Source organism: Aegilops tauschii, chromosome 5 (assembly GCF_002575655.3).
Source record: "Aegilops tauschii subsp. strangulata cultivar AL8/78 chromosome 5, Aet v6.0, whole genome shotgun sequence".
Classification (NCBI taxonomy): domain Eukaryota; kingdom Viridiplantae; phylum Streptophyta; class Magnoliopsida; order Poales; family Poaceae; genus Aegilops; species Aegilops tauschii.
Genome location: NC_053039.3, coordinates 38,017,742 through 38,089,830, shown reverse-complemented (window position 1 = coordinate 38,089,830; position 72,089 = coordinate 38,017,742).

The window sequence follows — 72,089 nt, the reverse complement described above, 5'->3', positions numbered from 1 at the left end:
CCTGAGGACGGTTTCAATGAGACAACCCACCATGTACTCCAACATGGCCTCTCACCGCTACCTTTACCAAATCGTGTTCACACACTTAACTCTCAACAGTAGGACATGTTCACAATATTCCAATTCATCCCCGATGAATCAGACCTGACACAACTCTAAGCAATAGCAGGCATGACAAACAAGCATGAATGAGTAGGCACATCAGGGCTCAAACAATTCCTACTCAATGTAGTGGGTTTCATCTATTTATTGTGGCAATGACAGGTCATGCAGAGGAAAGGGGTTCAACGACCGCAGCATGTAACAGTTGAATCGTTGTTGTCCTAATGCAGTAAAAGAGAGCAGGAGCGAGAGAGTGGGATTATATCGGAATGAACAAGTGGGTTTTGCTTGCCTGGCACTTCTGAAGATAGTATAACTCTTCATCGGTGTCATCGAACTCATCGTCGAAACCATGTGTACTGAGAGGGGACAATACCGGCAAACAAGGAAAAACGCAATCAATGTAATGCAACAATATGATGCATGAATGTGACATGGCTATGTGCAAGATTGAGCTAATGCAACTAGCAACAAGTTAAATGAAGTTGGTTTGAACCCAAGATTCAAATTCAAACTCCATATCTGGATATTCAAATGCCATTTATTTGATTTGCCCTACACAGCAGCCATCAGTTGTTCTAACATGCATGAAAATGGTACAGAGGGATAGATTGGATTTTTCTGATAATTTTTCATATATAAATCATTTCATTTGAAGTTACGGTTGATTTTCTATGAATTTCTGAAGTTTGCAACATTGTCTGAAATAAATAAATCATTTAAGATTTATTTCAATTCCAGAAAAGTGATTACAGCGTCAGCATGACGTCACTCGGTCAACTACGCTGATCCAGGTCAAACCTGACCATTGGGTCCCGCATGTCGGTGTAACAGGGTCAGCAGCAGAGGCTGACCAGTGGGGCCAAGTCAACGCTGAGGTGGCAAGGTCAAACTGACCAGTGGGCCACGGGCATTAGCTTAATCTAAGCAGGGGGATAAACCTGTGGTTAAATACGGGCGTGGGGCCCGTCTGTAAGTGGGCCATGGGGTTAATTAGCAGGTGATTAACTGCTAATGACGCGCCACGTCATCATCGCCGGACTCTGGCCGGCGGCGACCATTCCGCGTGGCGGAGCTGCTGCTGGGCGGTGCTAGGGGCTGCGTTTAGGTACGGGGAGACTACCAGGAGGAACCCATGCTCTTCCGCATCAAACGGAGTAGGGAGGAGCGGACGGGGTGCGCTGTGCTCGCCGGAGTCGAGCTCGCGGCGGCGGCCGGAGTTTGGTTGCGCGCGGGATCGCGTTGTGGTGCACGGGGAGGGCGGCGGTGGCGTGATATGTGCTACTGGGAGCGTGCTGAGCACGATGGAGTGCTCAGAAACGAGCTCCAGTGACTAGCGCGGCGGCGGCGACATGGCCGGTGGCAGAAGCTCTCGGGCGCGGCGGGGGATGGGGCTAGAGTGCACAAATGCGAGGGGAGGAAGAGGGGTTTGGGGCAGGGGCTCACGGTGAGGCCGAAGAGAAGCTCCGTGGGCTCGGGGAGGCGCTCGGGGCGGCAAATCGACGGCGACGATCTTCGGTGGCCGACGAGGGAAACGGCGATGCTGGCGTCGTCCAGGGGCTTCCGGCGTCGTACAACTCGGTGGAGAGGACGAGGCAGACGAAGCGGAGCTCGGGGATATGTCGGAGAGGCTCGAGGGCGGCTGTGGGCACGGCTACGGCGGCGACAAGCTCGGGCGTGCGTCGGCCATGGCGTGAAGAGAGCGAGGGGGCGAGGGGGAAAGAGTGAGCGAGGGGTCGGTGGGTTCCGGATGCCACGGGGAGACGATCCCAGCGTCGCGCTGGCCAGGGAGGGGCCAGGCTGGCAGCTGCGTGCTCGCGCGCGCGAGCGCCGTGCACTGCTTCCCCTCTGCCTTCTGGCGAGAGGAGGAAGACAACAGGCAGGGGAGGTGGCTGGGCTGGGCCGGCTTCAGCAGCAGGCCGCACAGGTAGGCGCCAGGTAAGCCTCTTTCCTTGTCTCTATTTTGTTTTCTTTTCTATTTCTGTAATTTGTTTTGATTTAGTTCTAAGAACTAAATCATTTTATTTTATGCTGGTAATTTTTGTAGGGGCTAGTTGGAAAATTCCAGAGCCCCTCACCAATTAAAAGAATTATTGGAGCTAATAAATATTTTATATGAATTATTAGCCCCAATTCAAATACCATATGAATTAATTCAGAAATCCAAAATGTTAGGAAAAAATGCGCATCACCTCTGGTTACTGTTTCCAGCATTTCCCAAAAATGATGTACATTTTTTTAAGGCCGTTTGGAATCAATGAAAATATTTTAGTTGAACCTGGTGGATTCCTTTTGATGCTAGGGTTTGAACATCCCCCATTTCAAGTTCATTTGAATTTTAAACCTGATGCACACATGAAGGGCTATCCTAGTGCATACTAGAACTAGGGATGTGACAATTCGCCCCCACTAAACAAGAATCTCGTCCCGAGATTCAAGACGTAAGTTAAGAAGATAAAGGGACACAAAGCTAACACAATCCTCACGATCCAGGTTGCACTTCATAAGAACGTTGATTCAATCACCATCTTTGTCTCGTCGTCTTGCTCTGAGAACTCCAGCCAACATGACAACGAGAGGAAAAGGAAACTCTAGAAGGATCGATCTTCTCCAAGATCGATCAACTCAGGATCAACTCACGGAATGAGACATAGCAACATCTCTCGAGCTGAGACACGAAGCACACATCTAGAGGGATGGAGTGGAACAGATGACGAGGGTTCACTAGGTAGACAACAATTCCACACCTAAGAGGGTGGCAAACGGTCACCAACGTAGCAAGGAGTTGAATTGCCATGACACCAAAACGAGACATCTTGGAGGAGGGTGACCCGTAGAATCATCCCTTAAGTGGAAAAAAGAATTACTTTTGATACAAAGATCATTGAAACTCTGTATAGCAGCCTAAGGAAAATCACAATTGATCATTTGAATGAATTCGAAAGAATGGCATACTCAGTTTGGAGAGAAAACTAGAGTTATAGGACAATTCGGCAACGGAAGCCACATTCCAATTGATACCGAGGATATAGCCCAATGACTGAGCGTTCTCTCAAGAACTTGAGAATTTCCGTATTCATCAAGGTTTTACCAACATCCGTGCCGAGGATCCTGGCAACACATCATACTACCATGATAAACGGTCATGGAGGATGCAGATGCAAAGGAGGCCATCACTTTCTCAGATTTTTCCTTAGCAATGCCAAAGAAGCAAATCTGGATGATCGACCGAGAGACATTTAGCACTCCGCTTCTAATGTTCTCCTTGATGTATGAGGTACCACGGTCAATGCTTAAAATCATCAACATGGCCATCAAGTAATGGTCGGACTTCGGGAGCACAAAAATCCATAAGGAACAACTTGTGGAATAAGTCATACCAAATCCTCATGGAGAAGATGGTCGAATTGCTCGTTCAAGATACTACAATAATAGATCTTCCAGCTACGTGTGTCGGCCAGAACATCAACCTCGTCGGGACCTACATCATAGATCTTGGAAATGTTCCAGCCATCATATCCGCCTGAGATTCAGATTTGGCTGGTAACAGGATTTTTCAGACAACATGTCTAGAAAAGAAAGGTTGCAACACAAGTCGACGAGATAACGTTGCGAGACTCTCGGGAGATGAACTATGATAGCAAGCTCCAAACCATGAGCTGGTTCTGCTACACACATGTGAACATGTTGTCCAAGACAAGCATGACCACAGAGTAGTCTTACAATAAAACACTACCAAAGTTCAGGTGAGGAACCATCATCGAGGATATCGAAGTCCTTACACAAGTCCGGATTAGCTCTTAGGAAGGAACTTCTTCTCCTTGAACAAATCAATCAGTGGCTTGGTGTGCTAGGGAATACATATGGAGTGGAGGTAATTAATCTACCAAACCATAGAATACTTCGCACGTATGCATGACTGATTTGGGATGATTCCAGGGGAAGCAACATTGACTTGCTCGAATTCACGGCGGCAACTTTCATCAAATGCACATGAACTTAGAGGAAGTCACTACTTTCATCGGAACATATGCTTCATGAACGGGACATGAAGATAATGCTTATAAAAGTTTCCAACACTAACTTAATGTTCAACATGAATCATGGACAAGATGAAAATATTGCCGATGGGCTCAACAACAGGTCATCCAGATTTCCATGAAGATGGAATTCCACAACTATGTGAACAAAGTGATAGCATTGGTCAGACCCAAAAGATATAATGGTGTATGCTTGAGGAATCTACCACAAGTAAGACAACATTACAAACATCGTTGGTTCTGATTTGATTTGAGGATAGCCCACACTCAAATCAAAGTTTGGACAAGACAATAGATCCAACAACTGATCACGAGGATCAATCGATGAAGATATCATCTTTCTTCAACAAACACACAAAAAGATATCCCTTAGCGATGAACAAAGTCGGACAAGCTTCCATCTTCCAACCCTCCAAGTTGTTATTTAGCTCAACCAACTAGTTCAGGGTATCCAACACAGAATTCTTGGAGAAGGGGTGGTTACAAGAGAACCAACTTGATCACGAGCTCAATATAGCGGTCAGGGAACAACCTGGAAATACTTCCGAGAAGATATTCGGAAAATCATGAACCACCGCTATGTTATTAAGCTCGGGAACAATCTTGCTTTTCAGAGCAAGAAAATATGATCAAATAAGAAAGGGATTGACACAATCCTAACTCTTTGATCGAAGAGTACACCAGGAAATATGGACTAGGTAGCACGATCAATGTTAGGACGATGATTGAATAACCAACACGCTAAGAATGAAACTATTGTCCATTAGCTACCAAGCAACGGAGTTGCTAGGAGTATTGATTTCACGCATCACAGTTCATTTGTCGGCATTCCGGTTACAATAATACAGAGACCGAAGAACGAATGATGATGGCGAGAGGTATCACTGTATCAAGAGTTCATAGGAGGTGGTGCAATTCCCATGACATTCTTGACATAAAGATGGTAATGCCCCAAGGTAGAACAGAGCAAAAGCTGGATTGGCATTTTGATATGCAGAACACAACTACTTTGATCCAATCCTGGATATGGATGAGGTACTGGAGTTTGTTTCTCCTAGTCATTGCAGAATAGAATGGCTTGACGTACCACAAAAACAATAGACATCGATAACATGAATGCACAACTACTCTTGACCAATAATTGAGAGACGAAGGTCAGATAACAACTAAAGAGGGACAACTCAAAGGAACATATATCTTTCTGAGTTGTGGATGCATAGATTAGTATGTCGAGCAAAGCTCAACATTCCTTCCGGATAACCCATGCAGAAAGGTAGAACTGGCAGATTCACAATGTAGAATGGAGAACTCATCAAGAGCACTCCTATTGTGATCTTTTGGTTCAAAGAACTTCTGCCACATTGATCCATGGTATTTGAAAGAATGATATACCACGGACCTCGAAGACTATCACAAGGTTACTAATATCCTAAAGGAACTAGCAAACACTATCAACAAGAAGTAGGTAGGGTGAATCTCGGGTTCAATAACCCATGAATAGAATACCTACTACTAAGTGGCATCACGAGATGCTTTCGAGAATGACGGCAAGAATCATCGCACTGGAACACAAAACATGGCTAGATTACTGAGTGGTTCTCTAGGATGCCTAGGGTCATAATACTAGCTCCAACATATATGTCAAGGCAATAGAGTACCTCAACTCACCGATTAGCGTGGTTAATCTGGCCCAAAGGGACAGTGGGAACGGAAAGAATGGATTTGCAAATGCATCAGACTATGTAGAAACCTAGGATGACTCGGACAGCATAACGGCTGTAAATGCTCAAAAATATTTGAGACATCATGCAAAATGGTGGCATCACAACTCAACATCACAATAGCAAGGTTCTGAGGCCATCTAACAAAACACTGGAGTAGTAGAAACTGAACTGAAGCTTGAGACCAACAATCCTAAGAGTCTACGGATTAGTAACACGTGATCCTGATAGAAAGAAGAGAAGCCTAGTTCTTAATCCCCGTAGAAAAGAAGAGGTTGACTCAGATCAGAAGGGCATAAGGTAAAGGAGTAAAAGAGCCTTATGTTTCCTTCCACAATCAATTCCCTTATATAACTAAAGAATTTCTAGACACAACTTCGACCAGTTTGGCTTGGTAATCCTACAGGCAGTCAGGCTCTGATACCAAAACTGTCAGGACCCCGATCCTAAGTCACATCAATCTAGCATGTAGCACAACATATCACTTTGCGGCCTCACGCACGGTATTCCCACGGGTGCCAGCTTACCTGGCCCGGGACCGTTTGCGCCTTTTGGCTCACGTATATGATAGTGTCACTAGCATCCATATGACAGAGAACCCGGGCCGACATGACTAGTCGTGAACCCAAAGTGGTACTAACTTACAGGGACAGGCATACATGACCCAACAAAGAACGTGTCGGTCATCAACGAGTGAATTCGGGCTGTAGCAACTGGGCTAGCAGGACTCTGGGAATCCGGGTTGTAGCAGGCTAACAGAACTCCAAAAGACACCGCATGACATTTCCCCGAAGGGACAGACACATGATCGAAGAAGGACACATGCCGGCCAGTCTAAGTGTTCCAGAGCAGTAGCAACTGGGCTAACAGGACTTCGGTAAACCAGGCTGTAGCAGACTACCATGGCGCAGTGGAAGCACTAGACTACATTTCCCCATAAGAGAGGCTACCAAGGATAGACAACTAGGTTGTCGGATCCCACACATACCAAGCATTTCAATCATACACACAATATGCTCGATATGTGTAAATACAACATGGCATCACAACAAAACTCTACGACTCAAAGTATTTATTCATTAGGCTCCGAAGAGCCAGATATTACAAACCTGGGTCTGATGACCTAGCATTCAAGTCATACAAGCAACAAGCACAAGCGGAAGCTTAACTTGTCTGAGTACAGACAACTACAAAAGAAAAAGGCTGAGAAGCCTGACTAACTACAAGACCCTCCCAAGGTACAAGCTCGTAGCTGAGGTTACAAGCTAAACGTCGAAGTCCACGCGGAACTACTAGCGAGCCTGAAGTCTCTCTGCAAAACATAAATTACGCAAACGTGAGTACAAATGTACCCAGCAAGACTTACATCAGAACTAGCTACATATGCATCGGTATCAACAAAGGGATGGTGGGGTTTAACTGCAGCAAGCCAGCTTTGACTCGGTGGCTATCCTGAACTACGACTGCAAGTAACTCTGTTGAGGTGGCACACACGAGTCCACATATTCACCATATCAACACACCACTATGGATCCGCTCCCGTCTCCCTACGAGAACGCCATCCATAGTACTCATGCTTATCTTGCGCATTTTAGAGTATCCACTTTCACTTGTCTATGAACTGTACAGGCAACCCAGAAGTCCTTTTCCGCGGACACGGCTATTCGAATAGATGATGTTAACCCTGCAGGGGTGTACTTCTTCACACATGCTCTCGCCACTTATCACCATGTACACGTCGTCTATCTCGGCAACCTTCAAGCGGAAGCCTGGCGAGGGAGTCGGCCACGACCTGACTAACCACGCAAGTCTCTAGTCCAGGTTTAACGCCTATTCGGGTTCCATCCGCAAGGAGATCCGGCCGGGGTGTCGCTCACGGCCCCAAACGATGTGAGCAGGGTTCCCAAGCCCAACATCCGGGTGCCACATGGTACACCATGCCATTGTGCCTAGTCTGTCCCAAGCCCACCTGTACCGGGTGCCACTTGGTAGACTACTAACACTACCTACAAACACCAGAAACTAGTTGCAACTCCTGGACAGAGATCGAGGCGATTAATAAGCCGAGAGGGGTCGAGTTACCGGAACCCAATGTGTGGTAGTAACTGTTTCATGGATCACAAACACATAACTCAGTTCCTGAGGACGGTTTCAATGAGACAACCCACAATGTACTCCTACATGGCCTCTGACCGCTACCTTTACCAAATCGTGTTCACACACTTAACTCTCAACAGTAGGACATGTTCACAACATACCAATTCATCCCCGATGAATCAGACCTGACACAACTCTAAGCAATAGCAGGCATGACAAACAAGCATGAATGAGTAGGCACATCAGGGCTCAACCAATTCCTACTCATGCTAGTGGGCTTCATCTATTTATTGTGGCAATGACAGGTCATGCAGAGGAAAGGGGTTCAACTACCGCAACATGTAACAGTTGAATCGTTGTTGTCCTAATGCAGTAAAAGAGAGCAGGAGTGAGAGAGTGGGATTATATCGGAATGAACAAGGGGGTTTTGCTTGCTTGGCACTTCTGAAGATAGTATAACTCTTCATCAGTGTCATCGAACTCATTGTCGAAACCACGTCTACTGAGAGGGGACAATACCGGCAAACAAGGAAGAACGCAATCAATGTAATGCAACAATATGATGCATGAATGTGACATGGCAATATGCTGTTGATTGAGCTAATGCAACTAGCAGTTAAATGAAGTTGGTTTGAACCCAAGATTCAAATTCAAACTCCATATGTGGATATTCAAATGCCATTTATTTGATTTTCCCTAAATAGCAGCCATAAGTTGTTCTAACATGCATGAAAATGGTACAGATGGATAGATTGGATTTTTCTGATAATTTTTCATATATAAATCATTTCATTTGGAGTTACGGTTGATTTTCTATGAGTTTCTGAAGTTTGCAACATTTTCTAAAATAAATAAATCATTTAAGATTTATTTCAATTCCAGAAAAGTGATTACTGCGTCAGCATGATGTCACGAGGTCAACTACGCTGACCCAGGTCAAACCTGACCATTGGGTCCCGCATGTCGGTGTAACAGGGTCAGCAGCAGAGGCTGACCAGTGGGGCCAGGTCAACGCTGAGGTGGCAAGGTCAAACTGACCAGTGGGCCACGGGCATTAGCTTAATCTAAGCAGGGGGATAAACCCATGATTAAATAAGGGCATGGGGCCCGTCTGTAAGTGGGTCATGGGGTTAATTAGCAGGTGATTAACTGCTAATGACGCGCCACATCATCATCGCGGGACTCTGGCCGGCGGCAACCATTCCGCGCGGCGGAGCTGCTGCTGGGCGGTGCTAGGGGCTGCGTTTAGGTGCGGGGAGACTACCAGGAGGAAGCCCATGCTCTTCCGCATCAAACAGAGTAGGGAGGAGCGGACGGGGTGCGTTGTGCTCGCCGGAGTCGAGCTCGCGGTGGCGGCCGGAGTTCGGTTGCTCGCGGGATCGCGTTGTGGTGCACGGGGAGGGCGGCGGTGGTGTGATATGTGCTACTGGGAGCGTGCTGAGCACGATGGAGTGCTCAGAAACGAGCTCCAGTGACTAGCGCGGCGACGGCGACATGGCCGGTGGCAGAAGCTCTCGGGCGTGGTGGGGGATGGGGCTAGAGTGCACAAATGCGAGGGGATGAAGAGGGGTTTGGGGCAGGGGCTCACGGTGAGGCCGAAGAGCAGCTCCGTGGGCTCGGGGAGGCGCTCGGAGCGGCGAATCGACGGCGATGATCTTCGGTGGCCGACGAGGGAAACAGCGATGCTGGCGTCGTCCAGGGGCTTCCGGCGTCGTACAAAATCGGTGGAGAGGACGAGGCAGATGAAGCGGAGCTCGGGGATAGGTCGGAGAGGCTCTAGGGCGGCTGTGGGCACGGCTACGGCGGCGACAAGCTCGGGCGTGCGTCGGCCATGGCGTGAAGAGAGCGAGGGGGCGAGGGGGAAAGAGTGAGCGAGGGGTCGGTGGGTTCCGGATGCCACGGGGAGACGATCCCAGCGTCGCGCTGGCCAGGGAGGGGCCAGGCAGGCAGCTGCGTGCCCGCGTGCGCGAGCGCCATGCACTACTTCCCCTCTGCCTTCTGGCGAGAGGAGGAAGACAACTAGCAGGGGAGGTGGCTGGGTTGGGCCGGCTTCAGCAGCAGGCCGCACAGGTAGGCGCCAGGTAAGCCTCTTTCCTTGTCTCTATTTTGTTTTGTTTTCTATTTCTGTAATTTGTTTTGATTTAGTTCTAAGAACTAAATCATTTTATTTTCTTTTGGTAATTTTGTAGGGGCTAGTTGGAAAATTCCAGAGCCCCTCACCAATTAATAGAATTATTGGAGCTAATAAATATTTTATATGAATTATTAGCCCCAATTCAAATACCATGTGAATTAATTCAGAAATCCAAAATGCCAGGGAAAAATGCGCATCACCTCTGGTTACTGTTTCCAGCATTTCCCAAAAATGATCTACATTTTTAAGGCCATTTGGAATCAATGAAAATATTTTAGTTGAACCTGGTGGATTCCTTTTGATGCTAGGGTTTAGACATCCCCCATTTCTAGTTCATTTGAATTTTAAACATGATGCTGTTAGGGAACGTAGCAGAAATTCAAAATTTTCTACGCATCACCAAGATCAATCTATGGAGTAATCTAGCACCGAGGGGAAGGGGAGTGCATCTACATACCATTGTAGATCGCTAAGCGGAAGCGTTGTAAGAACGCATATGAAGGAGTCGTACTCGTAGCGATTCAGATCGCGGTTGATTCCGATCTAAGCGCCGAACCACGGCGCCTCCGCGTTCAACACACGTGCAGCCCGGTGACGTCTCCCACGCCTTGATCCAGCAAAGAGAGAGGGAGAGGTTGGGGAAGACTCCGTCCAGCAGCAGCACAACAGCATGGTGGTGATGGAGGAGCGTGGCACTCCAGCAGGGCTTCGCCAAGCACTGCGAGAGACGAGGAGGGAGAGGGGTAGGGCTGCGCCAAGAGAGAGGGAGACTCATGTCCTTGGCAGCCCCAAAACCCCCACTATATATAGGGGAGGGGGAGTAGCTGCGCCCCCATCTAGGGTTCCCCCCCCCCCAAGGGGTGGCGGCCAGCCCTAGATGCATCTAGGGGGCGGCCAGAGGGGGAGAGAGGGGGGCGCACCCTAGGTGGGCCTTAGGCCCATCTGAGCCTAGGGTTTCCCCCCTTCCCCCTTCCCTGCGCCTTGGGCCTCTTGTGGGAGGCGCACCAGCCCACCTAGGGGCTGGTCCCTTCCCACACTTGGCCCACGCAGGCCTCCGGGGTTGGTGGCCCCTCCCGGTGGACCCCCGGAACCCTCCGGTGGTCCCGGTACATTACCGGTGACGCCCGAAACTCTTCCGGTGGCCAAAACGGGACTTCCCATATATAAATCTTTACCTCCGGATCATTCCGGAACTCCTCGTGACGTCTGGGACCTCATCCGGGACTCTGAACAACATTCGGTAACCATGTATATCTATTCCCTATAACCCTAGCGTCATCGAACCTTAAGTGTGTAGACCCTACGGGTTCGGGAACCATGCAGACATGACCGAGACGTTCTCCGGCCAATAACCAACAGCGGGGTCTGGATACCCATGTTGGCTCCCACATGTTCCATGATGATCTCAACGGATGAACCACGATGTCGGGGATTCAATCAATCCCGTATACAATTCCCTTTGTCAATCGGTATGTTACTTGCCCGAGATTCGATCGTCGGTATCCCGATACCTTGATCAATCTCGTTACCGGAAAGTCTCTTTACTCGTTCCGTAACACATCATCCCGTGATCAACTCCTTTGTCACATTGTGCACATTATGATGATGTCCTATCGAGTGGGCCCAGAGATACCTCTCCGTTTACACGGAGTGACAAATCCCAGTCTCGATTCGTGCCAACCCAACAGACACTTTCGGAGATACCTGTAGTGCACCTTTATAGCCACCGAGTTACGTTTTGACGTTTGGTACACCCAAAGAATTCCTACGGTATTCGGGAGTTGCACAATCTCATGGTCTAAGGAAATGATACTTGACATGAGAAAAGCTTTAGCAGACGAACTACACGATCTTGTGCTAGGCTTAGGATTGGGTCTTGTCCATCACATCATTCTCCTAATGATGTGATCCCGTTAACAATGACATCCAATGTCCATGGTCAGGAAACCATAACCATCTATTGATCAACGAGCTAGTCAACTAGAGGCTTACTAGGGACATGTTGTGGTCTATGTATTCACACATGTATTACGGTTTCCAGTTAATACAATTATAGCATGAACAATAGACAATTATCATGAACAAGGAAATATAATAATAACCATTTTATTATTGCCTCTAGGGCATATTTCCAACAGTCTCCCACTTGCACTAGAGTCAATAATCTAGTTCACATCACCATGCGATTAACACTTAAAGTTCACATCGCCATGTGACTAATACCCAAGAGTTTACTAGAGTCAATAATCTAGTTCACATCACCATGTGATTAACACTCTAGGGTTTGATCATGTTATGCTTACGAGAGAGGTTTTAGTCAACGAGTCTGCAACATTCAGATCCGTGTGTGCTTTACAAATCTCTATGTCATCTTGTAGATGCAGCTACCACGCGCTACTTGGAGCTGTTCCAAATAACTGCTCTACTATACGAATCCGGTTTACTACTCAGAGTCATCCGGATTAGTGTCAAAGTTTGCATCGTCGTAACCCTTTACAACGAACTCTTTTACCACCTCCATAATCGAGATAATTCCTTAGTCCACTAGTTACTAAGGACAAGTTCGACCGCTGTCATGTGATCCATTCCTGGATCACTATTGTACCCCTTGACTAACTCATGGCGAGGCACACTTCAGGTGCGGTACACAGCATAGCATACTGTAGAGCCTACGTCTAAAGCATAGGGGACGACCTTCGTCCTTTCTCTCTCTTCTGCCGTGGTCAGGTCTTGAGTCTTACTCAATACTCACACCTTGTAACACAGCCAAGAACTCCTTCTTTGTTGGTCTATTTTGAACTCCTTCAAAATCTTGTCACGGTATGTATTCATTTGAAAGTACTATTAAGCGTTTTTGATCTATCCTTATAGATCTTGATGCTCAATGTTCAAGTAGCTTAATCCAGGTTTTCCATTGAAAAACACTTTTCAAATAACCCTGTATGCTTTCCAGAAATTCTACACCATTTCTGATCAACAATATGTTAACAACATATACTCATCAAAAATTCTATAGTGCTCCCACTCACTTCTTTGGAAATACAAGTTTCTCACAAACTTTGTATAAACCCAAAATCTTTGATCATCTCATCAAAGCGTACATTCCAACTCCGAGATGCTTACTCCAGTCCTTAGAAGGATTACTGGAGCTTTGCATACTTGTTAGCATCTTTCAGGATTGACAAAGCCTTCTGGTTGTATCACATACAACCTTTCCTCAAGAAAATCGTCGAGGAAATAATGTTTTTGACATCCTATCTGCAAGATTTCATAAATAATGCAGTAACTGCTAATATAATTCCAACAGACTCTTAGCATCGCTACGAGTGAGAAAATCTCATCGTAGTCAACTCCTTGAACTTGTCGGAAAACATCTTAACGACAAGCCGAGCTTTCTTAATGGTGACACTTACCATCTTTGTCTGTCTTCCTTTTAAAATCCATCTGTACCCAACAGCCTTACGACCATCAAGTATTTCTTCCAAAGTCTATACTTTGCTTTTATACATGGATCCTCTCTCGGATTTTATGGCCTCGAGCCATTCGTCGGAATCCAGGCCCACCATCGCTTCTCCATAGCTCGTAGGTTCATTGTTGTCTAGCAACATGACTTCCAAGAAAGGATTACGTACCACTCTGAAGTAGTACGTATCCTCGTCGTCCTACGAGGTTTGGTAGTGACTTGACCCGAAGTTTCATGATCACTATCATAAGCTTCCACTTCAATTGGTGTAGGTGCCACAAGAACAACTTCTTGTGCCCTGCTACACACTAGTTGAAGTGACGGTTCAATAACCTCATCAAGTCTCCACCATCCTCCCACTCAATTCTTTCTAGAGAAACTTTTCCTCGAGAAAAGACCCGTTTCTAGAAACAATCACTTTTGCTTCCAGATCTGAAATAGGAAGTATACCCAACTGTTTTGGGTATTCAATGAAGATGCATTTATCCTCTTTGGGTTCGAGCTTATCAGCCTGAAACTTTTTCACATAAGCGTCGCAGCCCCAAACTTTTAAGAAACGCCAGCTTAGGTTTCTCTAAACCATAGTTCATACGGTGTCGTCTCAACGGAATTGCGTGGTGCCCTATTTAAAGTGAATGCGGTTGTCTCTAATGCCTAACCCATGAATGATAGTGGTAATTCGATAAGAGACATCATGGTATGCACCATATCCAATAGGGTGCAGTTATGATGTTCGGACACACCATCACACTATAGTGTTCCAGGCGGTATTAGTCGTGAAACAATTTCCACAATGTCTTAATTGTGTGCCAAACTCGTAACTCAGATATCTCTATGATCATATCATAGACATTTTATCCTCTTGTCACGACGATCTTCTACTTTACTCTGAAATTACTTGAACCTTTCAATGATTCAGACTTGTGTCTCATCAAGTAAATATTCTTAGCATCTACTCAAATCATCTGTGAAGTAAGAACATAACGATATCCACTGCGTGCCTCAACACTCATTGGACTGCACACATCAAATGTATTACTTCCAACAAGTTGCTCTCTTGTTTCATCTTACTGAAAACGAGGCCTTTCAGTCATCTTGCCCATGTGGTATGATTTGCATGTCTCAAGTGATTCAAAATCAAGTGAGTCCAAATGATCCATCTGTATGGAGTTTCTTCATGCATATATACCAATAGACATGGTTCACATGTCTCAATCCTTTCAAAAACGAGTGAGTCCAAAGATCCATCAACATGGAGCTTCTTCATGCGTTTTATCCCAATATGACTCAAATAGCAGTGCCACAAGTATGTGGTACTATCATTACTATCTTATATCTTTTGGCATGAACATGTGTATCACTACGATCGAGATTCAATAAACCATTTATTTTAGGTGCAAGACCATTGAAGGTATTATTCAAATAAAAAGAGTAACCATTATTCTTCTTAAATGAATAACCGTATTGCGATAAACATAATCCAATCGCAAACACCAAATAACAATTATTTAGGTTTAACACCAATCTCGATGGTAGAGGGAGCATGCGATGCTTGATCACATCAACCTTGGAAACACTTCCAACACATATCGTCATCTCTCCTTTAGCTAGTCTCCGTTTATTCCGTAGCCTTTTATTTCGAGTTACTAACACTTAGCAACCGAACCGGTATCTAATACCCTGGTGCTACTAGGAGTACTAGTAAAGTACACATTAATATACTTCTGTCGACCTTGCCTGCCTTCTCATCTACCTAGTATCTAGGGTAGTACTGCTTCAGTGACCGTTCCCCTCATTACAGAAGCACTTAGTCTCGGGTTTGGGTTCAACCTTGGGGAGCAGCAACTGATTTGTTGTTTCATGAAGTATCCCTTCTTCCCTTGCCCTTCTTGAAACTAGTTGTTTTACTAACCATCAACAATTGATGCTCCTACTTGATTTCTACTTTCGCGGTGTCAAACATCGCGAATAGCTCAAGGATCATCATATCTATCCCTGATATGTTATAGTTCATCACGAAGCTCCAGTAGCTTGGTGGCAGTGACTTTGGAGAACCATCACTATCTCATCTGGAAGATAACTCCCACTCGATTCAAGCGATTGTAGTACTCAGACAATCTGAGCACACGCTCAACGATTGAGCTTTTCTCCCTTAGTTTGTAGGCTTAAGAAACTTGTCGGAGGTCTCACACCTCTTGACATGGGCACGAGCCTAAAATCCCAATTTCAGCTCTTGGAACATCTAATATGTTCTGCGACGTTTCAAAAATGTCTTCAGTGCCTCAATTCTAAATCGTTTAACATTACGCACTGAACTATCACGTAGTCATCAAAACGTGTATGTCAGATGTTCGCAAAATCCACAAACGACGCTCGAGGTTCAGCACACCGAGCGGTGCATTAAGGACATAAGCCTTCTGTGCAGCAATGAGGACAATCCTCAGTTTACGGACCCAGTCCGCATAATTGCTACTATCAACTTTCAACTAAATTTTCTCTAGGAACATATCTTAGTAGATCTAAAACGTAAGCTACGACATAATTTGCAAAGACCTTTTGACTATGTTCATGATAACTAAGTTCATCTAATTATTTAATGAACTCCCACTTAGATAGACATCCCTCTAGTCATCTAAGTGATACATGATCCGAATCGACTAGACCGTGTCTGATCATCACGTGAGACGGACTAGTCATCAACGGTGAACATCTCCATGTTGATTGTATCTACTATACGACTCATGTTCGACCTTTCGGTCTCTTGTGTTCCGAGGCCATGTCTGTACATGCTAGGCTCGTCAAGTCAACTTAAGTGTTTTGCTTGTGTTCCGAGGCCATGTCTGTACATGCTAGGCTCGTCAACACCCGTTGTATGCGAACGTTAGAATCTATCACACCCGATCATCACGTCGTGCTTCGAAACAACGAACCTTCGCAACGGTGCACAGTTAGGGGGAACACGTCTCTTGAAATTTTAGTGAGGGATCATCTTATTTATGCTACCGTCGTTCTAAGCAAATAAGATGTAAACATGACAAACATCACATGCAAATCATAAAGTGACATGATATGGCCAATATCATCTTGCGCCTTTTGATCTCCATCTTCGAGGCGCGGCATGATCACCTTCGTCACCGGCATGACACCATGATCTCCATCGTCATGATCTCCATCATCGTGTCTTCATGAAGTTGTCTCGCCAACTATTACTTCTACTACTATGGCTAATGGTTAGCAATAAAGTAAAGTAATTACATGGCGTTTTTCATTGACACGCAGGTCATACAATAAATTAAGACAACTCCTATGGCTCCTGCCGGTTGTCATACTCATCGACATGCAAGTCGTGATTCCTATTACAAGAACATGATCAATCTCATACATCACATATATAATTCATCACATCCTTTTGGCCATATCACATCACATAGCATACCCTGCAAAAACAAGTTAGACGTCCTCTAATTGTTGTTGCATGTTTTACGTGGCTGCTATGGGTTTCTAGCAAGAACGTTTCTTACCTACGCAAAAGCCACAACGTGATATGCCAATTTCTATTTACCCTTCATAAGGACCCTTTTCATCGAATCCGATTCGACTAAAGTGGGAGAGACAGACACCCGCTAGCCACCTTATGCAACTAGTGCATGTCAGTCGGTGGAACCTGTCTCACGTAAGTGTACGTGTAAGGTCGGTCCGGGCCGCTTCATCCCACGATGCCGCCGAATCAAGATAAGACTAGTAACGGCAAATAAATTGACAAAATCGACGCCCACAACTACTTTGTGTTCTACTCGTGCATAGAAACTACGCATAGACCTAGCTCATGATGCCACTGTTAGGGAACGTAGCAGAAATTCAAAATTTTCTACGCATCACCAAGATCAATCTATGGAGTAATCTAGCACCGAGGGGAAGGGGAGTGCATCTACATACCATTGTAGATCGCTAAGCGGAAGCGTTGCAAGAACGTGGATGAAGGAGTCGTACTCGTAGCGATTCAGAACGCGCGTTGATTCCGATCTAAGCGTCGAACCACGGCGCCTCGGCGTTCAACACACGTGCAGCCCGGTGACGTCTCCCACGCCTTGATCCAGCAAGGAGAGAGGGAGAGGTTGGGGAAGACTCCGTCCAGCAGCAGCACAACGGCATGGTGGTGATGGAGGAGCGTGGCACTCCAGCAGGGCTTCGCCAAGCACTGCGAGAAACGAGGAGGGAGAGGGGTAGGACTGCGCCAAGAGAGAGGGAGACTCATGTCCTTGGCAGCCCCAAAACCCCCACTATATATAGGGGAGGGGGAGTGGCTGCGCCCCCATCTAGGGTTCCCCCCCAAGGGGTGGCGGCCAGCCCTAGATGCATCTAGGGGGCGGCCAGAGGGGGAGAGAGGGGGGGGGGCGCACCCTAGGTGGGCCTTAGGCCCATCTGAGCCTAGGGTTTCCCCCCTTCGCCCTTCCCTGCGCCTTGGGCCTCTTGTGGGAGGCGCACCAGCCCACCTAGGGGCTGGTCCCTTCCCACACTTGGCCCACGCAGGCCTCCGGGGTTGGTGGCCCCTCCCGGTGGACCCCCGGAACCCTCCGGTGGTCCCGGTACATTACCGGTGACGCCCGAAACTCTTCCGGTGGCCAAAACGGGACTTCCCATATATAAATCGTTACCTCCTGATCATTCCGGAACTCCTCATGACGTCCGGGATCTCATCCGGGACTCCGAACAACATTCGGTAACCACGTATATCTATTCCCTATAACCCTAGCATCATCGAACCTTAAGTGTGTAGACCCTACGGGTTCGGGAACCATGCAGACATGACCGAGATGTTCTCCGGCCAATAACCAACAGCGGGATCTAGATACCCATGTTGGCTCCCACATGTTCCACGATGATCTCATCGGATGAACCACGATGTTGGGGATTCAATCAATCCCGTATACAATTCCCTTTGTCAATCGGTATGTTACTTGCCCGAGATTCGATTGTCGGTATCCCGATACCTTGTTCAATCTCGTTACCGGCAAGTCTCTTTACTCGTTCCATAACACATCATCCCGTGATCAACTCCTTGGTCACATTGTGCACATTATGATGATGTCCTACCGAGTGGGCCCAGAGATACCTCTCCGTTTACACGGAGTGACAAATCCCAATCTCGATTCGTGCCAACCCAACAGACACTTTCGGAGATACCTGTAGTGCACCTTTATAGCCACCCAGTTACGTTGTGACATTTGGTACACCCAAAGCATTCCTACGGTATCCGGGAGTTGCACAATCTCATGGTCTAAGGAAATGATACTTGACATTAGAAAAGCTTTAGCAGACGAACTACACGATCTTGTGCTAGGCTTAGGATTGGGTTTTGTCCATCACATCATTCTCCTAATGATGTGATCCCGTTATCAATGACATCCAGTGTCCATGGTCAGGAAGCCATAACCATCTATTGATCAACGAGCTAGTCAACTAGAGGCTTACTAGGGACATGTTGTGGTCTATGTATTCACACATGTATTACGGTTTCCAGTTAATACCATTATAGCATGAACAAGGAAATATAATAATAACCATTTTATTATTGCCTCTAGGGCATATTTCCAACAGATGCACACATGAAGGGCTAGCCTAGTGCATACTAGAACTAGGGATGTGACAACGTCCGAGTCGAAAGGATGAATTCTAGGATTTGGCCGAGGAATGCGAGCATTCACAAACATATCGAATCAACGGACTCAAAATGATAATGACAAAGGATACTAATGAATATTGCTAGTCATATGGAACACAACCATAATGCAAGCAGACAAGTATTTGCCGAGTAATAGCGGGCAGAGGATTATCAAAAGATCAGATAGTATTTCAATGTGTCTTGTAAATCATATAAACAACGGGGGAAGAGCGGATACTCGGTAAGTGCGAGGAATTATCCGTAGAGGGTATTCATGTGGCAAGAACTGCAAGGCAGTAGGCACAAAGTATTCTCGGATCAATAGAAAGAATTTCAGGGTATCTTGTAATGACAAGATCAACTGGGAACAAAAGTAAGAACGACAGATGTCTGTATTTATCCATAGGGATATTTCGGTGGTAGGGAATTGCAAAAGCAACGGACACAAAGTCTTGAGTGAACATCGGAGAGTATCTTCGGAATCCTTCGGTGCAGCAGGCGACATTTGTGCTAAGGGCTCTCCGGGAGGAAGTAGTTACGAGAACCTAGAGTTAGAGTTAGTAAATTCATTTTAACCCGAATAGAAGAGAGGTCAGAGTCCCAGAGTATAGGTCGAGGTATAAAAGATCCTAATACCACCCAATGGCGACGTGGGCCCGTAAGGCGCACAGCCATGTTAGTAAAAGTTTTGTAATGTCTAGACTCGACTTCGGCCAAGGAGTGTGGAAGGGGGATTCCTACAGGCAGTCGGCTCTGATACCAACTTGTGATGCCCTCGATTCAATCGTACACTAATCATACACGCAAACGTGTACGATCAAGATCAGGGACTCACGGGAAGATATCACAACACAACTTTAAAAATAAATAAGTCATACAAGCATCATAATACAAGCCAGGGGCCTCGAGGGCTCAAATACAAGTGCTCGATCATAGACGAGTCAGCAGAAGCAACAATATCTGAGTACAGACCTAAGTTAAACAAGTTGCCATAAGATGGCTAGCACAAACTAGGATACAGATCGAAAGAGGCGCAGGCCTCCTGCTTGGGATCCTCCTAAACTACTCCTGGTCGTCATCAGCGGCCTGCACGTAGCAGTAGGCACCTCTGTGTAGTAGGAGTCGTCGTCGATGGTGGCGTCTGGCTCCTGGGCTCCAGGATCTGGTTGCGACAACCAGGTAGAATGGAAAGGGGGAAAAGAGGGAGAAAAGCAACCGTGAATACTCATCCAAAGTACTCGCAAGCAAGGATCTACACTACATATGCATGGGTATATGTGTAAAGGGGCCATATCGGTGGACTGAACTGCAGAATGCCAGAATAAGAGGGGGATAGCTAATCCTGTCGAAGACTACGCTTCTGGCAGCCTCCATCTTGCAGCATGTAGAAGAGAGTAGATGGTAAGTTCACCAAGTATCATCGCATAGCATAATCCTACCCGGCGATCCTCTCCTCGTCGCCCTGTGTGAGAGCGATCACCGGGTTATATCTGGCACTTGGAAGGGTGTGTTTTATGAAGTATCCGGTTCTAGTTGTCATAAGGTCAAGGTACAACTCCGGGTCGTCCTTTTACCGAGGGACACGTCTATTTGAATAGATAAACTTCCCTGCAGGGGTGCACCACATAACCCAACACGCTCGATCCCATTTGGCCGGACACACTTTCCTGGGTCATGCTCGGCCTCGGAAGATCAACACGTCGCAGCCCTACCTAGGCACAACGGAGAGGTCAGCACGCCGGTCTAAATCCTATGGCGCAGGGGTCTGGGCCCATCGCCCATTGCACACCTACACGTTGCGTGGGCGGCCGGAAGCAGAACTAGCCCCTTAATACAAGAGCAGGCTTACGTTCCAATCCGGCGTGCGCCGCTCAGTCGCTGATGTCACAAAGGCTTCGGTTGATACCACGACGTCGAGTGCCCATATCTTCCCCACGTAGTTGGTTAGTGCGTATAGACCAAATGGCCAGACTCAGATCAAATACCAAGAACTCGTTAAGCGTGTTATTTTGAAGTAACCGCGGACGCCGACCAGGGCCAGGCCCACCTCTCTCCTAGGTGGTCTCAACCTGCCCTGTCGCTCCGCCACAAAGTAATAGTCGGGGGCCGTCGGGAACCCAGGCCCACCTCTATCGGGATGGAGCCACCTGCCTCTTCAGCCCCCATCTTCGAACAATATCATAAGTAATGTAACAGTATAAAGTATATAGCATATGCCCGTGATCACCTCCCGAAGTGATCACGACCCAGTAGTATAGCATGGCAGACGGACAAGAGTGTAGGGGCACTGATGGAATACTAGCATCCTATACTAAGCATTTAGGATTGCAGGTAAGGGTATCAACTGTAGCAACAATGACAGGCTATGCAGCAGAATAGGATTTAACCGAAAGCAGTATCATGCTACACTACTCTAATGCAGGCAATATAGAGAAGAATAGGCAATACCTGGTGATCAAGGGGGGGGGGGGCTTGCCTGGTTGCTCTGGCAAGGAGGACGTGTCGTCAACACCCTAGTCGAACTGGGGGTCGCCGGCAGTCTCGGGGTCTACCGAAAAGAAGTAACTGAGGGGGAACACAATAAATAACAGAGCAATCAAAGTATAACATGGCAATGCACGATGCTAGAGGTGACCTAACGCGGTAGTAAGTGATACTGGTGAAGGGGGGCAAACATCCGGGAAAGTATTCCCGGTGTTTCGCGTTTTCTGATAGACAGGCCGGAGGGGAAAAGTTGCAGGTTTGATATGCTAGGGACGTGTGGCTGACAAACGGACTGCGTATTCGGATTCGTCTCGTCGTTCTGAGCAACTTTCATGTACAAAGTTTTTCCATCCGAGCTACGGTTTATTTTATATTGATTTTAAAAGATTTAAATCATTTTTAGCATTTATTTAATTATTTTAATCCAACATTATCCAGAAGAGTGCACGCTGACGTCAGCATGACGTCAGCAATCAACAGAGGCGTTGACTGGTCAACTGACATGTGGGTCCCGTTCGTCATTGACTGTTTAGTCTAATTAGGGTTTAACTAATCTAATACTGTTTAATTAAACTAACTAGTTAATTAGATTAATTAAATAGGATTAATTAATTAATTAATTATTTTAATTATTAATTAATTATTTATTTATATTCATTTTTTAAACGTTCTCGGGGTGGGGCCCCACATGTCATAGGGCCAGGGGGCCCTGGCCACAGCGGGCACGGGCGCACGGGCGCGCGGGCGCTAGCCCGACTGGGCACTGGCCCAGGCCAGCCACGGTGAGGCTCGCCGGCCGGAGCAGCAGCAGGCAGCGGCTGCGGCGGAGCGGGGTCAAGGGGGCGAGGCCGCATAGCGAGGGCGGCGAGCGCGGGAAGCGCCGCAGAGCGAGGGCAGCGAGCGCGACGCGCGGTTCGGCGGCTCCCGATAGCAAGCGGCGGTGCGAGCGTAGCGTGGCGGCGGGACACGGCGAGCGGGAGGCGCGGGGCGCGCGCGAACGGCAGCAGGGCGCTGCGTGGCACGGGCGGAGCAGTGGCGCGGACGGCGCGGGCGTGCAGGTGCGGTGGGGCGCGGTCATGGCCGGGCATAGCGACGCGCAGAGACGGGCGCGTGCTGGGGCCCGCGGAGCGGATGGTGTGGTGGCGCGGGCAAGCGCCGGCGTGAGGGCACGGGGAGGAGGAGGAGGACCGGGGTCCTCACCAGCGTTGGTGAGACGGGGGGCGGCGAGGCTCAGTGGAGCCATTGGGGAGGAGGACGAGGACGCGTCATCGGCGAGGAGGAGACGAGGAGCACGAGGCGACGAACGGTGGCGGGATCCGGTGAGGAGGAGGCCATGGCACGGGCGCGAGGGAGGGGGGTCGTCGCCGGCGGGTGGCTCGTCCACCGCAGGGCCTCGAGCACGGAGCCAGGGCGATGGCAGGGCACAGGGTGAGGCACGAGCACCGGGCGGCGGCGGCGCGGTGTCAAGCCCCGATCCAGATCGGGATCGGAGGGAGAGCGTCGTGGGGTCGTGGGGAAAGAAGTGGGTGCGGTTAGGGTTTGGTAGTGGGCAGGGGAGGCCATATAGGCCTGTTTAGCTGGGCCGGCTAGTGCAGCGGTCTGCTAGGCCGTGGCCCAGTTGGGCCAAGGGGTCTAGTGGGGGAAGGGATCTTTGTCTCTTCCTTTTTATTTTTTTGACTTTTGTTTTATTTCTTTTCTTTTCTTATTTAATTTTATATTTTAAATACCTTTGTTTTATAGAATACATTAGTTGTACCTAAATTAGTATTAACAAATATGCCACCACCTCAATTAATTTGGCACCTAAAATAAAATAGTTTGCAATTGTCTATTATTTTAAAAGCTTTTAAATAATTTTTTTGTTACCGTTTTGTTCAGCTTATAGTATTTAAACATTTTATAAAGGTGTGGTTTCTCCACCATAATTTCCTATGCAATATTTGGTGCACACCGATCATTTAAGTTTTAATATTTGAAAACTTTTATTGTTTGCGTGATTTTGAATTTGAATTTGAATCGGTTTCGAACTAACTCGAGATTAGCAACTATAATCGAGGTGACATGGCATCATTAGCAGAGGTTCACTGTAGCTTAATTATCCAGGCGTCACAACCCGGGCCCAAAGTGACAAGCATTAAGCATGGCAAAGTCATAGCAACATCGATCTCAAAACATAATGGATACTAGGGATCAGGCCCTAACAAAACTAACTAGATTACATGATGAATCTCATCCAACTCCTCACCGACCAGCGAGCCTACGAAGGAATTAATCACTCCCGGTGGGGAGCATCATGGAATTGGTAATGGAGAAGGGTTGGTGATGAAGAAGATCGAAGATCACCCTCTCCAGAGCCCCAAACGGACTCCAGATCTGGCCTCCCGATGAAAAACAGGAGGTGACGACGGCTCCGTCTTGTGAAACGCGATAATTCTTTCTCCTTTATTTATTTTCTGGAAATATGTGATTTTATAGCGTCGGTTTCAGGGTCTGCCGGGCCACCAAGTGGGGACAACCCACTTGGGCGTGCCTAGGGGGGCAGGCGCGCCCTGGTGGGATGTGCCCACCCAGGTGCCCCCCTCAGGTGGCTCTTGGCTCCAGAAATTCTCTTTTATTGTATAAAAATCCTCGCAAATTGTCATTCCATTATGAGAACTTTTATTTCTGCACAAAACAACACCATGGTAGTTTTGCTGAAAACAACGTCAGTCTAGGGTTAGTTTCATTCAAATCATGCAAATTATAGTCCAAAACAAGAGGAAAAACGTTAGGAAAAGTAGATACATTGGAGACGTATCAACTCCCCCAAGCTTAAACCTTCGCTTGTCCTCAAGCAATTCAGTTGATAAACTGAAAGTGAAAAAGAAAAACTTTTACAAACTCTTTTGCTCTTGTTTGCGTAAATAAGCTTAAACAACACCCCGGTTTTTAGCCAATATTATAACTAACCATGCCGACAATAAGTCTTAAAAATTATATTAACTCATATCAATGACATAATCAACTAGCGAGCAATAATAAGACATCTCAAATAGCAACATATTATCAAAGCAACCATGATATAATATGACAATAGTGGTATCTCGCTAGCCCTTTCTGAGACCGCAAAACATAAATGTAGAGCACCTCCAAAGTTCAAGCAGCGACTAAACATTGTAATTCATGGTAGAAAAGATCCAGTCATGATTCACCCAACATTAGCTAGACACAATGCATCAGCATGACAGCAGTGCTCTCAGGTTCTGGCGCTTATTTTTAGAAGGTGATGACACAACATAAAAGTAAATGGAAAGTCCCTTTGCAGAGGGAAGAAGTGATTTGCAGCGGTGCCAGAGCTCAAGTTTTTAGATCAGAGGTAAATGATATTTTAAGAAATGCACCCTTCTTGTTTACTTCACGACCATCAGTTATCAATATCTTCCATGTTATGCACGCTACTGGCGGTTCCCAAGCGATAAAAGTAAAGGTTTACTCCCCCTCCACCAACAATCACACTCCACGGCTTGTCCGAAACAACGGGTGTCATCCATACCAATCAATAGTCCCGGGGGAGTTTTGTTTAATTTTTTGCAATTTTGAGTTCGGGACTGGGAATCCCTATTACCGCCCTTTTCTCGTGCGATGGCGATGGCACGGAAGATACCGACTACCTCCTGTCATTCCATGAACGATCCAGGCACACAAAAAGGATATTTATTTGAAGTTTTTACAGATGGCACATGCAAAATTTACTTAGGATGGCAGGGTAATACCGCATGTAGGTAGATATGGTGGACTCATCTGGAATAACTTTGGTTCAAGGTTTTTGATGTACAAGCAGAATTCCCACTTAGTACAGGCGAAGACTAGCAAATAGGTTGAGAAGCGGCCAGCTAGAGAGCAACAGCAGTCATGAACATGCATTATGCATAAGTAACATTGGGCACTAGCATGAGTAGGATATGAACACCATGAACATAAATATCATAGAGGCTATGTTAGTTTTGATTCAACTACATGCATGAACATGTGCCAAGTCAAGCCATGATGTCTGCTAGGACTACGTCGGTATTTCCCCAAAGAGGAAGGGATGATGCAGCAGAACGACGGTAGGTATTTCCCTCAATGATGAGACCAAGGTTATCGAACCAGTAGGAGAATCAAGCAACACTACGTAAACAACACCTGCACACAAATAACAAATACTCGCAACCCGGCGTATTAATATAAAGAGGTTGTCAATCCCTTTCGGGCAACGGCGCCAAAAATTGGCAAACGGACGTGAGAGATTTGTAATAATTTGATAGATCGAACACCAAATAAAATAAATAAGAATAAATTGCAACAACGTATTTTTGTATTTTTGGTTTAATAGATCTGAAGTAAAACAAAGGAAAATAGACCGCAAAGACAAATATATTAAAGAAGAGACCCGGGGGCCATAGATTTCACTAGTGGCTTCTCTCGAGAAAAATAGCAAACAGTGGGTAAACAAATTACTGTTGGGCAATTGATAGAACTTCAAATAGCCATGACGATATCCAGGAAATGATCATTATATAGGCATCACGTCCAAGATTAGTAGACCGACTCCTGCCTGCATCTACTACTATTACTCCACACATCGACCGCTATCCAGCATGCATCTAGTGTATTAAGTTCATGGAGAAACGGAGTAATGCAATAAGAACGATGACATGATGTAGACAAGATCTATTTATGTAGAAATAGACCCCATCATTTTACCCTTAGTAGCAACGATACATATGTGTCCATTCCCCTTCTGTCACTGGGATCAAGCACCGTAAGATCGAACCCACTACAAAGCACCGATTCCCATTGCAAGATAAATAGATCGAGTTGGCCAAACAAAACCCAAATATCCGAGAAGAAATACGAGGCTATAAGCAATCATGCATTTAAGAGATCAAAGAAACTCAAATAAATTTCATGGATAAAAAGATAGATCTGATCATAAACTCAAAGTTCATCCGATCCCAATAAACACACCACAAAGAGTTACTGAAGAAAATATGCCCTAGAGGCAATAATAAAGTTGTGATTTATATTTCCTTATATCATGATAAATGTTTATTATTCATGCTAGAATTGTATTAACCGGAAACTTAGTACATGTGTGAATACATAGACAAACAGAGTGTCCCTAGTATGCCACTACTTGACTAGCTCGTTAATCAAAGATGGTTAAGTTTCCTAGCCATAGACATGTGTTGTCTTTTGATGAACGGGGTCACATCATTAGAGAATGATGTGATGGACAAGACCCATCCGTTAGCTTAGCATTAATGATCGTTTAGTTTTATTGCTATTGCTTTCATCATGACTTATACATGTTCCTCTGACTATGAGATTATGCAACTCCGGAATACCGAAGGAACACTTAGTGTGCTATCAAACATCACAACATAACTGGGTGATTATAAAGATGCTCTATAGGTGTATCCGATGGTGTTTGTTGAGTTGGCATAGATCGAGATTAGTATTTGTCACTCCAATTGTCGGAGAGGTATCTCTGGGCCCTCTCGGTAATGCACATCACTATAAGCTGTTGGGGAACATAGTATTTCAAAATTTTCCTACGATCACACAAGATCTATCTAGGAGAAGCATAGCAATGAGAGGGGAGAGTGTGTCCACGTACCCTCGTAGACCGAAAGCGGTAGCGTTTAATAACGCGGTTGGTGTAGTCGAACGTCTTCGCGATCCAACTGATCCAAGTACCGAAAGCATGGCACCTCCGTGATCAGCACACGTTCAGCTCGGTGACGTCCCTCGAACTCTTGATCCAGTTGAGGCCGAGGGAGAGTTCCATCAGCACGACGGCGTGCTGACGGTGATGATGAAGTTACCGGCGCAAGGCTTCACCTAAGCACTACGACGATATGACCGAAGTGTGTAACTGTAGAGGGGGGCACCGCACACGGCTAAAAGATCAACTTGTGTGTCTTTGGGGTGCCCTCTGGCCACGTATATAAAGGAGGGGAGGGAAGAGGTAGCCGGCACTAGGGGGCGCGCCAGGTGTGGGGAATCCTACTAGGACTCCCCAGTCCAAGTAGGATTCCCCTCCTCTTTCCTATTCCTAGTAGGAGGAGGGAAGGAGGAGGAGGGGAGAAGGAAGGAGGGGGGCGCCGCCCCCTCCTAATCCAATTCGGACCAGCCCATGGGGGAAGCGCGGCCACCCCTTGAGGCCCTTCTCTCCTTTCCCGTATGGCCCATTTAGGCCCAATACTTCCCCCGCGAATTCCCGTAACTCATCGGTACGCCAAAAAATACCCGAACCACTCAGAACCTTTCCGATGTCCGAATATAACCTTCCAATATATTGATCTTTACGTCTCGACCATTTCGAGACTCCTTGTCATGTCCGTGATCTCATTCGTGACTCCGAACAAACTTCGGTCATCAAATCACATAACTCATAATACAAATCGTCATCGAACGTTAAGTGTGCGGACCCTACGGGTTCGAGAACTATGTAGACATGACCAAGACACATCTCCGGTCAATAACCAATAGTGGAACCTAGATGATCATATTGGCTCCTACATATTCTACGAAGATCTTTATCGGTCAAACCACATAACAACATACTTTGTTCCCTTTGTCATCGGTATGTTACTTGCCCGGGATTCGATCGTCGGTATCATCATACCTAGTTCAATCTCGTTACTAGCAAGTCTCTTTACTCGTTCCGTAATGCATCATCCCGCAACTAACTCATTAGTCATATTGCTTGCAAGGCTTATAGTGATGTGCATTACCGAGAGGGCCCAGAGATACCTCTCCGACAATCGGAGTGACAAATTCTAATCTCGATCTATGCCAACTCAACAAACACCATCAGAGACACCTGTAGAGCATCGTTATAATCACCCAGTTACGTTGTGACATTTGATAGGACACAAAGTGTTCCCCCGGTATTCGGGAGTTGCATAATCTCATAGTCATAGGAACATGTATAAGTCATGAAGAAAGCAATAGCAATAAACTAAACAATCATAGTGCTAAGCTAACGGATGGGTCTTGTCCATCACATCATTCTCTAATGATGTGATACCGTTCATCAAATGACAACACATGTTATGCGGAGCATCCTATGGTCATCCCCATGGACCTACCGTCGTCTCATCAAGAGCCAAGAGGGCCGATGACACGAGCACGAGCACGAGCTCTCGAGAATGAGGTGACTTCTTTCCTTAGTGATATCACATATGATCCACTCGAGACATGGCTACTACCTAAGTCCGATATGCTATGCATGATTACGTGTCAAGAGGACCCTCCCAAAGATGCTCGTGAAGACGGACAAGCCGCCAAGGCCATGGATGAGGAGAACCAACGGAAGGAGAAGAAGGCAGCTCCAGGGCCCGGACATCCGGCCCCAGCCCCGGACATCCGGCCGCTGGAGACATCCACTACAGCAACGTTCTAGCCGCTGAAGCTACAGGACCCGGACATCCGGCCACAACCCCAGACATCCGGCCCGACAGCCCGGACATCCGGCCGTTGCTCAGAAATCCGGCGCCCGTCATAGAACATACCCGAAGCTGAACCACTTCAGCCCGGACATCCGGCCAAAGGCCTGGACATCCGGCTCTTCGCGAAGGCCTGGACATCCGGCCCGTCGCCTGGACGTCCGGCCCCGTCTGTCTGCGCACAATAAAGGGCCGAGGCCCATGTACCCTTTCGCCCCCCTAGACTATATATACTCCTCCTCCTCCCTCTTTCTAGGGTCAACACTGGTTTAGCTTATATGTGAGATAGAGCTTTGCTCATCCATACGGATCTGCTCCTTGAGAGAGACTGCGCCCCCTCTACGGAGAAGATCCACCTTGGATTCAAGACCCCCTCTTGGGTGGCCCCATCAAGACCTCCTCACGGAGAAGAACCGGTTACCCTTTGTATCATCCTTTGTTGATCGTGGATCGTATATCTCCCTTTGTGTTTCGTGGATCTAGCACATGTGTAATCGAATCTTGTTGGTTTGAGTGATTCTCTCGTGTTTTCCCTCGTGTTTCCCCTCGTGTTCTTCGTGTTCTTAGTTCGGATCCACTCAAGCCCTGCAAAAACAAGTTAGACGTCCTCTACTTTCTTGTTGCAAGTTTTACGTGGCTGCTACAAGCTTCTAGCAAGAACCGTTCTTACCTACGCATGAAAACCACAATGATTTTTCGTCAAGTGTGCTGTTTTAACCTTCAACAAGGACCGGGCGTAGTCACACTCGATTCAACTAAAGTTGGAGAAACAGACACTCCCTAGCCACCTGTGTGCGAAGCACAACGGTAGAACCAGTCTCATGAACGCGGTCATGTAATGTCGGTCTGGGCCGCTTCATCTAACAATACCGCCGAATCAAAGTATGACATGCTGGTAAGCAGTATGACTATTATCGCCCACAACTCTTTGTGTTCTACTCGTGCATATAACATCTACGCATAGACCTGGCTCGGATGCCACTGTTGGGGAACGTAGTATTTCAAAATTTTCCTACAATCACGCAAGATCTATCTAGGAGAATGTAACGCCCCGAGACCGACGCTTCAGAAGACTTCCATATTTTCGTGATCGCCGTGTGTTTCTTTTGTGCTTGCTCTTTTATTTTTTGCATTGCATCATGTCATCATGCCATCATGTCATTTAATTTTTAAAACCCACCTAAATAAATTGCATGGATCTTCGATCCATTTAAATCGAGGGAATTCACATGGTGATTTCTCTTTATAACATATCCTCCTAATATTTATGGAGCTATTATAAATATTCCATTAGTTTGGAATTAACCGAAACACACTTGCAAATATTCCAATGCCTTTGTTATCTTAATTCTTGGTCTCCAACCTCGCATTATATTTTTTCATCTTATTCCAGAGCTCCACCAAAAATCCGAACATTTTTGGACCTTCCCAACCCTCACTTCCTCCAAATCATTTGAATTAAATTCAAATGCATTTGAATTTATATCGTCCAATCAGGCCACTTCTATTTTTCCTGGATCAAGCGCATTTTTGTGATTCCGGGAAAATAATCCCCATGCCCAAACTCTTTCTCTAACCTTTTCTTTTCTTCCCTTTCCTTTCTTTTTCTCTGTTTTAAGAGAAGATAGGAGAGAGGAGCCAGCCCAGCCGGCCCCTTGGGCCTGACCAACCAGACCGGCCCGTTCCACAGGCCCAGCCGCGCCATAACCCTAGCCCGATCGATTTCCCATCTCTCCCTTCGTTCTCCTCCTGCGCCGCCACTCACCCATCACCGATCCCCATCTCCCTCTTGATCTCTCCCTCGCGCTCCCCCTCAGCGCCGTCAACACCTCGAGCCAGGGGAGGAGCCCCGCACCCGATTCCCCAGCGCGCCAGCCTCCAGGAGCTTCCCCCCCGCGTCCTCGCCTCCGGCGACCGTCACTGCTCCGTGCACACCGCTGCCCCGAGCTGCTTCGCCTCCATCCTCCTCAAGCCGGCCTCCCCGCCTCTGGCAACGGCCGCCGCCCGTCGCGCCTCTTCGCCGCCGCCATGAATGCCCGCAGGAGCGCCAACGCCACCAGGCCGCCGTCCCGCGCCCAAGCTCCTCCGCCTCGAGCTCCGTTCGCTTCGGGCGCCGGCCGACTGGATTCGCCGTCTTCGCTGTTCCCGGCACCGCCGGAGCCATGCCCCTTCGCCGTCGTGTCACCTTGCCTCGCCTCCTGCCTCCCGCGTGCCCCGCTGGGCGCGTGTGTGCCCACGTCCAGCGCCTCCCGCTCGCTCCGCCAGGGCCTCCTCGACGTGGTCGAGCCCGACCACGACCCTCTCCACGCGCCACAGAGGTCTCGCCTCCTCCCTGTGGCATCGCGCGCCCGACGTCCATGGCCTCTCCAGCCTCCAGAAGCTCTGCTTCCCTTGCTCCACGCTAAGACCGACGCCGGCCCCACTTCGTCTTGCTGCTGCTCCGCCTTCGACCTCCTGTTGCTGCAGGACCCTTCCCATCGTGCACTGTGGCCGTTCTGTTTCTTCTCTCTCAAGGTCAAAAGGACACCAGTTACACGAGACACGAAGAACCGCAACGATCCCGGAGACTGGATAGGTCAAGTACCAGGTCAACGAGGACCGCCAAGTTCATCTACGAAACGTGCACATCTACACCGCCAAGATCGGAACGACAAGTACCTCGACGTTGCGTGTACCACTACCGTCGCCCCAAAGACCTCGGACCCGTCAAGTACCTCTCCGAAAACGAACGTGTGCCACTACTTCCACTACCGTCGCGAGAACGACTACTTCCATGATGACCCCGTGAACAACTACTTCCACTTCGAACGCGTTCCGCCCCGAATGCACGCTTCGAAAGTATAACCCGAGTCGACGTCCGTGGAACGAAAGCATGTGTTGTTTGAGTTGCTTGCGTTTGCACCGTGCCCGACTTGTTCGTCGCACGCTGTCACTCGTTTCCTTGCCATGCCGCCAAACCGTGGGAACCCGGTAACCGGGAGCACCCCATCATCTCTTGCGTGTTTCACACATCCGCATAATTCTCCTTTGCGCCGGTATCTCCATGAAGTACCGGAACCGATATGTTGCCGTGGCATCATTTTCGGATTCGTTGCCGTGGCACCCATTTCTTCCACCACGGTAACAAATGCCTCGTATCATGTTATACCAACACTTTGATAAAATTGCATATACCTTGCATATGTCATCCGCATCATGATAACAACATTTAAATGTTTACAATTGATGTTTGCATTAAAATTGTTAAATGACATGAGGATTTTTCGGAATTGTTGTCTGTTATTTCCGGCCTCATTTAACTTGCTTAAATAGGTAGTTTCCTTATGCTTCACCTTTTTGCCATGTTTAACAACATTTAATATTGTTGGGTTTATAACTGAGAGAGAACTAAATAAGTAAAGGTGGTGTTTCGTCAATATGCAACTCGTTGCATATTGAGCTCCACTTAACTTGTAGTTTCGTATGTGCACTTTGCCATGCCATGCTCATTAAACCGGACATGCATCATACTTGATTGTGCATCATGCCATGTGTATGTGGTGGTTGTTTACTATGTTGTTTGCTTCTTTCCGGGTTGCTTCTCTCGTTAGCTTCGGTTTCTTTCCGGAGTTGTGAGGATTCGTTCGACTCCGTCTGCTTGTCTTCTTCTTGGACTCGCTCTTCTCCCTTGCGGGATCTCAGGCAAGATGACCATACCCTCGAAATCACTTCTATCTTTGCTTTGCTAGTTGTTCGCTCTATTGCCATGCTGCGCTACCTACCACTTGCTATATCATGCCTCCCATACGGCCTTGTCAGCCCCTAACCTTTTCACCCTTCCTAGCAAACCGTTGTTTGGCTATGTTACCGCTTTGCTCAGCTCCTTATAGCGTTGCTAGTAGCAGGTGAAGACGAAGATTGCTCCATGTTGGATTATGTTTATGTTGGGATATCACAATATCTCTTATCTTAATTAATGCATCTATATATTTGGTAAAGGGTGGAAGGCTCGGCCTTATGCCTGGTGTTTTGTTCCACTCTTGCCACCCTAGTTTTCGTCATACCGGTGTTATGTTCCTTGATTTTGCGTTCCTTACGCGGTTGGGTGATTTATGGGACCCCCTTGACAGTTCGCTTTGAATAAAACTCCTCCAGCAAGGCCCAACCTTGGTTTTACCATTTGCCTACCTAAGCCTTTTTCCCTTGGGTTCTGCAGACTCAAGGGTCATCTTTATTTTAAAACCCCGGGCCAGTGTTCCTCTGAGTGCTGGTCCAAACTAGAGCCACTTGCAGCGCCACCTCGGGGAAACTCGAGGTCTGGTTTTAGTTGTACGTAGTGTTCATCCGGACCTATGTGTGTACTCTGATTGATGTATGTTTTTATTTATGTATTGTGTGAAGTGGCGATTGTAAGCCAACTCTTTATCCCATTCTTGTTCATTACATGGGATTGTGTGAAGATGACCCTTCTTGCGACAAAACCACAATGCGGTTATGCCTCTAAGTCGCGCCTCGACACGTGGGAGATATAGCCGCATCATGGGCGTTACAAGTTGGTAATCAGAGCCATCCCCGACTTAGGAGCCCCCTGCTTGATCGAATCGCTGACGTTGTTGAGTCTAGAACAAAAATGTTTTGAGTCTTAGGATTATATATATCGGAGAGTAGGATTCTTTTTACTCCTCAGTCCCTTCGTCGCTCTGGTGAGGCCTCCTGACGTAGAAGTTTTGACTCTTCTCTCCTCAAATTTCACTAAAAAAATTTAGGATCACGCGGGTATCTTGGAATCGTTCCGATGGTTTTGTGACGAGAACATTGTTCTTGGTGCCTCCTGACATTTAGGGGTTGTGGCAGTGTCCCGGGGAGTTGAGCTCCGAGGTGTTGTCGTCACAATTTTATCGTTGCAGTTCTGGAATACCTGAGTTTCGCCGACATCGAAATCTCTTTTATGCAGTTGTTGGTGAGATCACCTCGACGCCACCCAGTACTGGGGCGGGAGTTCGGGAGTATTGCCATAACTCGTATAACGGATGCTTTTCGAAGGTTGAGGTAAACGATTTCCGAAGGTTTCTTGGTTATGTGTTGACAGATGGATACATCTGGATCTAGGTATTGTTAGTTTGGGTGATATATTTTGTGTCCCCTGTATCCCCAACACCAGATTGCATAACCAGAAAGTTTCGGGAGTTTATAAGTGGGAATTCAAGTAGCTCTTAGATATCTTTCCGACAGATGCATGATATGAGATTGGGATTCGACGTCTAGTGGTCCGCCTGTACACGGTTGGTTTTACAGTGGTCTCGTAGTGTCTTAAAGAGTCCTTGGCTATGCCGACTCGGGGACGCTTCGTATGTCATGTGCACAGCCTTGTACATGATGGTGCTGTACGATTGAGCCCGTGTGGGCCCCACCACGAAAACTTCGGACGGAATCTCTATCATATGTTTGTTCTGGCTTATTTTGCAAGCCAAATCCTTTGTTTTGTTTTATTTGTGGTATTCGAGTTGCTTCGAAGTCAAATGTTGAATCCATACCTTTCCTAAATGGTGTTCTCATATTGCTATGTGAATACTAATCCTTCTTGATCATCGAGGTCGTCATGCCAATTCTCTTCCAACCGGCGTGCTTCTCTTCAAGTGGATCCGATCATTCCAACATTCGCAAGATCAATTCTAAGCGTTTTCTCAACGGTGTTTGTTTCATCCGTCCCAAGGTGCCTTTGTTTTTCCCGCCCTCCCACCCTTTTCCTTCAAGGAATCAGATGTCGTAACCAAGTATCCATTTTATTCATGTGAAGCCCCTTCATTCTTTTCCGTCAATGTTCTTATCCGGTGATTTTCCATGTAGATGCTCACGAAACTTCAAGTTCATCATTCTTCATTCTTGTATACTTCTCCGGTGGATTAAATTCAAGCTTTGTCGATCATATCTTTTCTTCGTTTCAAAGGCTTTCTCATGCTGGTGTACCTCTTAATCATCCAATTCTCGCCATTCACTTGTTCTGGAGTGCCGAAGATATCTCAGAAGATTCAAGTTTCCATTCTCAATTCATTCAAGTTCTTTTGAGGATGCTATCTCATTCAAGCCATTTAATTCAACCGGTGCTATCTCCTTTTCAAGTAATTATTCAACGGTGTATCTTTTGAGTGGGCCCTAACCCACAGGTTTTTTCCCAGGATCTTACCTGACTCATCTAATTTTTCCGGAGTTATTCTCAAATTCATTGCAAAGTTTGACGTAAGAATGAATTATCATCAGTCAAATGTCTTTCTCCAAGATCTTTCAAATTCTTTTCATTGTTGATTCAACCTTTCTATTCTTCATGGTTCCGGAGTGCCTCAATAATTCATGGTGGTGTTTCTCATCATCATTCTCAACATTTGAAGACCGAAGAAGAGTTTTTCCTCCAAATCTTATCCGTTCTCTTGAAGATTCATAGTTCTAGCTTATGCCATCCTCTCATAATTGTTTTCGATTGTGAGAATTCTTTTCACCCATCCGGAGCAATTCTTGAGTCTTTTCAGTTTGATTCTCCGAAGGCCATCATTTCAGAAGATTTCTTCGTTCTAAGTTTTCAGCTTCGTTCTCCAATTATTCTAAATTGATGAAGCTCTCGTTCTCCAAATCTTACCGGTGCATCATTCAAATATCCTCCAATCAGTTCGTGATCTCTTCGTTCTCATATATTTATATTCCGTCAAGTATCTTTATTCATTTTTCTAAATCTTCTCGGTGAATTGTGCCTTTGCTACTTTCATTTTCAATTCTCGCGGTGGTTCGTTCAAGATTTCTCTTCCCTCGTTATCATATCAATTTATTCGTTGTTTCAATCCTACCGGTGGCTCGATGAAGACCTTCACAAGTTTGCGCAATATCTATCTTAATCCTTTCTATGAAAATAAGTAGTATGCAAAATCCGTTGCTTGTCATCAATCTAAATTGGTGAAGGATACGCGTAATGTAATTCTTATTCTTGTTTCCTCGAATTGATTAATTCCTTCTTCCGGAGTTCGTTCATGTTATCAAATTCTCGGTTCCAAGTTGTTCATCTTTTCTTTCCGGAGCGCCAAGTTATTTCTATTATACCATTTCAAAGCTTCATCTAATCATTGCAAGGCTTCTCCCGGAGTTCTTTTCAACTTCCCTTTCGTTTGATCATTCTTTTATTATCGGAGTTCTTCATGGAGGATCAACATGGTGGCTCATCAAGGATTCGTTTCATTCTTCAATTGTTCTTCAAGATTTCTCTCGGAATTAAGATCCGTCAAGCTATACTCTAAAATAAACATGGTGTTCAACACATGTTTCTTTTGAGAAGTTCAACCATTCTTCATCTTGCATTCCGAAGTGCAATTCTTTCTCTCTTATCTTTTGAGGTGGTGCTATGTCATTCTTGACAATTTGAGTTCGCGTTTCATGATTCACATGTTGGCAAGAATGAGATATTTTAAATCCACCAATCTCTTCGTTGGATTTATCTTGTGTCATGTTTCACCTAAAGCCTTCCCTAAGGAATGTTGCTATTATGGTGCTTATCAATGATCCAAGTTTTTCTCCTATCCTCTCGGCGAGAGAAGTTTTCATCTCCTTGTTGATCCCAATTCAATCAATCATTGTTTCCGTTGGTGGCAGTTTGTCACCTCATTATGTTGGGATGTACCCATAAGCCCACTACAAGCTTATCCTTTTCGTTGTCGGTTTTCCAACAACTCCGTCCAATCCTATTTCGTAAGGATGCTCCTTAAAATTCATTTATGCTAGGAGATGTTGGTTTCATTCTTCGTTCTATTCACTCCAACTATCTAACTATCATGCATTGTGTCCGGAGGCTTTGTGATATTGCTCTCTTCGACCCATCTTCTTGTTTTGTCAAGATCATGTAATTTTTCCTTTCTTATCCGTTTAGCCGGAGTGTCGTGTTTTCATTCGAGTTCTCTCATCTTATCAAGTTTTGTCTCCTTCCTCAACCGGAGTGCTGTCTGAAATCTTTCTTACCCCTTGTGCCATTCTTTCATTAGTTCCGGAGGTAATGTGTTGTTGATTTCATCGAGTATCCTCTCATCTTGTCAAGATCATGTTCAGTTCCTTCCATTTACAGTCGGAGTGCTGCCCAAATTATATCATTCTTATTCCTTCTCTATCTTGTTTTAACCGGAGTGGTTTAAATATCTATCGTGTCAATTAACCTCAAGGTTCACATGGTGTTCCTTGTTTCTCTTTTCTACCGGTGTGCTTTCTTATTCCTTTTGATCCGTTAAGCTCTTGTTTCATATTCTTCAACCTACAAAGGTTCTCGCAATGTTCCTTGTTCCTCTTGCTGAATGGAGTGTTTTAAATTTTGTTCATCTCCGTTGTGTCATTTCCCCAAGCTTTGCGACCTCTCAAGGTTCTTTGGTTTCACTCATTTGTCAAAGAAGCAATTTGTTTTACCTCTTCCTCTACCGCTTTTCTCCGGTGCCATCCTAGATCTCGGGACGAGATCCTCTTGTAGTGGTGGAGTGTTGTAACGCCCCGAGACCGACGCTTCAGAAGACTTCCATATTTTCGTGATCGCCGTGTGTTACATTTTTGCTTGCTCTTTTATTTTTTGCATTGCATCATGTCATCATGCCATCAGGTCATTTAATTTTTAAAACCCACCTAAATAAATTGCATGGATCTTCGATCCATTTAAATCGAGGGAATTCACATGGTGATTTCTCTTTATAACATATCCTCCTAATATTTATGGAGCTATTATAAATATTCCATTAGTTTGGAATTAACCGGAACACACTTGCAAATATTCCAATGCCTTTGTTATCTTAATTCTTGGTCTCCAACCTCGCATTATATTTTTTCATCTTATTCCGGAGCTCCACCAAAAATCCGAACATTTTTGGACCTTCCCAACCCTCACTTCCTCCAAATCGTTTGAATTAAATTCAAATGCATTTGAATTTATATCGTCCAATCAGGCCACTTCTATTTTTCCTGGATCAAGCGCATTTTTGTGATTCCGGGAAAATAATCCCCATGCCCAAACTCTTTCTCTAACCTTTTCTTTTCTTCCCTTTCCTTTCTTTTTCTCTGTTTTAAGAGAAGATAGGAGAGAGGAGCCAGCCCAGCCGGCCTCTTGGGCCTGACCAACCAGACCGGCCCGTTCCACAGGCCCAGCCGCGCCATAACCCTAGCCCGATCGATTTCCCACCTCTCCCTTCGTTCTCCTCCTGCGCCGCCACTCACCCATCACCGATCCCCATCTCCCTCTCGATCTCTCCCTCGCGCTCCCCCTCAGCGCCGTAAACACCTCGAGCCAGGGGAGGAGCCCCGCACCCGATTCCCCAGCGCGCCAGCCTCCAGGAGCTTCCCCCCCGTGTCCTCACCTCCGGCGACCGTCACTGCTCCGCGCACACCGCTGCCCCGAGCTGCTTCGCCTCCCTCCTCCTCGAGCCGGCCTCCCCGCCTCTGGCAACGGCCGCCGCCCGTCGCGCCTCTCCGCCGCCGCCATGAATGCCCGCAGGAGCGCCAACGCCACTAGGACACCGTCCTGCGCCCAAGCTCCTCCGCCTCGAGCTCCGTTCGCTTCGGGCGCCGGCCGACTGGATTCGCCGTCGTCGCTGTTCCCGGCGCCACCGGAGCCATGCCCCTTCGCTGTCGTGTCGCCTTGCCTCGCCTCCTGCCTCCCGCGTGCCCCGCTGGGCGCGTGTGTGCCCGTGTCCAGCTCCTCCCGCTCGCTCCGCCAGGGCCTCCTCGACGTGGTCGAGCCCGACCACGACCCTCTCCACGCGCCACAGAGGTCTCGCCTCCTCCCTGTGGCATCGCGCGCCCGTCGTCCATGGCCTCTCCAGCCTCCAGAAGCTCTGCTTCCCTTGCTCCACGCTAAGACCGACGCCGGCCCCACTTCGTCTTGCTGCTGCTCCGCCTTCGACCTCCTGTTGCTGCAGGACCCTTCCCATCGTGCACTGTGGCCGTTCTGTTTCTTCTCTCTCAAGGTCGAAAGGACACCAGTTACACGAGACACGAAGAACCGCGACGATCCCGGAGACTGGATAGGTCAAGTACCAGGTCAACGAGGACCGCCAAGTTCATCTACGAAACGTGCACATCTACACCGCCAAGATTGGAAAGACAAGTACCTCGACGTTGCGTGTACCACTACCGTCGCCCCAAAGACCTCGGACCCGTCAAGTACCTCTCCGAAAACGAACGTGTGCCACTACTTCCACTACCGTCACGAGAACGACTACTTCCATGATGACCCCGTGAACAACTACTTCCACTTCGAATGCGTTCCGCCCCGAATGCACGCTTCGAACGTATAACCCAAGTCGACGTCCGTGGAACGAAAGCATGTGTTGTTTGAGTTTCTTGCATTTGCACCGTGCCCGACTTGTTCGTCGCACGCTGTCACTCGTTTCCTTGCCATGCCGCCAAACCGTGGGAACCCGGTAACCGGGAGCACCCCATCATCTCTTGCGTGTTTCACACATCCGCATAATTCTCCTTTGCGCCGGTATCTCCATGAACTACCGGAACCGATATGTTGTCGTGGCATCATTTTCGGATTCGTTGCCGTGGCACCCATTTCTTCCACCACGGTAACAAATGCCTCGTATCATGTTATACCAACACTTTGATAAAATTGCATGTACCTTGCATATGTCATCCGCATCATGATAACAACATTTAAATGTTTACAATTGATGTTTGCATTAAAATTGTTAAATGACATGAGGATTTTCCGGAATTGTTGTTTGTTATTTCCGGCCTCATTTAACTTGCTTAAATAGGTAGTTTCCTTATGCTTCACCTTTTTTCCATGTTTAACAACATTTAATATTGTTGGGTTTATAACTGAGAGAGAACTAAATAAGTAAAGGTGGTGTTTCGTCAATATGCAACTCGTTGCATATTGAGCTCCACTTAACTTGTAGTTTCGTATGTGCACTTTGCCATGCCATGCTCATTAAACCGGACATGCATCATACTTGATTGTGCATCATGCCATGTGTATGTGGTGGTTGTTTACTATGTTGTTTCTTTCTTTCCGGGTTGCTTCTCTCGTTAGCTTCGGTTTCTTTCCGGAGTTGTGAGGATTCGTTCGACTCCGTCCGCTTGTCTTCTTCTTGGACTCGCTCTTCTCCCTTGCGGGATCTCAGGCAAGATGACCATACCCTCGAAATCACTTCTATCTTTGCTTTGCTAGTTGTTCGCTCTATTGCCATGATGCGCTACCTACCACTTGCTATATCATGCTTCCCATACGGCCTTGTCAGCCCCTAACCTTTTCACCCTTCCTAGCAAACCGTTGTTTGGCTATATTACCGCTTTGCTCAGCTCCTTCTTATAGCGTTGCTAGTAGCAGGTGAGGACGAAGATTGCTCCATGTTGGATTATGTTTATGTTGGGATATCACAATATCTCTTATCTTATTTAATGCATCTATATATTTGGTAAAGGGTGGAAGGCTCAGCCTTATGCCTGGTGTTTTGTTCCACTCTTGCCGCCCTAGTTTTCGTCATACCGGTGTTATGTTCCTTGATTTTGCGTTCCTTATGCGGTTGGGTGATTTATGGGACCCCCTTGACAGTTCGCTTTGAATAAAACTCCTCCAGCAAGGCCCAACCTTGGTTTTACCATTTGCCTACCTAAGCCTTTTTCCCTTGGGTTCTGCAGACTCAAGGGTCATCTTTATTTTAAAACCCCGGGCCAGTGTTCCTCTGAGTGCTGGTCCAAACTAGAGCCACTTGCAGCGCCACCTCGGGGAAACTTGAGGTCTGGTTTTAGTTGTACGTAGTGTTCATCCGGTGTGCCCTGAGAACAAGATATGTGCAGCTCCTATCGGGATTTGTCGGCACATTCGGGCGGCTTTGCTGGTCTTGTTTTACCATTGTCGAAATGTCTTGTAAACCGGGATTCCGAGACTGATCGGGTCTTCCCGGGAGAAGGAATATCCTTCGTTGACCGTGAGAGCTTATGATGGGCTAAGTTGGTACACCCCTGCAGGGTATTATCTTTCGAAAGCCGTGCCCGCGGTGATGAGGCAGATGGGAATTTGTTAATATCCGGTTGTAGAGAATTTGACACTTGACCTTAATTAAAATACATCAACCGCGTGTGTAGCAGTGATGGTCTCTTCTCGGCGGAGTCCGGGAAGTGAACACGGTTTCTGGGTTATGTTTGACGTAAGCAGGTGTTCAGGATCACTTCTTGATCATTGCTAGTTCTCGACCGTTCCGTTGCTTCTCTTCTCGCTCTCATTTGCGTATGTTAGCCACCATATATGCTAGTGCTTGCTGCAGCTCCACCTCACCACCCCTCTTCCTTCCTATAAGCTTAAATAGTCTTGATCTCGCGGGTGTGAGATTGTTGAGTCCTCGTGACTCACAGATACTTCCAAAACAGTTGCAGGTGCCGATGAGACCAGTGTAGGTGACGCAACTGAGCTCAAGTGGGAGCTCGATGAAGATCTTGTTTGTTGTGTTGTTCTTTTCTTGTTGATCAGTAGTGGAGCCCAGTTGGGACGATCGGGGATCTAGTAGTTGGGTTGTCTTCTTTTCTTTTGGTTCCGTAGTCGGACCTATGTGTGTACTCTGATTGATGTATGTTTTTATTTATGTATTGTGTGAAGTGGTGATTGTAAGCCAACTCTTTATCCCATTCTTGTTCATTACATGGGATTGTGTGAAGATGACCCTTCTTGCGACAAAACCACAATGCGGTTATGCCTCTAAGTCGTGCCTCGACACGTGGGAGATATAGCCGCATCGTGGGTGTTACAGAGAAGCATAGCAACAAGCGGGGAGAGTGTGTCCACGTACCCTCGTAGACCAAAAGCGGAAGCGTTTAATAACGCGGTTGATGTAGTCGAACATCTTCGCGATCCAACCGATCCAAGTACCGAAAGCACGGCACCTCCGCGATCAGCACACGTTCAGCTTGGTGACGTCCCTCAAACTCTTGATCCAATTGAGGCCAAGGGAGAGTTTCGTCAGCACGACGGCATGGTAACAGTGATGATGAAGTTACCGGCGCAGGGCTTTGCCTAAGCACTACGACGATATGACCGAGGTGTGTAACTGTGGAGGGGGGCTCCGCACACGGCTAAAAGATCAACTTGTGTGTCTTTGGGGTGCCCTCTGGCCACGTATATAAAGGAGGGGAGGGAAGAGGTGGCCGGCCCTAGGGGGCGCGCTAGGTGTGGGGAATCCTACTAGGACTCCCCGGTCCAAGTAGGGTTCCCCTCCACTTTCCTATTCCTAGTAGGAGAAGGAGGGAAGGAGGAGGGGAGAAGGAAGGAGGGGGGCGCCGCCCCCTCCTAGTCCAATTCGGACCAGCCCATGGGGGGGCACGGCCACCCCTTGAGGCCCTTCTCTCCTTTCCCGTATGTCCCATTAAGGCCCAATACTTGCCCCGTCGAATTCCCGTAACTCTCCGGTACTCCGAAAAATACCCGAACCACTCAGAACCTTTCCGATGTTCGAATATAGCCTTCCAATATGTCAATCTTTACGTCTCGACCATTTCGAGACTCCTCGTCATGTCCGTAATCTCATCCGGGACTCCGAACAAACTTCGGTCATCAAATCACATAACTCATAATACAAATAGTCATCGAACGTTAAGCGTACGGACCCTACGGGTTTGAGAACTATGTAGACATGACCGACACACATCTCCGGTCTTTAACCAATAGCGGCACCTGGATGCTCATATTGGCTCCTACATATTCTACGAAGATCAGTATCGGTCAAACCGCATAACAACATACTTTGTTCCCTTTGTCAATGGTATGTTACTTGCCCGAGATTCGATCGTCGGTATCATCATACCTAGTTCAATCTTGTTACCGGCAAGTCTCTTTACTCGTCCCGTAATGCATCATCCCGCAACTAACTCATTAATCACATTGCTTGCAAGGCTTATAGTGATGTGCATTACCGAGAGGGCCCAGAGATACCTCTCCGACAATCGGAGTGACAAATCCTAATATCGATCTATGCCAACTCAACAAACACCATTGGAGACACCTATAGAGCATCTTTATAATCACCCAGTTACGTTGTGACTTTTGATAGCACACAAAATGTTCCTCCGGTATTCGGGAGTTGCATAATCTCATAGTCATAGGAACATGTATAAGTCATGAAGAAAGCAATAGCAATAAACTAAACGATCATAGTGCTAAGCTAACGGATGGGTCTTGTCCATCACATCATTTTCTAATGATGTGATCCCGTTCATCAAATGACAACACATGTCTATGGCTAGGAAACTTAACCATCTGTTTGTCTATGTATTCACACATGTACTAAATTTCCGGTTAATACAATTCTAGCATGAATAATAAACATTTATCATGAAATAAGGAAATATAAATAACAACTTTATTATTGCCTCTAGGGCATATTTCCTTCATAAGCCTTGAAAGCAATGTGACTAATGAGTTTGCGGGATGATGCACCACGGAACGAGTAAAGAGACTTGCCGGTAACGAGATTGAACTAGGTATGATGATACCACGATCGAATCTCGGGCAAGTAACATACCGATGACAAAGGGAACAACATATGTTGTTCTGCGGTTTGACCGATAAAGATCTTCGTAGAATATGTAGGAGCCAATATGAGCATCCAGGTTCCGCTATTGGTTATTGACCGGAGATGAGTCTCGGTCATGTCTACATAGTTCTCGAACCCGTAGGGTCCGCGCGCTTAACGTTCGATGACGATCGGTATTATGAGTTTATGTGTTTTGATGTACCAAAGGTAGTTCGGAGTCCCGGATTAGATCACGGACATGACGAGGAGTCTCAAAATGGTCGATACATAAAGATTGATATATTGGATGACTATATTCGGACACCGGAATAGTTCCGAGGTGTATCGGGTATTACTGGAGTACCGGGGGGTTACCGGAACCCCCCGGGCGGTTAATGGGCCTTCATGGGCCTTAGTGGAAGAGAGGAGGAGGCGGCCAAGTGGAGGCGCACGGCCCCCAAGCCCAGTCCAAATTGGGGGGGGGGCCTTTCCTTCTCTCGCTCTTCCCCTTTCCTTCCCCTCCTAGTTGGGGCGCGCCCCATGTGGCCGGCCGGCCCCCTCCTCCCCTCCTTTATATACGGGGGAGGGGGGGACCCCATAGACACACAAGTTGATTTCTTAGCCGTGTGCGGTGCCCCCTCCACAGATAACCACCTCGGTCATATTGTCGTAGTGCTTAAGCGAAGCCCTGCGTTGGTAAAATTCATCTTCACCGTCAACACGCCGTCGTGCTGACAAAACTCTCCCTCAGCCTCAGCTGGATCTAGAGTTCGAGGGACGTCATCGTGCTGAACGTGTGCTGAACACAGAGGTGCCGTACGTTCGGTACTTGGATCGGTTGGATCGTGAAGACGTTCGAATACATCAACCACGTTACTAAACGCTTCCGCTTTTGGTCTACGAGGGTATGTGGACACACTCTCCCCGCTCGTTGCTATGCTTCTCCTAGATAGATCTTGCATGATCGTAGGAATTTTTTTGAAATACTACGTTCCCCAACAGTTACATCATATGGATCTCCAAGAGACCATTGTATTGAGAATCAAAATAGAGAGAGGAAGCCATCTAGCTACTAACTACGGACCCAAAGGTCTACAAAGAACTACTCACGCATCATCGGAGAGGCACCAATGGAAATGGTGAACCCCTCCATGATGGTGTCTAGATTGGTGGTGGTTCTGGACTCTGCGGCGGCTGGAATTGATTTTCGTCGACTCCCCTAGGGTTTCTGGAATATTGGGCTATTTATAGAGTAAAGAGGCGGTCTGGGGGGCACCCGAGGTGGGCACAACCCACCAGGGCGCGCCTAGGCCCCCAGGCAGGCCCTGGTGGGTTGTGCTCCCCTCGGAGCAGCCCCTAGGTACTTCTTTGGCCCACTGGACACTGGTGTGCGTCGGTCCTAAACAAACGGTTTTTAACCCCTTTCCGCGACGGCATTTGGAACCGTCGCCAAGTGAGTGTGGGCGATAGGGTGCCCCTACAGTACTCCTACCCGTTTCTGCTCGCATTGCCATCGTAGTCGGTATTTTATGGTGCTACGTTTATGATGCGCGGCCTATCACAAATGGTTCACTATTATAGAACGTGTATGATGCGCGGCCCATCACAAACGGTTCACCGTTAAGAAGATTAGCTAATACGTTGTGCGAGTGTCGGACAGGATTACGAAATGTCGGACTGTCGTAACATCGTCGTACATGACAACTATCGCACACGCTATTCTATGGTGCAATGTTTACGATGCATACTTCATCAGAAACAGTTCATGGTTGCAAATCGTGTACGATAAGGCAACTAACACAAACGTTTAGTTTGCCCGCACCGTTTGTGATATTGTCTGACATCGCACACGCTTTGCAAACGACAACTGTGTGCATGCTTGCACACGTTTCCTTTCTGTGAACCGTTTCCAATTATGGTGCATATCGCAAACGTTTGTGTTTTACCAACCGTGTGTGCCGTAACAACCTGGAGAGCGTAATTTCACCGTAATTCAATTGCTGCTTTTCCAAATTGTACCGGATTTGGATTTGAATTTGAATGTATGCTACAGCTTTATTCATATCCATCAGGTTCGAACAACCAATGCATTATTCGATTCATAGGTACATATGTTCAATAATTACATAAGAACCAAATAAAGAATGATGAACCGCAGTTGTATACTTGTACTATTAAAGACGGTAAAGAAAATGGCGAAATATATTCTGGTTGCTGAACAAGGTGAAGCGGAATGCCCATATTGTGCCCTCCTCCATGCAGAAGGCACGCATGACTCTAGTCCAAACCCTTGTGACGGCCGACCGCCCATCCTTCACGGTCTTCATGAAAACATCTAGATAATCATCGTGTTCTGGTAGAAATACTCTAACCTTTGCATGCCCACCAATCATGTAGTTTGATAGGTAATCTTGAGTAAACTGCTTTGGCAACCACTGCAAAGGAAAAAGATTCAGACATTTTCATCTAACACAACTCATTATGGGCAGTAAAAAGAAGGCTGCAGAGTTCTTACTTACCATCCTGCAGTTCGCTGTTGTCTTGGATAAAGTGTAAACAAATAGTTTAATTGCCATCTTTGGACCCATTTTACTAACAATCTTTATCAGCTTCCTCACTTGATGCTGGTTCATCGATATCTCATTGCCCCATACGCAGAAAGGGTCGAAACACGGATCTTTACCAATGACATATGTACCTAAAAGCACCAAGTTAATATTAGAAGCTAAACAGCAATTGCACAATGATGTAGTACAACACTCTTTTATAATATGTCTATATACATCCGTATGTGGTAGTCCATTTGAAATCTCTAAAAAGACAAATATTTAGGAACAGAGGGAGTATATTATAACATCCAATATACTCACATATTAGATGAATTAACATCTTATATTATTGGCCGGAAGGAGTTTAGTTCATTCTTATAAATTATCGGTTGATTAACTGCTGTTGTATCCATGGGTTACAGTTAGTTTGAGCTAGTTCGGGCTCAAATAGCCCTAAATTATATCTAAACATGAGGGCTAGTTTGAGCTAGTTGCATCTATAACCCACCCAAAAAAATTATCCAACCCAAGAGGTGCTAATTGGAGCTAGTTCTCCTAGTGCATTTATTGTCAATCTAACGCTACCATCCAAACAACTCTTTGGATGGAGTTAGTTCAGGGTTAGTAATGAGCTAGAAACTAACTCTAACCTCTAGCTAAGTTGAGTATCCAAACAGGGTTGTGTTGTTGCTGTTGCTGCTGCTGCTCTTCTACGTATATCTAGACATCATTAGAACATTAATGTAACACTCTTCCTTGTTGCTATGTAGCCTAGGATTGCATATTTAGACATTAAGTACAATGCATGTTGCTATGTAGCCTAAGATATATTACATATGGCCCTAGTTAACCTAAGGAAAAATGGGTTGCAGATATATTCAGTTAAAAGCCCGATTCACCGATTAGTCCCTTATCAGCCGCTGGCCTATATGGTACCAGCTACCGATATCCTGAACAGTGAGCAGATATAAGCCATGGGACGAAACTAACCTCGATGGAAACAACAGTCGTTCCCAAAATGTCATGTGTAGGTACATCGAGAAGCATGTTAAGCACAACAGGCTAAACATCAACCAAAATTACACATGGCAGACAAGATAATCTCCAAAAGATAGCTTCAGTGTGCAGGTTTAAGCACGCTAGTAAAGCAAAACAAGTGGAAAGGTGTGCTAACTGCAACAGGCCTAACATTTAACAAAAAGCAAACATAGTCATTCAAACTGGTATTGTGCCGGTCTAAGTACACTGGTTATGGTTAAATAAAAATGGAAAGGCGTGTTAACTACAAGATGCAGCAACCAAATGTAATCATTCATAGTGGTATTGTTGAAACATGTACTGGTGAAATTGAACTGCACCGTTCATACTTGCACATATAGAACATCACGTTGTGAATAACTGGAATAAACAAGGCATACTATGAACAACCAAAGATAGCATTTGAAACTGAACATATGCTAACTACAAACAACCGAACAATCGAAAAACTTTAAAAGAGGCATATGCTAGCTGTAACAGGCTTAACAGCAAACAAATATATGCATTCCTATCGGTATGTTTAAAACTGGATTGATGAAATGTACTACATAGTAAATAATTGCACATATAGAGCATCACATTGTGAACAACTGAGATAAACAAGGCATACTGCAAACAACTAGATATAGCAATTAAAAATGGACATATTCTCACTGCACTACAAAAGGGACTCGACAAAACAAATCATGGGTTTCCCCCTGTGAAGAGGCACGGCAAAACAAATCATGGGTTTCCTCACTTGTCACGGATGGGCTCATTCCCGTGGGAAGAGCACGGACCCTGGATGCGCTCCATGTTGTCGTAGATGGGCTCCTTCCCCTTGGAAGAGCACGGCTGTAGGGTGCCCTCCCTGATGTCGCAGACGGGTGCTTTCCCCTTGGAAGAGCAGATGGGCTCTTTCCCCTTGGAAGAGCCGGAGAGGGTGCCCTCCTCGTGGTCGCCGTCGATGAGGTCTGACTTGGAAGCTGTGGATCCCAAGCCAGCGTCATAGAACGTGTCCTTCATAAATGACAAAAGGGGCTCGATGGCGATGTAGAATGGCAAATTGTTGACAGTGAGCCAGAGAGATCAGCGGTGGGGCCATGGATGAGATTGACGGCGGTTGAACCCGAGGGGTTGGGGGTGGCCACTTAACCTGTGACACAGCCCGCCTCAGGGCGTTGTTGTCGATGACCTCGATGTCGTAGCCGGCGGACGAGACATGCCCACATACTCTAGCCCGCTACTTGAGTGCCTGCCGCCAGTAATGGTCGTCAGCTTCCTCGGCGACGTCGGGCGAAGAGACCGCTATACACCTCTTTTGGGCCAGTCGCTCCTCAAGCTCCACGGGAAGCATAGCCGGGCTTAGGCTGTGACGCTCTGGAGTGGGGGATGGGGATCTGTGAGAAAGGGGACGTTTGGCAGGCGTCATCTAAGAAACTCAGGGCGGCCTGGGTATGGAGATCGGTGGGTAAGCTGCATGGGCAAACCGGCAGATGTTGACAATGGAGGCCTTGCGGCGGCGGCAGGGACCATGCTAGGGTTTCGAGCGAGGTAGGGTGTGTGTGTGTGCGCGCGCACGCCCGAGGTGGTTTTGGTGTGTGTGTGTGTGTGTGTGTGTGGAGGGGGGGCACGGGGTGTTTGAGGAAATGACGCGGGTACTAAAAATTTTACTACGCGGGAATCAAACGCGGGAGTGAAATGCTGGGCTATTGAAAATTTTGATGATAGTGCATCGCACACAGTCTGGAGAACAACCGTGTGTTATGAAACAGAAAAACCCTCGAGGCGGGCATATATTTTCTAGGGATGCGGGCGGGATTGGGAACAAGAAACATCACACACGGTTCGGAGATAACAACCGTGTGTTATGAAACAGAAAAACCCTCGAGGCGGGCAGATATTTTTTAGAGGGGGAGCCTCGTGGAGCCCAATGTACTGTGCGGATGTGTGCGTGATAGGTGCACCGGTGTGTCACACGGTTAGTTTGAGTGAACCGTGTCTGTTGCGTCATCCGACTTGTCTAATGTTCATAAATTTGGCGAAAAATGACGCGGGAGAGGGTCAGAACACGAACACACTTGCGTGTGGACCAAATTTATGTATCAAAAGGGTGGTTTGATTTTCAAATACCAAATGCAACTTCGATGTGGCACCTCTCTCGCAAAGCGCACGGCATTGCTTGCCCCCACCCCCCCTCGTGTCAGCACGAAGGGAATCCTAAGCTATGAATGCATGCCCCCTCCCCCCAACCGAGGTTCACCCTAGCAAAGTGCAAAGTAGCTAGCAGCCACCCCTCCCTCGTGTCGGCACGAAGGGAATCCTAAGCTATGAATGCACATGCCCCCCCAACCGAGGTTCACCTAGCAAAGTGCGAAGTAGCTAGCAGCCCCCCCCTCGGTCGTGTCAGCACGAAGGGCATACTAAGCTATGAATGCATGCCCCTCCCCCCCAACCGAGGTTCACCTAGCAAAGTGCGAAGTAGCTAGCAGCCCCCACCCCCCTCGCGTCGCCACGAAGGGAATCCTAATTAAGCTATGAATGCATGCCCCCCCCAACCGAGGTTCACCTAGCAAAGTGTGAAGTAGCAACCCCCCCCCCCCCCCACACACACACACTTTCAGTCGGCGGGCCAGAGAGGCATATATCTCACCAAGATGGATCATAAAACGGACCAAGAATAATCCACCTTGGTCGTACAACCTCTCTCTTGTTCTTGGTCAAAGTGATGGCCGTCCATGCGACCCCGGAGATGGGCTAGCTCGCCAATAATCACGCAAGTAGCTAGTCCCCGAAGACAACCACTTCATGCGTGTGGCCCAAACATATGTATGGAGAGGTGTGTTTTTGAGTAACAATGGAACAACTTTGATGTGGCACCGTGATATCAAACTAGAAATCCCCACACCGAGTGAGGGTTAGGTTGACAATGCATATCTATGTTACACCACACTTCAAGCCAACGACGGGATTCATATATATATGCATGCATGCGTGCATAGTATATGCGCTCAAACTTAATTAGGTCTGAATCTCACCATGACCTATACTGCGATAACACGAACCAAATGAAGAATCCTCCATGGTAACCTATCTTGTTGTTGGTCAAGGTGATCATGGATGTCCACGCGGGCCCACGAATATATAGGCTTGTCGCCGATAACCACGCGATGGAGTGTATCGTTCGAAGGCAACCACTACATGCATATGTATGGAGGTGATGCGTGCATGCATGTTTGAATACACAACATTGATGTGGCGCGTGTGTCAAAAATCGTACACTAGCTCCCCACACAGAGTGAGATCGGTTCATGATGTGCCATTGTACTAGCCACTTCGACTCGATGGGAGGGATTCATGCGTACACATGCATGTGTGTGTGCTCAAAGTGTATCATGCATGTCATCCCAGAGCAAAAATAATAATCCCCTCCTAAGTCAAATTAACCTCTCTTGTTGTCAGGCAAAAAGAAGTGATGGACCAAGCGGGCCCACAGATGGAAAGCATCGATATCGCTGATAACCGCTTAAGTGGGTGTGAGAGGACAACCACCACCGCTTTGCATGTGGGCCAAACATATATATGTTGAATACCTAAAATGCACAACTTTGATGTGCCACATGCCTCAAAAACCATAAACCATGCACCCACACAGAGTGAGGTTCATATCAAGCGTACTACATATGATGGTCCCCTTGCCCCCTCTTCACCGCATACTATATGCTCCTGCTGTAATATATCTACAACCCAAAAGAATCCTCATCGATGGTGAAATTAATTAACCTCTCCCAATGTAGGTCAAAGTGATGCATGCATGCATGCATCAACGATGGCCTCGTGGGCCCACAGATGGAAGCGTCACACGTGAGTGTCCTAGCTAGGATATACATGCATGTGGCTAAAAAAGGTGTTGTGTGATGTTTGAATAACCAATTTCACAATTTTGATGTGGCACGTGCCTCGGTAACCAAAAAGTCCCAACACTGAGTGAGGTGTACTTGTTCACGGACGCATACGTATAGTATATATGCTAGTCCCCTCCCACCTCTTCGACGCGTACTATATACCACCATAGCACAAACAAAAAAGATTCTACCTTGCTGGTCAAATTAACCTCACCGCCGGCAGTTCGTCAAAGTGATGGACGACGACCTTGCGGGCCCACAGAAAGCGTCACATGCGAGTATCGAGTGTCGTGTAGGACAACCATCGACTGCATGTGGCCAAAAAAATTATGTATGAAAGGGTTGTGTAATTTTTTAAATAACGATTTCACGACTCTGATGTGGCACCGACCTACCTAACAAAACGGCCAACCCACACGGTGGCTCACAACTCGTAGTGTACTGCGAGTCACCCGCCACCCCCAGACGCACACACCCACACACACACCGCGAATCCACTGCAACTACGATGCATGTTAAATTAATTATCCCGCGGTGAACATACATGTTACCAAAGGAGGGACATTTTAATTTCAAAAAACACAAAGATAGTACATTGATTGATTGATTTTCTATGGGTATAATGTGCAAAAATCAAATTTGAGCTACATGCACACGTGACAGTGCACCTAAATGGATTGCAAAAACACATGTGTCTCACTGGGTGCATGTTTACTCCCCGTGCAACAAATTTCAAACATCGAGAATCTTGATTTTTAAATTCTAGTACATCCAAAACTTATTTGAAGTTCATGAAACTTATCGTGTTGTCATATGGACACCAATACAAAGTGGCATTGTACTTTTTTTGTCAAATTTGAGACCAGTTTTGATGTAATCTTTATCTAATTACAGACGAGAGATTATTAATAATTGGGAACCAATATCCCAAACAGATTATTTATTCGAACCGTGAGCGTTAGACCAACAATGGATATGTGCCATGCTTCGGTTAAGCAATAAAGCGGCAGCATTAATCATCCAAATCGAAAAACAATATACGTGCCATCGCGCGACCCGTGTGGCGTGCGAGTAGGCGTGAGTTGACAAGATGCATGCGAGCAGTCCGCCACGCAGGCAGACGGGGAGGCGTGCGTGCAGGTGTGTGAATTGACGGAGGCATGCGAGTAGTTGTGTGAAACTTTGGTAGGCATGCCAACAGTACGGTGCGCAGGCTCACCGGGAGGCGAGCCATCGGTTTGACCGCCGCCCGCCTCTCTCCCACAACTCCCACTACTCCATATTAATGGTGCACCCGAGCAGCCGCACCCCCCATCGTCGCTACGCACACACAATCCTCTCTCTCCGCTTGCATCCTCGACGCCGCTCTCAGTCCTCAAAGCCGTCAGTGTATGAGGATGCCGCCGAAGCGCCCCATCGGAGGGAGTGGCGACGCCGGGGCTGCTAAAGCACCAGAGCACGACGTGGAGATGGAGACAGAGGTTGTCGTCACCGCCGGCAAGTTATGGCTGCACCCTGACGTCGTTGACGGCGTCGAGCTTCCACAGCCGGAGGCGGAGTTCCACACCGACTCCGACGACCACTCCGGCGACGACTTCGACGATCACTCCGGTGACGACTCTGACGACGACGGATAGCTAGTTAGTCATCTATACCCATTTATGTGTCAAATAGATCATAGGGTTTCTCTAGTTACGCCTGCCTCCCCCTTTTTGGAATAGAAATCATGTGGTTATGTTCTCCCAATCCATGAAATCTGAGTAAGTTTCGTTAGATCAGTGTAGTGTACTGATTGTTTGAATGGTATAGGTGATAAGTGATTAGTTGTTTCATCTGTCCAAATGATTTGTGCTAGTAATCCGACTAGGGTTAGTGTTCGTGCTAATAATTCCTAGCCAGGACTTGACAATTGATTTTGAATGACCTACATATGTTTGTGCCATTATTTTCTTCAAGATTGGTCTGTACATAGACGACTGTGCTTAAAAATCGAACCATAATCTCTGGATATGTATAAATAAATAGCCATAAATTCCTAATCCTACTTCACGGCATGTAATCAGCGATTTGATGCCAAAATTGTTTTACTATTTGTATAGGTGATGTCTGACGATGTGGACAGCAAGGATGAAGATGCCCAGATGAGGTACAAGAGGCGAATCCTGAGGGAGCTTTATGCGGGAATGCATAACAGACGTATTAGGACCTGGAACGACGGCTATGGATGCCCATTTTGCAACCACAAGATTCATACGCGTATCTAAGTGTTCTGGCGCATGCAAGAGGATGGGTCGTTGGCTCCTTCAAGTAGAAGTATTCTCGCAGCGTGGCGCACGGCGCGTACGCCGAGTACCTGGAGAAGCTTCAGGATCGTGTCGGCCGCATGTGAGATGAGATGTGGGAGGGATCGAACTATGTACGCTTGATTATGCTTAATGACGGTTGAACTATGTACTTATGGTTCTACTATGCTTATGTACATGTACGCTTATTATCTATGTTTGAGTATGTTAAATATTTCGCCAAATATTGGTAAAAATTACAATGGGGGATCAATAAACTAGCACGGAGGTAGTACGTCGATCACACACGGTTCCCAAAATTGGAACCGTGTGCAATGACTTTAATTTTTCCTGCTGCGTCAATCACACACGGTTCGCTCTAGCAAACCGTCACCCCAAAATTCTTTGTGGGACAGAAAACCCTCACCACCCAATTCAAAAAAGAAAAAAGAAAACCCTCACCATCCCCTCGTCACAAAAACCCTCACCCCGCCCGCCACCCCCTCGGCCCCTCCGGTACGTTCCCCATTCACACATGCACAAGCTCCTCCGCGTATATGCCATGGCACCGCCTATCGCGGCGGTAAACACTTAGCTCGACGCCTGCCGCCGCCGCCAGGCTACCGGCAAAGCCCACCGCATTTCACCACTTCCGCTTGCTGCCACCTATCGCCATCGACTTTCTCGACGCTGCTCGCGGTCGACCCAGCTCCGCTCAGTTGGGGAATCTGCCGTCCTGAGGGTTCTTTCTCATGTACGACAAGGTAACTAATTAACGAGATATTATCTCATCTCTTATCCCAGTTCATCTGCCTCCTTTAATCACCCCGGCGGAAATCATCGTGAATTCATTTTTATTCGAGTTGATTTGAGGGTTTTCTTTCATTCATAGAATGTACAGTGTGCCGACACTTCAGGACTTTGTGACCGCCGCTAGAGATTCCATCTCATCGTACCAGATAACTTGAGGACGCGCGCGGTATGTTCAATCTCACCCAAAATCGGTTGGCATGGCCTACTTTCCTGAACATATTCTAAATATTGCTACATTTGGATAAAAGGTGCCACATGCACCATATACGTCAAAGGGGATTTTCCCCTCTTCTTTCTATAATAGGCAAATTAATGATGTATTGTTCTTTCGATTACTCTCATTTTTTCATGCCTTCATGTTTACCCTATCTGTTTAATTATAGATTTTTGTCCTTCGATTTCAACTACTGTACAGTTCTTTCAAGTTGTGCCCATATTTACATGTTACCATATTTTCTTTAACAATCCTACCATTTTCTGCAGGACATCCCTCGCTATGCAACAGATTATGTAGTGCACAATTTTTTCCTTTACATAGATCAAAGCTCCACGGATGTCATACTGCACACAAACCATGGATTTACAATCGTTGCTACTGTAAGAATTGATGAACGTGGTGACTCCTATTTTGGCACTGGCTTTTGGAATGAAATTGCAAAGTATTATGTACTGAAAGCTGGCACTAAAATTGCACTGCACATAAAAGGGCATGGTCATGAGATATATGCTAACTTCCCCGACAAAATCATCTGTCTAGACTTTGTTCGAAGTAAGTTTTCTTTTCAACTATCTACATATGTTGACATACCCAGCAATGTCAAATGAATTGTGTAGTATTTAAGCAACCAATTGTTATTCCCTTTTCTTACTATATTCCTACCTAATAACTTCTAGTTACCAATACACTTTTCTATTGGCCTGTTTTAACTAAATATTCCTTGTACTCCCATTTCTATCAGAAAGAGTCGCTGACAAGGAGACTCCGGAGGTGGAGAATGGGGCTGCCAAAAAGCAGAGGCGGGGCGAGCTAGAACCGCAAGCGACTCCAGCAGGCCTAGACTTAGTCAGCAGCCTCCCCGATGATATGTTGAGAGTCATCATCTCCCTCCTCCCAATCAAATATGGGCGCGGACAACCCTCCTTTCCCGGCGGTGGCGCCCCCTATGGAACTCCAGCCCTCTCGACCTCATCGACACCCAAGAGCTCTGCCATGGCCATCGCAAAAGCTTGGATGCGTTCTCCAAGATCCTCGGCAATCACCTTGGCCCAACCAAAGGCCTTAGAATGGGCAAGTTTTGTTCCAACGGCAAGGACCGAGCCAAGCTTGACGACTGGTTCCGATCCCCCGCCCTAGATCAGCTCGAGGAGCTCAATTTTGATAATGGGCATATGCGGTCACTGCCAACATCCGCACTCCGCCTCGCGCCCACGCTGAGCGTCGCCAAGTTCAGGAACTGCCATTTCCCGCCCCTTAATGACGCACCCACTCTTATTCTACCATGACTAAAGCACCTCGAGCTCATCGTCGTCTGCCTCTCAAAGGGTGACATGGAGCGCCTGCTCCGTGCACTACAAAAAAAAGACACATCCGTGACATTTTGGGCCGAACAAAAAAAAATTCTGTCATACATATGACACTTCTATGACTATAATTGTGACAAAACCCAGTATCATCATAGATGTGGTGGGCTCCTACTTCTATGACAAAAAATCATGACAGAAAATGGGCTTTTCGTCCTGGGCGGGCCGGAGACGCAGCTGCATGACATTCTTTGGGCCGTCCATGACGGAAAAACCGTGGTAGAGCGAGGGCGAGGAAAATTTCGGGGAGTTCCCGGTTACGGTGGGAGGTCGGGGGCCGAGCGATGCGCGTTTCTCTCGTACACGCACGCGCGTGTGTGCGAGGCGTTGGCTCTAACTGAACCCGAGCGAGGCGTTGGGCCCTAACTGAACCTGAGCGATTGAACTGCAGGCTACGCGTTACTGAACCCGAGCGATCGATCGATGGCTGTTAACTGAACCCGATCGAGCGATTCCTTCGCTACTGCTGCTAACTGAAGCCGATCGATGCTGCCTCCGGGACGAACAGTGAGCGTTGCGGGGGGGGGGTTGGATGAACAGTGAGCGGTGGCGTTGCCTCAGGATGAATAGGACCCCGTGGTGTGGTGGAGGGCTGGATGAACAGTAGACGGTGGAGGGGTGCCCGTGGAGGGGTGGTTGAACAGGACCCCATGATGTGGAGGGCAGGATGAACAGTACACGGTGGAGGGGTGGTTGAACAGTAGCCGGTGGAGTAGCGCGCGGTGGAGGCTGGATGAACAGGAGCCCGTGGAGCTGGAGGAGGTCCATGCTGGAGATGAACAGTATCCCGTGGAGTCTCGTTTTGCGGTACGCCACACCCCTCCCGATGAACAGGACCCCCGTTTCGACCGTAGGAGGTCCGTTTCATCCGTTTTGCGGTACGTCACACCCCTCCCGATCAACAGGACCCCCGTTTTGACCGTAGGAGGTCCGTTTCATCCGTTTTGCGGTACGCCACACCCCTCCCGATGAACAGGACCCCGTTTCGACCATAGGAGGTCCGTTTCCTCCATTTTGCGGTACGCCAGACCCCTCCCGATCAACAGGACCCCGTTCCGAACGTAGGAGGTCCATTTCCTCCGTTGTGCGGTACGCCAGGCCTCGTTTCCATCGCCCGTTCCGTCCAAGCCCTCCCGATGAACACGACCACGCATTCCGTTCCGACCCAGCCGGTTGGCTCCCACGCGTTCCATTGCCTCCCGATGAACACGACGCATTCCGTGGCCTCCCCATGAACACGACGCATTCTGTTGCCTCCCCATGAACACGACGATGACGCTGTTTCTCCGTTCCGACCCAGCCATGTACACGAGCCCTGGCCGTACGTATGCGCGAGTAGGCATTCGAGACCCCGCCCGTATGTACACATACGTGGCCGTATTTTCTTTCTTGCACCCTGGCCGATGTACGTACGTGTACATGCTACGTGCGCGCCTCTACTACGACACGTACGCGCCTCTACTACGACACGTGCGCGCCTCTACATCCAGCAGTATATATGTACGTACACGTTCGCGACCAAAATGACAACGCTACGTACGCTTCGACCAGGTGGGTCCCGACTGTCAGGCACTTCCTTGCCTGCGAAGATGTAGCTGATGGGTCCCAGCAGTCAGGGGGGCGAATCATTTTTTTTCCCTGATGCACTTCCTTGCGTGCGAAGATGTAGCTGGTGGGTCCCAGCAGTCAGGGGCAAACGTTTTTTTTTGCAAAATATGGTGGCCCGTCCGGTGGGTCCCCGCTGTCAGATGGAGGAATAATTATTTTGCACGTAATAAGGAGGCACTTCCTTGCTGCGGCCGTGGACCCAGCTGTCAGCCTCTCCACGTATAGTTCACGTCCGATGGAAGCCGTTCCTTGACCATGTTGACCACGCCGCGCCGAGAGCACCAGGGCGGTGGACGACGGCGAGGCCTAGGAAGGGGACGACGCGGAGCCGGGGAAGACGCGGCAGTGGATGCCCACGCGTAGAGGAGTACGAGGGTTCACTGGTTCGCTGTGGTGTGAGGCTGCCGTCGCCGCGGAATAACATGGGGTGTGGGTGAGTAGAGGGATGGCCTGGCCAGCGGTGGGAGTAGTAGGGGGCGGTGAGGCATCCGCCGCATCGCAGCCGGCCACGGGAGGCAGGAGCACGAGGCACGACCGGCGCTGGTTTGGGCGGCTGGAGCAAGAAGACCAGAGGTTGAAGAAGCACTACGGCCGTTGGATGGACATCGTACGGTCACTGGAGCTAGAATCGTGCATATTAACTAAGTTGACAAAGCCCTTCGTCCCCGTCAACTTAGTAGGCCCATAAGTCAGCCTACCACAATACTGGGTCCCAGCTAACAGGGGGAGTATTCATTTTTTTGTGCGTAATAAGGAGGCACTTCCTTGTGTGCGAAGATATAGCTGGTGGGTTCGAGCTGTCAGTAGCGGTAACATTTTTTTCATGAAATACAGAGGCCCTTTCGGTGGGTCCCTGATGTCAGGTGGAGGAATCATTATTTTGCGTGTAATAAGGAGGCATTTCCTTGCGTGCGGCCGTGGACCCAGCTGTCGGCCTCTCCACGTACAGTCCACTTCAAATGCATGTCGATCATTGACCACGTTGACCAGGCCGCGCCTAGAGCACCAGGGCGGTGGACGACGGCGAGGCCTAGGAAGGGAACGACACGGAGGGAGGGAAGACTCGACAATTGTTTCCCACACGGAGGGGCGTACGACTGTACGAGGGTTTACTGGTTCGTCTGCCGTCGCCGGAGAATAACAGCAGGTGTGGGTGAGTAGAGGGATGGCTAGGCCAGCGATGGGAGTACGGTGGGGTGGTGAGGCCTGCGCGACAGCAGAGCCGGCCGCGGGGAGGAGGGAGCAGGCAGTCCCGTCGGCGCTTGTATGAGCGGCTGGAGCAGGAAGAGCAGAGATTGAAGAAGCACGATGGCTGTTGGATGGCCATCCAACAGTCACTGCTTGTGTGTCAACCTTTTTTTAGGAAAGCCTCAAATCTGTGGAAAACAGCATACAGCCCATGTGCCATTATTTCTAATAATTTACAGCCCATTTGCTAATTATTAAGGTTTTTTTGGAGCCCATATTCTTTTTCTTAGCATTACAACCCATATTGTGGCCACGGTTAAAAAATTATACGAAATTTTGCATATTCGGTGTGGTCCGAACTGTTTTTAATCCCGAAATTTTGACTCACATTCAAACTGATTTTAAAAATAAATGTACATCAATATAAAATCCAACAAATTCTCCACGCATAAAAATTAATGTAATTTAAAATCTCGAAATGAAAAAAAAGATATTTGAAACTAATTGCCGGTTTGATGTGTTTTAAAAATGTACAGCCCATTTCTCATTACTGATGGGCCATTTTCTCGGCCAGCCGAATGAAAGCTCTCCTCGTCTTGAATGATTTGCAGCCCAATAGGCCTGACAAAGCGACTTACTTGGCAAATCACAAGAAAACTGGGCTGTGGCCGTGGACCCAGCTGTCAGCCTCTCCACGTACAGTACTCTTCCGATGGAAGTCGTTCCTTGACCACGTTGACCACGCCGCGTGGAGAGCACCATGGCGGTGGACGACGGCGAGGCCTAGGAAGTGGACGACGCGGAGCCGGGGAAGACGCGGCAGTGGAAGCCCGCGTGGACAGGAGTATGAGGGTTCACTGGTTCGGCTGCGGTGTGAGGCTGCCGTCGCCGCAGGGCCTGGCCAGCGGTGGGAATAGTAGGGGGCGGTGAGGCGTCCGCGGCAGCACAGCCGGCCACGGGAGGCAGGAGCATGCGGCACGACCAGCGCTGCTTTGGGCGGCTGGAGCAAGAAGACAAGAGGTTGAAGAAGCACTACGGCCGTTGGATGGACATCGTACGGTCACTGGAGTTAGAATCGTTCATATTGACTAAGTTGACAAAGCCCTTCGTCCCCGTCAACTTAGTAGGCCCACAAGTCAGCCTCCCACCAAGGTGGGTCCCAGCTAGCCGGGGGAGTATTCTTTTTTTGTGCGTAATAAGGAGGCACTTCCGGTGGGTCCGAGCTGACAGCGGGGGGAACGTTTTTTCGCGAAATACGGTGGCCCGTCAGGTGGGTCCCAGCAGTCAGGGGGTAAACGTTTTTTTCGCAAAATACGGTGGCCCGTCCAGTGGGTCCCTACTGTCAGTTGGAGGAATCATTATTTTCCGCGTAATAAGGAGGCACTTACTTGCTGCGGCCGTGGACCCAGCTGAGACTCTCCACGTACACTATACTTACGATGGAAGTCGTTCCTTGACCACGTTGACCTTGCCGCGTTCCGTTGCATGCATGCGTCCATGGGCGTGGTGCGTCCCCACTGTCAGCCTCTCACGTACAGTCATCTTCCGATGACTCTTGGTTGTTGACCACGTTGACCACACCGTGTTGAGCGCACCCAGACTGGAATGACCCGGAGATGGGGAAGACGGGGCAGTGGAGTCGCAGATGGAGAGGAGTGGGAAACTTCACTGGTTCGGGTGCGTGGCAGCACAGCCGCGGTGCCGCCCACGGGAGACAGGAGCAAGAACAGAGGTTGAAGAAGGAGCACGGCTGTTGGATTAACATCCAACGGTCCAGCTGCTAGAATCATTTGTTAATTAAGTTGACAAAGCCGTGCGTACACGTCCACTTAGTAGGCCCACAAGTCAGTCACCAAATCTGACGGGTCCCAGCTATCAACGAGATGAATAAATTTTTTCGCAAAACAAGGAGGCACTTCCTTCCGTGCGAAGATACAGCCGGTGGGTCCCAGCTGTCAGGTGGTGGAAACATTTTTTCAGCTTAATAAGGAGGAACTTTCCTTGCGTGCGACCATGGACCTCGTGGGTCCCAGCCGTCAGGCTCTCCACGTACAGTCCTCTTCCGATGACTCTCGTTTGTTGACCACGCCGAACCGAACGCAGCGAGGCGGTGGACGACGGCGAGGCCCCGGACGGGAACGACTCGGAGATGGGAAAACGCGGCAGTGGAGTCGCAGATTGAGAGGAGGAGAAGGGTTATAACTAGTTCTATTGCGGCGTGGGGCTGTAGTCTGTGGAGAATAACAGGAGGTGTCGAGGGGTGGAGGGATAGCCTGGCCGGCGGTGGGGTAGCGCTTCGCAGCGATGTGTGCTAAGCAGAGCCGCTAGCCGCCGGAGGCCGGACCAGGCGGTCCCGGCGACGCTGGAGGAAGAAGACGAGAGATTGAAGGTGCATGCCGGCCGTTGGATATAAATCCAATGGCTATGGATGACACAATCATTTGTTGACCAAGTTGACAACGCCCTGCGTAGGTTTCGACCTATTGGCCCACATGTCAGCCTGCAAAAATGTGGCATATATTTAACCCATGTTTTCTAGAATGTACAGTCCATTTGCTGGGCTGGGTGAACAAATAATTTCGCGTCAATCAGGCCCATTTATATTTTCTAAGAAATCCCAGCCCATTTGCACTTCCTTGAAATATACGTATTAGGTGGGCTCGTTATATATATAATGTTATGTTAGAAGGAGCAATTAATATCAAAGAATAAACCGGAGAGGCACATTTTATATATATATATAATTAAGAAATTAGCGATTTATTGCTCAAAATAAAAATGAGCGCGTTATTATTAAATTGGTTCTTAAAATCTTCGCAAGCTTTTGTATGCAATCACTAGGATTTTCCTTGCCTGTGAGTCAAAAACAACCAGGATTTTCCTTGCCTGTGAGTCAAAAACAACCAGGATTTTCCTTGCCAACTTCCGTTAAACATTTACTTTTATAAGTTAATAACACGTGGGATGTTTTTATAATGTATATATAAGTCTCTATAAAATATACGATAATAGTAATAATATAAATATATATAATGTGGTTAGAAGGGAAAACATAAATTGGACACAGCATTGATTTTATAAGAGACCTGCGTTTTATACCCCACAGTAGGCATACTAACAAGTTCACACACAAATACAACAGAAAAGGTAAACATTCATTTCAAACTCAGGTTCACAGGACACGTTCATATTCATAGCCAACATTCACTATCAACAACTCAAAAGATTCATATATACACAAGCTCAGCATATCTATGCATCCAAATGATTGATAGATCACACGACAATATTCATACATAATTCACAAAAAGATTTAGATATACACATGTTCAGTATGTTTATGCATCCAAATGATTGAGATCACAGCCAATATGATCCATGGACGAACTTTAATTACCTAGGGTATAGACTGGTAAATGGTGTTCAATCGGAGGTACTTCTTGCTAAAATTAGTTCTTGTACGAGTAAACTTTCGAGTACATAAGAGGCAGCACAGACAATCTGAACTTTGCTTGTAGGTTTATCCTCAAATAGTGGCCTCGTGCCGAGGGAGGTTTGAGCAACTTGGCCAATACTTTCATCCAACTAGTTTACTGGCTCATCTTGGTCCTGTATCTCGCCAAAATTCTACATTGCAAACGAGAAAGGAGGCGGTTGAGAAAATGAACCACCCAAAAATTTTGTGCGGTTCAACTGAAATGGAGCATCCTTGGCGTGCAGACTGATTAAGTGCCAGATGAATATACGCGTCAACCAAATTGTCTGGAATCTTTAGACTCCATGCCATATAGTTTGCTACCATATGTGCCGATAACCAAAAGGCACAAGTTGGGACCAAAGACTGGACTACGTTTTTCTGGGCTATGCACCAAGCAATATTTTTGGCGTTCACTCTCCTAATACTTGGAGTTTGACAATTGGTTGATGCCGGTTGATACTCGAATGAATATAGGCACTTCTTGTCAACATCGATGCTTGTCTGAGTGAACTTTGGAGTACATAGCAGCAGCAAAAGTACCTGTCCATCTGATCATTTTGTGCAGTTCTACTGAAATCACCCGATGTAATGATTTGCCTGCGAGTTCAGGCTCCAAATTACTCCTTTATGAAATCGTCAAACAGTAGCACAATACCAAATTACCAATACATATGACAGGCACAATAATCAGGATAAAGACCAGTACCAACCTGTGTGAGGTAGCATATCAATTACTATTTCCTTTGAGTGGATGCCGAGATAAGCCAAGCGACTGACAGCAAAGGAAGAAAGCAAGCGGAGATTAGCGACTGACAGGAAAGGACGGAAGCTGTCGAGGCAATGAAGCACCCAAAGTTTTTGTGCAGTTCCACCAAAATCGAGCATCCCTGTTGGCACATATATTGAGAGAGTGAGATTACTGTAATAGTGGGACTAGTTGATGAAACATACACTAACAAATAGAAGCACCCTCATTATCTTAATGGGTAAAGTTAGCAACATAGTAGCCTTGCTTAAAGAAAGGTATTAGTTTATTTAATCAGTGCCAATTTGCTCAACTCAACACTCAAAGCATTGCCATTTATCATAGGTTGCAAAACTTTAATGTGCAAAGATAAAGGAGTTTCTCATGACAGTAGCACGATACAAATAGAGATGACAGCAAACTAATATGGATGAAGGCCTTAGGCCCGTACCAACATGAGAAAAAAAGATTATTCATGTAGTCCCATAAGAGATGATAAAGCACTCACTGGAATCACACAATAGTATATATTTTTGTGCACTTCAAATGTATGGTTGAAATCACTCTTGTTTACCAGTGCTGAGATTATATCGAAAGATTATCAAGAACTTCAAGTAGAGTTAAGGCACTGGCTGGGATACAGTTCATTGTATTGTCTTGTGTAGTTCCACTAAAATGTATGATTGGCACAACATGATCCCTGTTTGCACAAGTAGGAACAAGGTGAAACCTTCATTAGCTTAGTGAGAAAGGATAGGAAGACATTAGCATATTAGTCAAACAGTAGCATCAAATTCATGATGGACAATACGCAAAACATTGCCTCATTGAACCAATGGCAATAAATTGACATGCAAAACAATAGCACTATTATGTCATGACACTAATAATATTCCCTCCCTGCTCCACCACATGATTCACCTCCATAGACAAACATACACACGTACATGATTCAGCATAGGGTCCTACTAAAGATTTGTTTAACTCCAACAGGAAAATTAGGCAGTAATAAATTTGTGGTACTTAAGTACTCCTAATTAATTAAGTGAGACAGCAGAAGTGGAAGGGCTCCCTGGAGGATCATCTCACATGTAAGGTAGTCGTTGCCGGAGCCCTTGAATGCCCTCGACTGAGGCCTCTGGCTTCAGCAAGATCGCCTTGGCACTGTTTATTCTTCTTCTTCTTCCTCTTCATGCTCTGTTTCTCTTTCTCCTCACCAGTTGGTGAAACCAAGTACATGATTGGCCTTCTAATTCAGAATTGGTTTTGTCAGTGAGGGAGTACAAGTGTACTAGTAAAAAACAGCATTATTTTCTCATGGCAGTCGTAAAATAGAGATGAACACATGCATTAAATATCATTCTTACCTAAAGGAAGGTTATGGCGCCAATATGTATGATGAGGATTGGAACACAGATCTCCCTTTGTGTAGTTCCACCAAAATGAACCAACTGTTCCATTCTGACATTCCAGTTAAACAGCACAAAAGTCACTTCTTTTAAGAAGAGTTTTGTGCAGTGCACCAAAAGGTCACAACAGCAACCAAGTGAATTGGATATCCCTGTTTGCACAAAAAGGCACAGAGGAAACAGTCAGAGTCTCAAACAATTACAGGCAAAAACATTTGGCTAAACTTGTCATGGCTTATAACAGTGGCATGGCTTCATTTACCAGGGACATTAGATTAAGAACAGCTAAGGCTGCTCTCGGTTCACAGGTTTGGTGCAGGATTTTCGTAGGAACACAATTCCTACGGTATTCTTTCCCTTCCAACCGTTCGGAACACGGGAAAGGTGAATAGTGTTTCATAGGAAAGCTGGTCTGGTAGTACTGATTCCATAGGATTAGAAACATCCACGCGCTGCTCATTTTTTGGGCGGAAGCCCGAGGCAGGCGCTCGCTACCATGCGTTAGACAGGTTGCTGTGCTGTGTTGCCGGAATAAAAAATCAACCTATGTGTGGTACGTGAGGTGAGGACAAGAGCAGTCACTGTGCAGCTGAATAAACAAATAGCATCTCTTACTGCCAAGCATGCTACTCTAAAAAAACAAATATGTACATTTCGTAGTCCATCCGAACACATTCTCTTGAGAGTTTCCTCCGGTTCGCTGTTCCATAGTTTTATACCTACATTCCTTTCCTATTCCTCTATTTTCATCAAGACCTATGTTTTCTGCCCCTTTATTCTGAACGGAGCCTAAATATTTGGTATAAGGGCATGGGACAGTGGGTGCACCAGCAGTCCAGCACCATGTACGTAAACAGGGGCATAAAGTGGTGATTCATAGTTTGTTGCCCCGAGAAACAAACATCCAAGAAACATATCTGGGTTGGTCCCATTTTTGTTCACTCTAGCCACCTACTCCTATGTGTGGATAGCAAATCTAGTCCTGGTCATACCACTGTGTACATCGTTACCCCTATATTTCCCTTTTCGACCAAGAGACCGGTTGGATGACCAGTATGTACTACTTTCACCCCCTTTCCTTCTTGTTTGTACCAAGTCCGATGTACATACTAAATTCCCCCACCCCCACTTTATTTCTTGTTTGAACCAAGTACTCCCTTCGTCCGGAATTACTTGTCATCAAAATGGATGTGTCTAGAACTAAAATACATCTAGATACATCCATTTCAATGACAAGTATTTTCGGACGGAGGGAGTACAAGATTCGACTCCATGAAGTAGCTTTACCTCTAACAATAGAAGAAGAAAAATATGTGACGTTGGACCATCCGATCAAGAGGGGCTGAGAGGTAGAAAATGATGCACATGCAGCGACGTAGCGAGCTGGGGAAGTAGAGCTAAGGCGGTTTCCAACGAAGATATACCTGAAGGTCGTCGGGATGTGGATAGGTGGGCGGCGGGAGGCGGGATCCGCCCACAGGCAACGACGAAGGGATCGGAGGACCTCCCGCGCCGGCGCTCGGCCAGAGATAACGGTGCGGCCGGCAGTGGGTCTCCTCCCTCACTGTCGACGACGGCCTAAACGCTGCCCCTCCTCCCCTTCACCGGCGGAGGGGATACGTCCGGATCTGTAACCAGTGGTGAGGATAGAAAGCCAGTGTTTTTTGAAGGGAGAAAGACAGTGTTACTACCCCTATCTTGTTTAGATCTAGAGAGGATGAGAGTGTGTGAATAGAGCAACCCTAGCAAGCAAGCGCGGAGGCTCCGGCCTATATATACGTAGTGGGGTAGTTTTCCTTTTTCACTCCATCAAAACAATCATTTAAAATTGTGTACTACTACATGCCAGGTCGCGGTTTTTTAGTTGTTGATTGTTTTTTGAGATAGCTACCCGCTTGTTCCAAGTGGTGTTACGGTGTGCTAGGTCGCACTTTGTATCGTTCAAGTCTGGTACTACAAGTCCCTCCATTAAATGAACAACCACCCCCTCGTAAAAATTGTGAACAAGCCCACGGCTAAAATTAGCGGAAACGTGGGTTGCTCCAACATGCATTATTATTTATATTTTCTACTCCCTCCGTTCCTAAATATAAGTCTTTTTTATAAGCCACACCTAAGACAAGAATTTTTTTATTAGTAGTGAACCCCACATGTCATAGACACAAAAATTGTGGCAAGATTCCCTTAGGCAAGCCAAAGTGTGTCTAACAATTTGAGCAACTCAGGTTAGGCAAGTGTGGGAAAAATAATGTGGCAACATAAGACAAACATAGTCACAATCCAAACAGCCCCGTAATTTTTTGTGACATGCATGAAAATTTGGTTAGTTAAATTTATAGTCAAAATTTGGCAAGGTGCATCAAATCAACACATGCAAGTATCAACAGGAAAGTCACGGCATGCATGCATGCGTTTTACTCCCTCCGTTTCCAAATATAAGTCTTTTTAGAGATTGCAACAAGTGACTACATACGAAGCAGAATATGTCTACTCCTACATACGAAGTAGCCCATTTGAAATGTGTAAAAAGACTTATATCGAGTGCAGTGCTTTGATGTGTCGCGTCAACTCGTACAAGACCGAGAAATTTGATTACTACAACGCCCTCTCCCTCGCGGACTGAGCTCCGGTGCCTTAACTGCACCTGCCTTTGGCTGCATGACAGGACGGCCAACCACCTATTGGGCCCACCTGTCATCGATGCAAAGGCAGGAGCAGTAAGTAGAAGCTTTCGCTACACGCTATCCCTCCCGCACGAGGTGGACGGACATGCAGCAGTGGATTCGATACTGTAGAAGTAGGAGTAACATCATTGTTCGTCTTCTCGAAGAGGTGAAGAGCCAAGCGCAACCCGAACGTGGCAGTTGCGAACGCTCGCGTGGTGCGGTTCCTTGGAGTACTAGCCAAGTTCTTGCATGAGACAAAATTGCTATTGTTTAACAATTAAACTCCATTATCCATTGGTTGATACTCATTCTGCATAGGTCCACGCGCTTAGCACCGTTTCCTCCTGGGGTCACCAATGTTTATTTGCTAATTAATAGCATTGCATGCAATGAACTAGCCATTGCAAGTCATTAAAAGCATGAACACCTCTCATCTCTTATTGATTGATATGTCAAGAAACAAGAAACAAGGTAGAAGTTAATGCACCGCGCCTAAGTGTTTTGGGACTATTTGGTTTTCGTAAGATGACTTACACACCTAGACGGAGGGAGTAGTGTAGCCCTGTAAACCGGAAAGGAGTATTTGCCTTTCTAGAGATTTCAACAAGTGACTAGACTACACCGTGTGCAGTACTCCCTCCCTTCCGGTTTATAGGGCTCAAATCTCATGAACCAAGGCATTTTGCGATTGGAGAAATGTATCTCGTACTTTAAAAAACTACCCTAATTAAACTCATGCATTAATTACGTAGTTCTCTTGTTTTCCTCTCCGCCTTGGCCGCGGTGCACAATATTGAGCACTCCTATATGACTAGCCGCTCTATCTACATGCGGGACATTTCAAAGCATCCGGGCCCGCGTGCCATCCACCAAATCACAGTGAGGTGCTACAGTCGAGACTCACCTGTCACCCCGGTGTGGCCGTCATGACCCGTCATATCACAAAACCCACACCTTTACCAGCACTGGTAAGGTGGCCTCCAAGTTGGACTGGACGAAGCAACCATCATTTCACTGGAACGCTCGTTCAAGCCCTTTCTTCCCTTTCTTGAAGATCCCCCGGTGAGCTGCACAAGGTAAAAAATAATGGCTTATTACCATAGTTGTGGTTTTTGATTATTTGCAATGTGCTTGCTAATATGTTAGGGTTGTGCAGGTGCCGGTGGACGTCCTTGATGATTCCGATGTCGTTGCCCGTCCTGTTGGCATCGCCCCGGAGATCGATTCCGATGCCGCTGTCCATCCTGTGGACATCGCCCCAGAGATCGATTCCGATGTCGCGGTCAGTCCTGTGGACATCGCCCCAGAAATCGATTCCCATGCCGCTGTCCGTGCTGTGGTCATTGCCCGAGACATCGATGACAAGAAATAGCTGGTCGCGCTAATCCTTCAGGGTAGTTTGCATTGCCCTGTGTTTAATTACCAGAACGATGCATGTTATCAAACCATCTTAGGGCTAGTGCACTATCTTGTGTGGGCAGATCTTGCTACTTTTGTTTGATAGTGAATCATGCGATGAATCATGCGAACCCTCTCCGAGTTATGGAAACAGATGTATCCTCACCAGCTTTTGATGTAATATATGGCATGCTTAGATGTAAGTTTGAACTGTTTATCATATCAGCAGGGCTTGTTTGATGATTCTTGGTGTTAGTAGGCTAGCTACTGTGCGAGCTATAGTACTTGCAAAACACTCACCGAAGAGAAACGTTGGGGCTGATGAGGTCGTGGTATGCTTATACTTATCCCTCGTCGATCGACCAATAGCCCTAGATCCTAAAATTGTAGGCTTAGTGATCGATCAGACAATAGTCGACATACATTCATGCCTCATTTGGTTCATAGGGTAGGAAAATCGTAGCAAAAGTACAGAGAACGTGCAACACAAAATCATAGCAGTGCAGAGACGTACTCCCTCCGTTCCAAAATAGATGACCTAGGCGGGCTAGTTTGGCCTAGTAGGTTTCAGTGATATGACGTGGTACAGTGCCGTCCAGTCTTCACGTGTGGTAGCAGTATTGCGGGTACAGTAAGTTTTCTTGAAGAAGCGGAATTCAATGAAGTCATGATGGTTCCTTCGTCTGAACAACTTACAGTGGGAAAGGTTGGGCCTGCGATACGACCGGGGTAGACCAGGATAATTTTGTGCATGGCAAGTGGACCAGGATGGTCGACGTCCCACATGTCGGTGAATGAAAGTATTCTTTCCGATATAGAGGATGAGCAACGAGTATTCATTGTTTATTTTTGATGAAAGCTATTGTCTCCACTGTTACGACGGAGGAGTGTGAAACACGGCAGCCCAGTGAACTTGGCATGTGCACCACTCCCTCCTTCCTCATGTAATGCCCAGGTTACAGCTTTTTCTCACTTTCTCTCTATCTATTTCCTCTCAAATGTTTTTTACCTTTCTTTTTTAAGACACAATTGTTTTTTATGCCTTTTTTCGAATTATTTTTTTATACCTAGGAGCACGTGTAGAGACGGGCTCTTGCAGAGCCCACTCCTTGACTTTGCCAATGCCTCTCTCTCCCCCACATAAGGAGTACTAGCTATGCATGCATGCGGCGGGCAGCTGGCGTCTTGAGGGACCAGGGCGGTGAGAGCGGGCTCCGGAAGCGGTCCGGACTCCAGCATGGCCCACCTCACATTATCACCATATATTTCTTGGAGTTCGTGCGCGGCGGGCGGGCGATCTCTTCTCCCGCCCCCATTTCTCTCTTCTCAGTCGACGCCCGCCGAGCGATTAGATTTCGGCTATCGATGGTTTATTCAATTACGGTCCCACATGTCAGTGAAATTGCAAGACAACGCGTGTCTCCTCTGGTGAGCGGCGTGCGAGCCGGACTGTCGGGGTTGTGACGCGTACGAGTCGTATGTGTGCCGCCTTTTCCTTTAGAACTTGTGAAGCGTAACATTTTCGCGCGATCGATCGATAGAAATCCGGAACAAAATGGCGAGGGCGGTGCTTTCCCGCTCGTTAGGCGGGCTAGTTCGAGTGATATGATGTGCTACAGTGCCGTCCACTTGCTCCATTTTTATGTAAGCAAGAGTTTACACTCTTACGCAGGAGGAGTGCGAAACACCGCGGATCTGATTTTGATCGAGGGATAACTATTCCCTGCCAAATAATGGAGGATTGTTAGCAATTATAGCATGATAGTTAGGGCATCTCCAGCGCTGGCCCACAAATTTACACCGGCATCTGTCCGAGGACACTGATGGATGCCATCTGATGCTGCCCGCATACCTTTCGACAACTATATGAACTAACCGGACGAAATTCATGCAAACAAAGCAAATTTCGAATTAACCGGATGAAATTCATTACATTTCGAAAACTTTTCCTACAAACTGGATAAAATTCATTACATATTTCGCACAAACCGTACTAAAACCTACTGTAAACCTAATCTAAATGATCGCCGGCGCCCGACCACCATGTCCGGCCATGAACCCGAGAAAGCCGGCCATTGCCTTTGCCTCCTCCTCATCCGTCTCGATAACCTCCTCCTCCGGAGCACAAGGTTCTGAAGATTTCCGCCTCCACGTCGCCGTCAAGTGGCTAATCGGCCGCCGATGTTTACCCCACCAAGCTTGGCGTCGACTGAGTGGAGTAGCGGTGGCCTTCCCGGGACTAGAGCGGCGGCGACCTACCGTGTACTACTCTTCCTCGCTGTCGGCTGCGCCCGCCCACGCGCGCCGGCTTCGTGGTCGTGGCGGCGGAGGGCGGCCGGGGGGGTGCCGGCGATCTCCTTCGTTTGCTCCTGCGACAGTACGTCGAAGAGAGCTTTGGAGCGCGCTCGGAGTGGAGCCGCCGATGTCCCTCGTCTGCTCCTGCGACAGTACATCCAAGAGAGCTTCGGAGTGCCAGGATGCCATGGTTGAAGTGGTGCCGACAGAAGGAAGGGACCGGAGGAGAATAAGTGTGGGTCTTTGGCTATGGCAGGGAGCTGGGGCTCAAGTCAATATAGCGGGCGAATGGCAATGAGCCGCGGCAGACGGATGGACAACTGGCGTCGGAGTAGGTTCGTCGGGCGTGAATGCGGACGCTGCTTCAGTGACTTAATTGCAGATGCGTTTGGGTTACTGACATGTGGGCCCAACGGGCATCTGGCCCGCATGTCAGTGACACACCAATTGCACCTGCAGTTAAGTCCGGTGAATGCGGCATTGACATTCTGGAGAGACGGTGACCGTTTCAGGCGGGAAGCGCGCGCTAGCGATGGAAGGGGTTTCGGTGTGTAGTGGCACTAAGATCGGTCGCTCACGATAGTACATACTCCGTACCATACTACCATAGTACCCTCTCTAGCTTAGGCTGTTTTATAGATTGTCGTTGTGATGGATGATATACATGAGCAAGGCGGTCCAAGTATGACCGTTGGTGTTGAGCCAGGTGAATACATGCTCGACGTTCGCGTAGGCCTCCATCAAACGTCTAAACAGTAATGTCAGGCACCGCTAGGGCGCGCAGGTGATGGGCTCGCCGTTTGCGTTGCGCCATGAGTAGGACTTTGATTTAGAGGGCGACGTGCATGCATTAGCATGCTTTGACAGCGTGAGCGTGAGTGTCTGACACGAAGTATTTCATTTTCATTTGGCTGACGAGGGTGCGTTGCAGCGACGAGTCCGTGGTTTGATTCCCCACATACGCATAATTTTGGTTTTTACAGTATTTCTTTCTCCATTGACAGGTAGGCCCGCGTAGATAGATAAAGAACACGAGCTGATGAGGCGCATGCGGACTGTTTGACTGGTCAACCAGACAAATACGGAGCTATACGCTGAGCCAGTGACCGTATAATCACCATATCTCGTATACAATGATCAAAGTGAGCTATCAAGACAAGTTCGATGACCGCCAATGCATTTTACTCGGTAATAAATGACCAGGATTGAAGGGGAATCCAAATTTGCTTCGTCTTCTGTCCTTGAGCTCTTGACAAACCAATGCACTATACGGTTGTCCGACCACTCCACCCCAGAGCTCTCACCAAGCGTCGTTCATGCCACCGCGCCGCACACTAACCCATAAGGCAGCGATGGCATCCCGCCGCGCCGAGTTCCTCGCCGCCCACGACCGCACACAAAATGGTAGGGAAGCGATGGCATCCCGCCGTGCCGAGTTCATCGCCGCTCGTGACCTCACAACTATGTGGGAGGAAT